This window comes from Nomascus leucogenys, chromosome 12, assembly GCF_006542625.1.
Source record: "Nomascus leucogenys isolate Asia chromosome 12, Asia_NLE_v1, whole genome shotgun sequence".
In the NCBI taxonomy this organism is placed as follows: Eukaryota; Metazoa; Chordata; class Mammalia; order Primates; family Hylobatidae; genus Nomascus; species Nomascus leucogenys.
This window is the reverse complement of record NC_044392.1, coordinates 29072328-29144416: the sequence shown is the minus strand read 5'-3', so window position 1 is coordinate 29144416 and position 72089 is coordinate 29072328. Positions and strand designations below refer to the sequence as shown.

The 72089-nt window shown below is 41.1% G+C and overlaps 1 protein-coding gene across 2 annotated transcripts; it reads left to right on the top strand.

Annotated features, from left to right (window-relative positions):
• The first annotated feature begins 30624 nt into the window (after positions 1 to 30624).
• Positions 30625 to 38804, top strand: FASLG (Fas ligand). 2 transcript variants are annotated; one of them, XM_003258890.2, is made up of 4 exons: positions 30625 to 31159; positions 31715 to 31760; positions 36247 to 36303; positions 37535 to 38804. In XM_003258890.2, exons 1-4 carry the CDS (start codon positions 30815 to 30817, stop codon positions 37927 to 37929), a joined length of 843 nt encoding a protein of 280 aa, XP_003258938.1. In that variant the 5' UTR covers positions 30625 to 30814; the 3' UTR covers positions 37930 to 38804. The 2 variants fall into 2 exon arrangements, with proteins under 2 accessions (XP_003258938.1, XP_012366515.1); XM_012511061.2 differs by lacking the exon at positions 31715 to 31760 and having other exon boundaries at positions 30766 to 31159; positions 37535 to 37988.
• The last annotated feature ends 33285 nt before the right edge of the window (positions 38805 to 72089 follow it).

Below are 72089 nucleotides of genomic sequence, written 5' to 3'. Positions count from 1 at the left end.
AAGATAATTCTTTAAATAAAATGTGAGGAAATGATTTATTGTCCCTAGAATTTCCACTGAAGAACATTAATTGTTTATACATTTCATGCCTCATGTAATAGGAGTTACAGATGTACAAACTTCCACTGGTATTTAGGTGAGCTAATTTCTCCCCATGTTTGAAATCATGTGGCTTTCACTGTGTTTTATAGGTCCCGGGAATCTCTGTGGGGCCTAGTAACTGCCAAATCATTTGCAACTGATTTAGTGCCCTGAGTTCAAAAAAGGGCCTGAGAAAATCTTTTATTGCTTGACCCATTTCAAAACTTTTCCTCAGCAGCTCAACTCACTCCTTTAAAATCCTCATAGTCCAATAATACATTCTCCCAATAATACATTCCCCCCACTGAGCTGGGGGCTGGGGAGCAAGAGGCCCAGTTCAGGTCATGCTGGACTGTTTCAAGCCTTCTCCATTTTCCTTCATGGTGGCCTGAGAAGGGAGGTCAGGACTACCTGCCCTCCTGCTTTACCTGGGCCTGCTTCCATCTCCTGTGAGTGCTGTGTGGACAAGTCCACATGGACACACACACGTTTGTGCACACACACGCCTTTCAGGAAAAAAATCTCATAACTTTCAGACAAAGACTAAATACACATTTAGAAAAAAATGTTCTAGCTATCTTCGTCATCCCCAAAATGCCTCTATTCTAACATTTAATCATACTATCATTATGACGACAATTTACTTATCTGTCTCTCCTCCTGATTAGAACTGAGAGGTTCCTGAAAAATTGAAGCCCTCGACTAATGCCAAAAGATATGCATAATTCAGCTAAAAGTCATAATCAATGAATTATTGGAGATCTTTGTCTGAAATATTAATATTAGGTTGGTGAAAAAGTAATTGCAGTTTTTGCCATTACTTTCAATGGAAAAACCGCAATTACTTTTGCACCAACCTAATATCCGCATTTGCAGTTTTGAAGCTTCACCTTGACCAAATGCTGGCGCTTCAGGCAGAGCTGTTTTAGGTGTTATGTGACATGGATAAAACACAGTCCCTAATCTCAGGAACTTATAATCTAGTGAGGAGAGTGGACCAAGAAATGCAAACAAATAGCCACTACTATAATATCATGTTTAAATGCTCTAGCAGTGATATGATTAAAACTATAGGAACAAGAAGGGTATAATTCCACCAGGGGAGGGCAGGTTTCACAGAGAAACTGCCTCTTGAGGTATGTCTTGAAAAACAAGCAGGAGTTTACCAGGTGACAGAAACAGTGGTGAGGAACATTGTCAGGGATGGGTAGGAGTTAGGAGTAGGCAACAGGAGGACATTTTGTCCAGAAAGAGTCTGTAGAAGCTCAGAGGCATAAAATGCAGTGAGCTTCATAGCGACAATTGGTCATTGACCAAATGGGTTTCAGTTTCTTTTCTAAGGTGAAAGTCATCAGATTTTTATATCTCCTCTTGGCTTTCTCTCAGCATACGAAGATATAATTTCTGAGCCACCATCTTGAGTTTTTCTGCTCATGGGGTTTGGTAGGTATGAGGCTTCCAATTACTCTCTAGCCTTCCCTGTGTCCATGTTTGAGATGATGGCTTATAATTGAGATGATGGTGAGGGGAGCAGTCTTTGGCTGTGGTCGTGGATCCTTATGGGATCCTTATTGGTTGTATTCTGGGCTAATCGACTGAATTAACTTCTGTTCCTAAAATCTATGGGTACCCTAGGAATTTTAAATTTCTTTTGGGTAAGGAGTGGAGAGAAGTGAGTCACTTCCTCTCTTGCTTCATTGCTTTTCTCCATAGAGCACATAGAAAAAATCCAAAGTAAATATGAGAAGATCTTAGTTTTAAATCATATTTAATAATTGACAGGGAGGAAACTAAAGATACAAGTGACCAGGGAGCTTAAGTTCAAAAGTCTGAATCAAGGACAAGATTCATCCTGATAGGTATTTATCTCTGGACAATTTCCCTCTTCCGTGGTAACTGTCTCTTACAGAAAAAAGATTTCAGATGAAAGGCGTAGCCCACCCAGGGGAATTATTTCCCTTGAGTAACATGAGACTGAGGACACATGTTGAATCCATTTCTCGTTATTGGAAAGGTTTCCCAGATGATGGTGCCAGGTCTGTGTCTCAGCGTGGGAGGGGAATGTAGTATAGAATTTGAACATAACTGCCCAGGGATCTGAGGAACCTCTCAGGGTGTAGTCGCATCCAAAGCTGGTATTGCTCACCGCACGACAGCCAGTTAGTCAAGAGACAATGTGTTGGGGCAAGGAAAGAGACTTTATTTTTTTAGGAGACTTTATTTACTTATTATTTTGGAGATCCAGCAAGCCAAGAAGATGGACTAATATCCTAAAGAACCATCTTAAAAGGCATACATCTCAAGCTTCTTTTTATGTTGGGGAAGGGGGAACAAGGGGATGTTAAAATCAGGAGGTGACTCGTGACCACAGACACCCGAGCATCAGCTGGAGTCCAAGGAGGTTGCAAAAGTTATTTGTCTTTGGTCAGGTCACAGTGCTCCCATAAATCTTGGCGTAACGTTGTTACTTGTGCATACACCCTCCTTATCTCCTTGGAAGCTTAGTTTTGGAAAGGGACTATTTTCATCCTTGCTTTGAACTATAAACTAAATTCCTGCCATAGTTAGCTTGGCCTACATGCAGGGATGAGCAAAGGCAGTCAGCTTGTGAGGTTAGAAACAAGACGGAGTCAGTTACGTTAGATTTCTCTTACTGTTACAAGGGCCTCTTTGAGAATCAGCAGTCTAGAATGGAAGTTCTTAATCTGGGCTTAGCAGAGAGTATCTGAGAAACTTGAAATTCTTTGCAAACGTTTCCATTTGTTCTTATTTTTGTAGAAGTTTTTTCCAAAAGTCTTATCTTTCTTGGAGTCTTTCATCAATTTAAGGAAAGGCTCTGTCACTCCCAAACAGGCTTAAAACCCCTAGTTTAATACCATGTGTTTCAAGATCTTGCTTCCTTTTTTGGTAGGGGAATGGAGGGTGAGAGAAAAACACTGATTAGGCCTCCCTTTGGTGTTGCATCACATATCCCTAAAGAGAGACCTGCAGGACACAGCAAAAATCACACTAGAGACTTTTTTTTTTTTTTTGTAATCTGGCTGTTTTCAAAATTCTGGCAATAAGTCACAAAGGATTCAATGAGGAAGAAATGGGAAGTCAACATCCTCAGAGGCCCACATTTCTATACTAGCTCAGATACAAACAGAACTTGTCCAGGAGTGGGAAGTTTTATGCAGGAACACAGAAGACTGACACTGATACAGACAGGAGGCAACACTAGGGAAATACTAGGCAGAAAAGGGTGGGGTCCCTGGCAAAACCCCACCCTCAAGCCTGGACCTGCTGCCCAAAGTGAGAACATCTATTCCTCGTTTCCCCCCTGAATGCTGCCTTTTCTAAAACCAACCTGGCCCACCTTGCTCCCCATCCTGTACTCATACAAAACCCAGGCTCCACTGGCAGAATGGCAGAGTGGCAGAGTGGCAGAGAAGGAGAGAAGAAAAGCAGCCGAACATCGGAGAGAAGCAGCTTGACTTCAGAGGAACGGCTTGACAGTGGGACCTTGGAGAAGAGTTTGGCTGGGGATGGCTGAACTCCAGGAGAAGACTACCTTCCCACTCCATCCCCTTTCCAGTTCCCCATCCCACTGAGAGGCACTTTTATTGGCAATAAATTCCTCCACATTTACCATCTTCAATTCGTTCATGTGACCTGATTCATCCTGGATTCCGGAGAAAGATCTGGGTGCAGATGCAAGAGTCGTCACATTGACCCTCCACTGAGCTATCTAACATTTAAGCCGTCCACAGATGGTAAAACTAAAAGAGTACAGTGTTTTAATAGAGGAAGATAAATAAGAGAGAAGGACACAGGAAAAGTGACATAATTCACTGATAACAGACAGCAGGAAGAATAATCATGTCCCATATCAGCCTGGGAAGGTAAGAAAGGCATCATTACAAGGAATAGAATAACAGCTCTCAAGCTGGTTCAGTGAGTAAAATATCTGGAAAATTCCATCAACGGAAAAGATTGTAATAATCTAGGTCGCTGTTTCTGATTCAAGCCTGTGGGAACAAATGTGTTTCATAATTTTCAAATGTTTTCATTTTAGAAAGGTAATGTCTAGCTCAGGCTGCTATAACAAGGTACCATAAACTGGGTAGCTTAAACAACAAACATTTACTTCTCACAATTCTTGAGGTTGGAAGTCTGAGATCAGGGTGTCAGCGGGGTTGAGTTCTGGTCTATAGATGGCTGGCTTCTTGCTGTGACCACATATGACAGAAATAGAGCTAGCTAGCTGGCCTCTTCTTACAAGGGCACTAATCCTGTTTGTGATTAGCCTTTTTTTTTTTTTTTTTTTTTTTTTTTTGAGATGGAGTCTTGCTCCATCACCAGGCTGGAGTGCAGTGGCGTGATATTGGCTCACTGCAAACTCCGCTCCCAGGTCCAAGTGATTCTCCTGCCTCAGTCTCCTGAGTACCTGGGATTACAGGCACGCACCACCACACCCAGCTACTTTTTATATTTTTAATAGAGACGGGGTTTCACCATATTGGCCAGGATGGTCTCGATCTCCCGACCTTGTGATCCACCTGCCTCAGCCTCCCAAAGTGCTGGGATTACAGGCATGATTAGCCAGCTCTTAGAACAATTGTTCATTGTTCTTCCCTACTTGGGGCCTTCCTCCACCTGGGGCCCCTTCTTCCTTGTTGCTTACTTATCAGGACTCCACGTTGAAGATGTGAACACACTATCTATTAAAACTCATTCAAATATTGATGCTAAGTTTTGGTCATTTCCAGAATCTATTCAGATGAACAACTTCTAAAATACTGAGGATGCTGGGTGCGGTGGCTCATACCTGTAATCCCAGCACTTTGGGAGGCAGAGATGGGTGGATCACCCGAGGTCAGGAGTTCGAGACCAGGCTGGCCAACACGGTGAAATCCCGTCTCTACTAAAAATACAAAAAAAAAATAGCTGGGTACGGTGGTAGGCACCTGTAGTCCCAGCTACTTGGGAGATTGAGGCAGGAGAATTGCTTGAACCCAGGAGGTGGAGGTTGCAGTGAGCAGAGTTCATGCCACTGCACTCCAGCCTGGGCGACAGAGCAAGACTCTGTTGCAAAAAAATAATAATAAATAAAATAAAATAAAATACTGAGGATGATTGTTTCTTTCCAATGTCTCACATTCCTTCTATTATCCATTTCTTGAAAGCTGCTTACTGTCTCTCCATTCAGAGCTATAAGTTCTAAATATTCTGGAATAAAATTAGTCTGAGCATGGTGAATGTGATACAATTTTTAAAAAATTTTTGGTCTTTTCCTAGTTCCTGCCTGGCACCAGCTCCTATAACCCTTGGAATATCCAGAGTGATAAGAATGTCTTTTGTATGCTAATGATGACTGGTGGCTCCGGGACACTAAGGTAGCTTCAGGATGGAGGCTGGTCACAGGGAAGACAAATACAGAGAGGGTTTGAAATTCTAGCCCCACCCCCAGACCTCTGGAGTGGGGAAAGGGACTAGAGACTGAGCTAAACACCAGTGGCCTATGATTTAATCAATTATGCCTAAATACTGGAAAACCACTAAATGACAGGGTTTGCAGAGCTTCTGGGCTGGTAAAACCTTCCACGTGCCAGGATGGTGGTACACTCCAGCTCTATGGAGACAGAAGCTCCTGCCCTGGAGGCCCTTCTGAACCTCACTCTATGAAACTCGTTATCTGGCTGTTCGTTAGTATCCCTTGTAAAATGATAATAAACTGGCAAACATAAAAAAAGTGTTTCCCTGAGTTTTATAAGCCGTTTGAGCAAATTATTGAACCTGAAGAGGGGATCATAGGAGCCCCCAATTGACAACCAGTTGGCCAGAAGTACAAGAGGTCTAGGGCTTGTGACTGGCATCTGAAGTAGGGATAGTCTTGTGGCACTGGGCCCTTAAGCTGTGCAGTCTGCACTAACTCTGGGCAGTTAGTGTCAAAATTGAATAGAATTTTTGGACACCCAGTTGGTGTTTGGAGAATCCAGCTGTTGGTGTTGGAAAATGCTTCAGAGTGAGGCTTTAATTATGGCAGTTCTCAAACTATGCTCTCGTGGAACATTCAGTCTCACCTGGGTGAGGTACTCTTTAGAGTAGTTGAATAATGATAGGGTTTTAATTTAATGAAAAAAAAGGGCAAGAGTTCTTCAAACCGTGCTTCATGAAAACAAAATTCAAAGATAAACCTAACACAGTCAGAAAGGCACATTTATTTTCTAACATCTAACCTGGTATCAAGGAACTCTGTTCAGCATTATGGAGTCCACGAACTCTGTCACTAAGACCAGTTTGAAATCCAGACAGATCTGTGTTCTGATCTTGACTCAGCTACTTACAGACTGTATGATTGTGGACAAATTATCTACCATTTCTAAGACTCAGTTTCCCTTTCTTTTATCTATCCAATCATATATCTTTCTATCAATTATCTATCATTTATTGTTATCTATCATCTCTGTTTATTCACTTATCCACCTAGGATAAACTAGGCCGGGCGTGGTGGCTCACACCTGTAATCCCAGCACTTTGGGATGCGAGGTGGGTGGATCACCTGAGGTCAGGAATTCTAGACTACCCTGACCAACATGGTGAAACTCCATCTCTACTAAAAATACAAAAATTAGCTGGGCATGGTGGCGGGTGCCGGTAATCCCAGCTGCTTGGGAGGCTGAGGCAGGAGAATTGCTTGAACCTAGGAGGCGGAAGTTGCAGTGAGCCGAGATCACACCATTGCACTCCAGCCTGGGCAACAGAGCGAGACTCCATCTCAAAAATAAACAAATAAAATAAAAAAGATAGACATTAAGCTATTCATCAATATCTATTTTTTTTTCCATTTAGGCATTGAGGATGATCACACCTATGTCCTGCTCTAGCCAATAAAATGTGAGCAGAGGTGAAGACTTTTGTCCCTTCCAGGAGAAGCATTAAAGAGCTGATGCCAATTTTCCATCTTTCCTTCTCTCTGCTGCAGTTATTGGCAATGTAGACGGTAGAGCCTCAGCTGGTCAGGGTCCCTAAATGAAGGCACTGTCAAGCCCACCCAGTATGGACTTGGTGTGAACAAAAAATACACTATTGTTAATGTTTGTGATAGACAGATCAACCTCAAGGAGGGTTTCCAGGAGAAGACAGTTCTCACTGTGGTGGGTATGACTTGATATACCAAACTCCAGGAAGGCAGAGAACTAGCTATTTACTTCATTTTGGTGTTCTCTACTAAAGATTCCGAAAGCTCCTATCAAATCACAATTTATTGATTTATAATATTAAAAATATTCATATAGCACGGATTGTATATGTCAGGCATATGTTATTGTTATGTTAAACTGATGAGATTATGGAATTGTTTATTACTTAATCCAATTTCACTTGATTAATACATTGTATTGCCTCTTCCAGAAAGAATTTAAAATTGCTTAAAGAGAAATACAGCACAATAGGATAAAAAAGTGACTGAGTAAATTATGAATAACATATGACATTTGCCTTATAGAATCATTGGGAGAAAACGTATATATCCATTAGTGTCACTGATAATCACTAGGTATAACAGTATGAGCTCCTTTATATGTTTGGATCCTTCTATATGCCTAAGTGATGGTCCCTCCCCACCCAGATACTGCTTTCATTTTCCACCATGAGCAGGCAAGACGTCCTTGACTTACAATTACAATCCAGTTTCCTTCACCCCACACTCATTATCGCCCTTATTTATTTATTTATTTATTTATTTATTTTTTAATTGTACTTATTTGCAGAACTTTGCTCCTTCATTCTGCTAAAACCGGATCCTTGTCACACAACCACGAAAAGTTAGGCATGCGGACACATTGGGTGAGGGGAACAGAATTTATTGGGCGAGAAGGAAAAAAGAAAAAAAAAAAAACTCCCAGCAAAGCAAGAAGGGTTCTTGCTAACAGGCCCCCATCTCACAGACTGATTCTAGGCCACACACAGGAGCTGAAGAGGCCAGGCTCCTCCCCACTGCAAATGGCAGGAACTTCCCCCGGGTCCCCACCCTGTTCTCCCAGTGCATAGGCCAGTTAGAGATTCTTCAGGAACACTCCCCCTTATCTTCCTCCTGCATCTATCACTTAGCACCATCTGCCATACTTTCTATTTTACTTCTTTATTTGTTTGATAAACATTAGAATGTAAGCTGAATGAAGGCAGGGATCTTTGTTCACTGCTATCCCCAGCACCTAGTACAATGCCTGACATATATAATCTGTGCTGTATAAATATTTTTAAGAAGTTACAAATTAATGAATTGTGACTTTATAGGAGCTTCCAGAATGCTTACTACAGAGCACCAAAATGGGTGAAATAGACAATTGCCAGGGTCCCTGGAGTCTGGGATATCAAGTCATACCCACCACACTGAGAACTGTCTTCTCCTGGATACCCTCCTTGAGATTGATCTGTCCATCACCACCTTCCTAGCCTCTTCTCCCCTCTTCTTCCTTTTCTGCATGCTGGTTTTGAGATGTGCTACTCACTAGACAAACTTCAATAACAATAATAATGAGACTCAAAGTAAAATAATGATTAACCATTATTGAGCACTTACAATTCATCGATCATATTTGTTCTAGCTTCACAGCTAAGTACATTCTATTCATGATCTCATTCATTAATTTCAAAAAACTCTGCCGGCAGTGATATTATGATCCTTACTTGAAAGATGAGGAAATTTAAGCTTAAAATGCTGAATAATTTGCAGAAGACCACACAGTTCATAAATGGTAATGTAGGTGTTTTGGTAATCTATTGCTATGTAATGATCCACCAAAAAGGAAGTGGTTTAAATCAACTGACAATTATTTATCATGGTTCTGTGGATTGAATGGGCTCAGCTGAGTAATTGTCTCTTGGGGTCTCCCATATGATTGTGAATGGTTGCAGGTAGATGGCTTCTGGCCTGGGTGTCCAAGATGGGTTTCCCGTATCTGGCGTCTCAGATGGGATGGCTTGAACCCTTGGGGACTGGCAGGGCATCTCACTCTCTTTCTCTGTGTGGTGTCTCCAGATTGTTAGCTTGGACTTCCTCACAGCATGGAGGCCTCAGGATAGTCAGACTTCTTGTGTGATGTCTGCCTTCCCATGAGCTATCCTTGGAAGCCCCACAGCGTCACTTCCTTTGCATTCTATTAGTTACACAGGAGCAGCTCACATTCTGTGGGAGGGCATAAATACACTGGAAGGCATGACTCATTGTGGGGGGGGTGTTTTGGAGACTCATTATCATGGTGGAATTTTTAAACCAGACATTCTGAACCTAGGCTAGAGGTTGCAACCTCATTTATCTACATAGAACTGGCAGATGATTATGAGCGAGGAAGGCCTGATGCAAGACAACTGGGGCTGGGGCAGACTGTGCTGGACTGAAGAACACAGGTGTTATTAAAGGGGCACTTACTGCTCAGCACCAGCTGACTTTGCCTTACGAGACTACAGGCCCCTTGTTACTGCATCCTCTGAATTTTTAAAGGAAATTTGGTAACCTGGGTTTTTATACAAAATATCTTAATATGAAAAACCTGATACTGGTCAAGCAAAACACTTCTGTGTTTAGCTTGTGGGCTGCTAGATTGTGAACACTGTTCTAGATCTCCAAGGTAACATCCACACACATTAGCACAGCACACAAGGCCCTCATGACCTGCGGGGCCTACCTTGCCTGGCAGTCCAGCCTCATTTCTCACTCCTCTCTAACATTTGTGCATTCAGCAAGTATTTATTAATTCCTCCTACGTACCAAGTCTGTTCTATGTTCTGGGGATGTAGCAGAGAGTAAAACAAAGTCCCTGCCCTCAGGGGGCTTACATTGTAGTTGGAGATAGACAACAAACAAAGAATTGTGTAAAATATCAGATGCACTAAGTACCATAGAGAAAAATAAGGCCAGGTGAACCCTAGCTGGCAGGTTGCACAACATATCTTGCTCTCTTTTCATGCTCTCCTATCTGCCTTGAATGACTCTTTTTCCTTTCAGCTTAACTGCCTTCTACCTATCCTATCACCTGGGGGCCTAGCTTGAGGGTCACAACCTCTGACACCTGTGATCCTGCAAGTATGAAATTGATGACCACCCTCCTTGCTTGTAAGGTACTTGTGTCTACTCTTACCATATGGTTATAACTGTTTTTTTAAGTTCATAGTTACTTTTCCATATCCTCCACTAGATAGTGAGTAAATTGAGGGTTTCTGCGTATTCTTAAATTTTCCATGGATATTTGTTGACTAAAGGAACAGTCTCTTTGGAAAGATCTTCAAGGAAGGAGCTGCTTGGTGGGAGAAGAATTCTCCTGCCCTCCGTTTTTTTTTCCTTTTCCTTTTCCAATAAGAAAGATTCTTTCCCCTGCTCTCAAAGCACAAAACTATGCATGAGGTTATTTGAAAACCAAGTAAAAGGACATGGTTTGTGTCCTTTGGTTTGGGGGCTGGTTATTCATGAGTGTGAAATGTTGTCTTACATTTTCAGTGAGTCACGGAAACCCAGGCTAACTTTACCTGGTTGTGAGACATCAATACACTCATTCTGTTTGCATATTCATACACACACTCATGCATGAAAAAAGGTGAAACACGTCCTTTATATCTACAGGCTGGGACTTATCTCTACGCATTTCAGTAGGCAGATAAACAGGATGCACACTTATAATCGACAAAAATCAAACACTAAAATCTACTCCTGGCACTGCTCTATATCTACTCAGTATCTTTGACTTTCTGTGTGCTGTGGTTCTGTCTGGCTTCTGCTGCCTGGGCTGCCGGTGGGTGAAGCCTCCTTTGTCTAACATTCTGAGATCCCTGTGAGTGTGCCTGAGGCCGGCTTGGTTTTCTAGAAGACCCAGGAGTGGTTCTCCCTCTGCCCTGCATGTTGCTGCCCTATGGAACAAGATGACGGCTGAATTTCTGTTGCTTGGTGGAGTACACACATGTTCCACTGCATTCTGGAACGCTTGAGCTCTTGAGCCCAGACCGCAGAGTGCTGTGGGCAGATCAGTCTCTGATCTGCCTCATCTCTGGAAACCCTGATTTTCGTTATGTCAGAGCCTCTCCAAAGGAAAGTAACCAGGGTAGAATCCTGCTCGAGGACAGGAGCAGCCTCGGGCGGCGGGTGACTTCCTGTGAAGCTTGTGCCCTGGAAGGTTGGCTGTGGAGAAATACCTACCCAAGGGCATAGCATGAGTGTGCCTTGCCTTTTCAGGGAGGGCTGGTTGTGGAACAGGATGGTCTATTGTGGTTGCAGCTCCATGAGCAGACTAAGCCAGGCTGGCAGGAATGCCCAGAGGGTTCTGAGCAAACTTAGCAATGAGGATTCAGGTCACTTACCAGATTGACCATTTCTCTTTAATTGGTAATTTGCTTCATACGATACTTTCAATAAAATGGGCCCAAAGGTTTTGTTGTTGTTATTTGTTTAAAAATAAAGCTAAAATAAATGGAGATAATAATTCTTTAAGCCCCATGTCTAATTTAGCCTTCTCCGTGAAATATTTCCTCAGCTCCTAACTCTGTTCTTTCCTCCTTCTCCAGTCTAAATATGCCATCTCTCTTCTTTAACACAATACTAATTTGGAGTCTTCTTAAAGTGTTTCTCGCACTTTCTCTTTTTAACGTAGTTACTGTTACATAAGAACTTCTCAGCTTCAGTGCTGTTTTTCTGACCGTGGACAATCAGGGTTCCTAGACTGACTTGTTCCTCTTTGCCTCCCTGAAGCAGTTAGTGTAGAGCTTTATGTCACAGGAACTCAATGATCCATGGTAGAACCAAAGAGCTCTTAGCTTTGCACCATTCCCTTGCCCACTCCTGGTGACTTGATGACCTGCACTGGCCACATGCTAGGAAGATTTCCAGGCAGATTGCCTAAACATTTCAAACAGATTGGGTCATGTTGGTAGAGCACACGGCGTGGCATGAGCTTCAGAAACATGTTATGCTTAGACTTCCCAAGAACTTTATAGATATTTTACCGTCTGAGAGCTACAGACGATCTTTCCACCACTGGTAGCTGTGTAACATCCTTGAGGACAAGGAATATTTTCCATTTCATTATATCCCCACAATGGTAGCTGGTGCCTGGTGCTCAGGAAGGATTGGTGGAATGGTTGATTAGGTTGCCTGGCTTTGCAGGGGCTTATCAGTCTATAATTTACACCACTGACCTTCCCCCAAACTCCAGGGAGGGAAGAGGGACTGAAGGTTAGCAGAAAATCACCCAGGAGAGACAATAAGAAATGAAGGCTTCAACTCAGAAAGTAGAATTTCTAGCAAGTCATGAAGGCTTAATGCTGTGTTTTGTGAAAGGACTGAAGTGTGCCCTATTTGTGCTGGATGAAGGCAGGGAAAGAAGGACTTTGAGATCGGGATGTCCATCATAAATGATGGAAACTTGGGTTTTAGCAAGAGAGAAAACGTAGTGGTGATGAACTCTAATTTCAGGCATTTAGGGGTACCTCTAATTGCAAAATTATATTCTGGGGACCTGGAAAGCATTGTGGGAGTCAGAGGAGGTGAAACCTCAACAAAAGCAGTTTCATATTCTCACACTGAAACTCAGTGGAATGTTAGGTGGGTGGGGAACTAGAGGTCAGCCCGGGATGAGCTCTTGTCTCCTGGTAAGCTCTGTTCTCCCACTAAAGCACCCTACTTAGGGCCAGGGCCCCCATTTGGGTGAAGTTAACCTTTCCTCTTCTCAGGAGCTGGCAGGACCTAGGCAGTTTTCATTGCCCTTTAACTGAAACTCTTATTCTCTTTAAGCATCTACTCAATGTCCTTGTTGAAGGTATATTAGGTCTCTTGGGTGCAAATGACAGAAACCCAACTCAAATAGGCTTACACTGAAAAAAAAAAAAATTCTGACTTCTACAACGTAAAAAATTTAGTGATGGATTTCCCAGATTAAGGTCCAGTTGGAATCAGATACTCAGGTGATATCCACGAATCTGTCTTTGTGCATCTTTCAGCTCTGCCATCTGTAGACACTCCCATGTGGATGACCAGCCAAGCCCAGCAGAGCAAAAGCACTTCTTTCCCAGTAGCTTCAGCAAAGGTCCCAGAGCTACTCAGAAACAGTCAGGTGGGGCACTGGACCATCCATAATCTAGTCAATGGGGCTGACGAGACTCGTGGCTTTAATGAAGCAAGCTGGATTCTGTGCTTATGCCTGGAGCAGTGGGACCAGCTGCAACTGAACCACGAACGGGGGGAAGCACAGGTGGTTGCTCAATGAAAATTGGACAATTGTTAGCAAAAATGGGGTGACGGTTGCAGGGCAAATTTACACTACAATGGCCAAGTGCAGTCACTCCACAAGAACTCTGCTATGTGAGTTTAAGAGTGTTCAGCCAGGCGCGGTGGCTCATGACTGTGATCCCAGCACTTTGGGAGGCCGAGGCAGGTGGATCTTTTGAGGTCAGGAGTTCAAGACCAACCTGACCAGCATGGTGAAACCCCCGTCTGTACTAAAAATACAAAAAAATCAGCCAGGTGTGGTGGCACATGCCTGTAGTCCCAACTACTCAGGAGACTGAAGCAGGAGAATTGCTTGAACCCAGGAGGTGGAGGTTCCAGTGAGCTGAGATCATGCCACTGCACTCCAGCCTGGGCAACAGAGCGAGACTCCATCTCAAAAAAATAAAAATAAAATTTAAGAGTGTTCATATAGAAACACTCATTTCTCTCCATCTATGTTTTAAGGGCTGGGCTCCTGAAATTGGTTCTCCCCCTCCCCAGGCCCCTCCTCATGCCTTAAGAAGCAGGTTTTAAAAAGTTGGATATTTTCTTGAGGAGGGCAAATATCATTTTTTTCCCTCAGTTCAGAGAATCAAGAAGCATAGTCTCTGCTATGCTATGTCCAGCTGAGGACAAATGTATAGTTTCTAAGATCAATTATCTAAGAGCAAAATGACATCATAGATTTATCTGGATAGAAGTACATTTTCATATGGTTTGATTCCTATCTCCAGGGCAGCAGGGTTTGTGCTTCTGTGGTGAGTGCCTGGCCTTGACTGATGCTGGGCGAATGGAGGTTTTGACTCTGGCCCTGCCACTCGCAACTGAATGAGCCTGGGTAATTCACTGTTTTCCTGGGCCTCAGTTTTCTCATCTTTTATATTATAGTTTGCACTGGATACTCTCTCTCTAGTGTAGTCTATCTTTTTTCTAAAGAGTTTGATTTTTAGCTGATAGTCAAATCCATAATAATCTGAGTTATAGCCTATATTTCTAGGTGGGGAAGCTTAAATGCTGTACAGGTTAAAAAAAAAACAACCCAAAACTTTCTGCTTGATTCAGGAAGGGGAGTTTGAGAGACAATAATGTTCAACCCTTCCTTCAGGACAAGAGATGTCATTAGGACGTGGATATCTTCAGACCCAGTAGGGACCACACTTAGTGTCTGGAACACTGTCAACCAACTATCAGTATCTCTGGCCTTGTGGCATGAAGCTGCCCACCAACCATGATCCGATCATCCCCTGAATGCATGAAGCACAGAGAACATGAGGCAGGGAATGAGCGACATCTGTGCACAGGAAATCTCTAAACCAAACATATTTAATATTTAATCTTTTCTTGTTTGCTCTGAGGCATTTCATTATTGGAAATGGCAGGCTGCCAACCACGATGTCCAGTACAGTTTGGGAAGGTCGTTCCATCTCAGATTTCCAACTGAATGTCGAGGAAGTGATGGTGGATGATCACATTGTTGAGACCTGGGGGCAGGGTCCGTGCCTAGCAGAGGGACACGTGGTAGATACACAGAATGAATGAATGAATGAGTGCATAGATGGCTGAGTGCTAAAATTACTTCTAGTTCTGACTCTTATGTCTGAACACACGGATTTCCCTCCAAGAAATAAAACAGTATGTAGATGTAGGAAATTGAGAAAAAATTGAGAACACAGAAAAGATGTGTCTGTGAACCAAAGAAAGGGGCTGTTGGGCAGGAGAGATATTTGGAGGGAGAGGTCATTGTGCCTAGCTTCTGCCCCCAGGCCTTCTGCAAAAGGATGCATCTCCTGTTGCTCCTCTGACCACTTCCTCCATGTCCCACCCATCTCGCTGCCCCCCCTCCTGTGTGTGGAGCAGGAGCTGAAACAGAATCTACTGAAGCAGTGTTGGGGAAATGAAACCGCTTTAGTGACCACAGTTACTAGGTCCTTATCTGTGTCTTTATTCTCTGTCCCGTGATTCTCTCCAGCCCCCTCCTCTGCCCTGAGTCTGGTGCTGAGTAACCTGAGCACAGGGAGAGGGAGCAGGAATCTGCAGGGGGTCACACATGCATGCACACACATACACACACACACACACACACACTTGACACAGGAGCCAGAGAAGTGCTTGCTATGCAGAAATGAGGGAGGTACAGAGCTGTAAGGGAAGGTTAATCCAGAGGTAAAGGAAACCCCGGCGGCACCTTTGCTCCTTTGCTGAAATTCCCACCCTTACAGTATGGGCATCAAAGGAATGCTGCCCCAGGGCTGAGCCAGGGCTCTCTTTCTTTGTGGTTAAGTCACTTTGATGTGTGAGAGGCTGGGTGGGGCAAGGTAAAGTGCATTGTAGGATTGAGGGTGTTTATTGGTTAGAGGTCTAGGAAGAAGCAGCTGAGCCAGTGAGCCATATATGGACAGCTGTCCTGGGGATGGACAGAGGTGTCTCAGGCCTGTATGTGAAAACCAGGCCCTGTTAGGGGAAGGGCAGATCAGAGGTGGATGGCAAGATGCAAAGGTTAACCTCCGCAGTGCTGATGGGGGCGAGTTTCTAAAGCCAGCAAAGAACGAGCAGGTAGGCTGGCCTTCACAGTGATGAGGCAGGGGAATGGGAGAAAGCCAGAGGGTGCCTGGTAGGCAGACAGGGACTCTGTCAGAGGGCAGCATCAGGAGGCTCCGGACCTGGCACAGGAAGGATAGCCTGGGGCAGAAGAACAGGCCTCTTTGGATTTTGGCTTCTGTTTGGGTGGGATGGGTAATAGGTCTATTTCTGACTGACTTCTAATATCAGCAGCTTACGGCATTTCAGCTTTTCTTCTCTATGACTGTGTCTATGGGCTAGAAGGGGTCTCCTGCCTGAGGTTCAGGAGGCCCCATTCTCTTACTTGGTTCTTCCTGCCAATCCCTCCAATCCCCCCTTTTTCTCCAGTTTTCAACCTCCCTTTCCTCACTGATCTTTTTTTTTTTTCTTCTTTGCTTCTTTCACCTCCACCTTCCTCTGTCCTCCTTTCTTACCTGTCTTTCGTTCCTTTAATCCACCTCTCCCTCACCATAGCACTATGGATTTTGGAGCACAATGAGGCCTTCTGGACATGTAGTGCAGCCCTCCGCCCCAAACCCCTGCCATCATTCGTCTGGTGCTCAGACATCTCTCGGAACTGCGAAACAACCATTGCTCAGGGCAACTCATTCTGCTTGCAGCACTTTGATGGTTAACTCAGTAGGGATCCAGAGATGAAAGATGTTCCTTCTGTCCTTCAGAAACCCAGTGTCTAGTGGAGCTGAATCTTTCATTGTTGGTTCTAGTTCTACCCCATAGGGTCTATATAGGCAAGCGATACTCAGTAAATATTTACTGAGCATTTTCCGTGTACCAGTCTCTGAACTAGTAATTATAGACTCCAAAATTAACAAGAAATTGTCCCACTAGTTATAATGCTTGAGTTTCAGAAATAGGAGAGATTCCCAATGACTTGGTGTGTTAAGTATTATAACAAACAAGCCTCAGGAACTGAGAGCAAAGGATTCACTGTGCCTAGAATGGCTTCACACAGGTGGTAATGTTAGAGCCGATTTTGAAAGGAAGAGTTCCCCAGGAAGAAGAAAGAACTTTTTGAGCAGAGGACATTCCCAGGCACAACTTGGAGAACTATGTCAAACCAGGAAGCTAGAATAACATAAAATAGGATTAGTTATGAATGAAGGGAACAAACCAAGGGAGGGGCTTCAGTGATAGAGATTTCCCAGGAAATGAAAAAAAACCACACAAACATGACATGGAAACCCAACACTCAGTGTGGTTCGATGAAGTCTAGGAGTAGGGACCCCTGAAGAGTTGAGGTGTGCTTCATCTTGGGATTCCTGCTGCAGAGGGACCCAGCCTTGTTGGGGCCCAAGTTCCTCTTCTGTAAATGGAAGAGGTGACAGCACCTGGCCTTCCTGTCTTGTCGTTGGTGAGGGGAAGGATGTTGAGTCTGAGAAGGCTCGGAGCCTGGAGCACAGACAATTTAGTGAGATGATTATAGCTAGTGATTGAGAGTGTGGCTTTCAAATTTTTTTCTTTATCTTTTTAAAAAATAAAAATAGGAGGCATGGAGAAGTGGTGGGAGTGGGAGTGTGGGGGTGTTTGAAAGTGAGAATGAGAAACTTCAACTTGGGATGCCTGGGACAAGTAGGGATTTTAATGTATTATTTGTTGGGGGGAATCTTATTTGTCAAAGGCATTCTAAGGGCATGTGAGAGTCCGCAAAGAGGAGGGGACAGTGTGGTCTGGTGGAAAGACCTGAATTCAAATCCAAACTTAACCACTCCATGGATTCTTTAACGTCCCTGGATCATTGGCAAAAGGGGAATAATAATACTTATCTTAGAAGACGACTTGAGAGCCAAATAAGACAATGTCTATAATGTTCCTGGCACAGCGCTTGGCATATAGTAGGTGCAAAATAAATGCTTCTTTCCTTTCCTTTTTCTTCCTCACCTATCCCAAAAGAATATCGAGTTAGTATTTTAACTATGAAGGATGGAAACAACTGGTGAAGTTGAGGGAGTGTAAAGACAACACTAGGAACATGGCCCCCAAACTGTGAACTCCCTAAGGAACTGTGCCTTGACCATTATGTGTTCGCACCCTCTGTGGGTGCCATGTGTGTATTAGGTACTGAAGACAGATATGGGTGAAATTGAACAAATGCTTGCCATTTTTCTATTTCCAGACATCTAAGGTGTGGTGGGGAAGCACTAGAAGACAGGGTAGATTTTCTTTCTAACTCATCCACATGCGGGCTATGTGGTCTTGGGAAAACCCTCTCCCCTCTCAATGTCCACATGTTTGAAATAAGAGACAGGGCGAGATGATCTCCATGTTAGTCTAGAGTTGCGTAAGGATTTATGTGGGTAAGACAGTTGTTACGAACTGAATTTTGTACTCTCCCAAATTAATGCATTGAAACCCTAACCCCTAATGTGACTATATTTGAAGAAAGCACTTACATGAGGTACTTAAGGTTAAATGAGGCCAAAAGGATGGGGTCTGAATGTGCTAGGATTGGTGGCCTTATCAGAAGAGCAAGAATGAGATCACTTTCTGCCATGTGAATTCACAGTGAGGAGGCAATCTGCAAGCCAGGAAGAGGGCCCGTGCCAGAACCCGACCATGCTGGCACCCTGATCTTGGAATTCCAGTTTACAGAACTGTGAGAAAATAACTTTCTGTTATTAGGCCACCCAGTCTATATTTTATTATAGCAGTGTGAGCAGACTAAGATAACAGTACTGCAGCTGGCTTGCAAATAAGGCTCAGGAGAGAGACCTCATTTGTAAAAACTGGTACAAGAGCTAGGGACCTTTTCACTACTGGCTGGGGCCATACTTTTCCTATCGTCCCCAGGTCTGTGACAGACAGGAAGCCACACCTCAGACACAGAGCCCATATGCTTAAAACTTGCTTCTCATGAGCCCCCCGGGGTGGAAGGCTCTCCAGGCATCCAGCTGCACACCCTTGACCAACATCTGCTAGGTGCTCAAAGGAAACAGTGGGTGACAAAAGCAACGTCTTTGACATTTAAGTCAGCCTTTGGTGCATCTGCTTTCCCACAAACCCACCATGACACGTTTTTGTAATGAAGCATTACAAAGGCCAAAAAAGGCCGCATAAAAGAGCCCACAAGACCCAGCATTTCCAGTCTTAATACATGTTGTTTGAGGTGCGCCTCCCACCTTATCCCACCTCCTCACTGCGCTGCAGGTGATGGTTCCTTTAGCCTTAGGCACTTGGGGGCGCTACTCACAGGATCACCTGGAGCACTGCATTTTTTGTTTTTGTTTTTGTTTTGAGACAGAGTCTTGCTCTATTGCCCAGCCTGGAGTGCAGTGGCACGATCTTGGCTCACTGCAACCTCCCCCTCCCGGATTTAAGCAATTCTCCTGCCTCAGCCTCCCGAGTAGCTGGGATTACAGGCACCCACCACCATGCCCAGCTAATTTTTTGTGTTTTGGGTAGAGACTGGTTTCACCATGTTGGCCAGGCTGGTCTCCTGACCTCAAGTGATCCACCCACCTCGGCCTCCCAAAGTGCTGGGATTACAGGTATGAACCACTGCGCCCAACGTGGACCACTGTTTTTTCATAAGTACTCTCACAATGGGCCTTCTGAGTTAGAATTTTGCCTGAAACACCCACAGATTGCATAATCTCAGGCAAGTCATTTAACTTAATTGAGTGTCAGTTTGTTCATCTGTATTCATTTGATCAACAAATATTTGTTTTTTTGAGTTCCTCTAATACCAGGCATTAATCTAAGTTTGGAATTCATGCTTCGCCATTTCTTTTTGAGAAATTCAGACTGTTAGTCATGATATGATTTAGTAACCCATGTGTGACCTCCACACTGTTCTCAGTCATGCAAAATGTATAGCACTTGAATATGAGGACTGAGAATAAAAGATGATCAATCTGCAGAGTCACTGCCTGAACTTTACCATATCAGGGCTCGTCACAAGGGTTCTAACTGCAGGAGAGCCTGATGAGCCTCCTGAGAGAAATAGTGAATGTACTGAATGGTATTTAAACCTTTGCACCAGGAAGGAGGACAGTGATGCTCCCTGGCTTTTTGGGATGTGTTGTGGGTGGGAAGAAGGTTATCTGGAGGCAACAAAGAACAAAAGTTGCCATGGGATCCAGTTGGATTATTAATGGGAATGAATGCTGTTGGGAGTAAGCCTGTGTAATTTGTCTTAAATATCTTCTAATTTTTTTTGCAGCATTTAAGGGTCAAAAATTGATAAGAAGTTGAAAAAGTGAATGAATTGTAACTTGAGGGTGCTGTAAAATTATTACTTGGGGAATCTGTTAGAGTTGTTTCAACAATTATTTATCGAGTGTGTATTAGTTGTCAGGCACTCTGCTAGGCTGGGTCTACATACCCCCTGTATTTGTGGAGTTAGAGTATAGTGAGGAAGAAAGACATTATAAAAATATGTGTAAATATGTGTGTGTATATGTGTGTGTGTGTGTGTGTGTGTCTAATGAGAAACTGCGATAAGTACTAAAAAAGAAAAAAAAAACCAAAATATTATGAAAGAGAGTACCAACAGGGATTATCTCACCTAGATGGAGTGACCAGCAAAGGCCTCTTTGAGGAAGTGATGTTTAGGATGGAAGGATTCTAGGAGCTGGTCATACAAGAATGGGGCAGAAGTGGGGCAAAGAGGATTCCAGGCAGTGGGAGCATCTCAAGCCAAGGCCCTTACGTGGAAAAAACTTGCCATGTTTGATGAACTGAAAGGTTGTGCAGACAATGTGGTGAGAGGGGAATAGAGTAAAGTGAGATAAGTTGGAGAGTTAGAAAGAGTCCAGAAAATGCAAGTTCTTGAAAGTCATGGTAGAAAGTTCAGATTTTATTCTAAAGTCAATACAAAGCGACCGAAGTGTTATTTGAAACAGCAGACTGACATGATTAGGTTTACATTTGTACCAGTGGCATCGGATGCAGTGACACAGCCCACCTCAGTGAAAGGTGGGGAACACACAGTGTTGTCATGCTTCTTCTACAGTAAAGTCAGGAACAGGCCAATAAGGGCTTCACAGTGCCATCAGGGCCTGGAGCACATGGCATCACTGAATGAGGGTGCAGAAGAATTCCCAACAAGAAATCCTGTTCCAGAACTGAGACCCTTCTGCATTCATTAATTCAATCAACATATATTTCTGAGTTTTTACCAATGACGATGAACAAATAGACACAGTGCAGCACATATAATTTGTTAGTACTCAGTATCATCTCTGTTATTCTATACTTTTCCCTGTCCCCAGGAGCATAAAGTCTAGAAATTACAATTACAATTTCTATCCTCCATTGCAAATGGGATCCCAATTGGATTCCACCAATAAGAGGAAGTTGCACGAGATTTAGAGGGTAGAAGAGAAGGGGAAGCCATTGTTCTTCATAGCAGCTACTGGGAGAGTAGAGGCAGTGTGGAATTTTCTCACTGCTTTTGGGTATCCTCCTAAGAATCATGAAGTCAGTGCTGCCGGCAACTGAAATGATTGGTTGTAGCACAAGCACGCACTTTAAAGTTTCCTAAAAGTGGCCTTCCTGATCTTTACTTGCCTAGGTTTTAATTCCTATATTAAACCATTTCTTACTCTATATACTTAGAGTGGCTTCTGTTTTTCTGACCAGACCCCGACTGACATAAATGGGACAGGGAAAGAAAGGGCGTAGTCCTGAGATCACAGTATTACAGTTTTGTGGGGTGTCAGAGTTGAAGGATAATTTTGACTCCATTGCTACTGTCATCCACAGCCTCTGGATTCTCCCCTTCAACCTCCTGTAGCTTGGAGAAAAAAGAGTTATGTGTGATAGCTTATCGCTCAACTTATCCTTTCACAGTAGAAAAGGACAATAAAGTTCTTTTTCTCTTAGAGACTAATCTTATCAAATTGAAGCATAAAGCAAGTTTTGACCATTGACTTATTAAAGTACAATAAGCAATCTTTAATATCTTGCAAAATTTCCTAAGCCTATCAGATCTTGTGAGATGGGAGTAGAAAAGGCCATATACATAAAGGATAATACAGGTTGAGCATTCCTAATCCCAAAATCTCAAATCCAAAATGCTCTCAAATCCAAAATGCTCCCAAATCCAAAACTTTCTGAGAGCCAATCTGATACCACAGGTGGAAAATTCCACATGTGACCTCACGTGGATCACAGTAAGAACAAAATCAAAATTTTGTTTAATGAGCAGAATTATTGAAAATATCCTATAATATTATCTTCAGGCTATGTGTACAAGGTGCGTGCAAAACATAGATGAATTTTGCGTTAAGAATTGGGTCCCAGCTCCAGGATATCTCAGTATGTATGTGGAAATATTCCAAAATCTTAAAATTAAGTTCAAAATCCAAAACCCTTCTGGTCCCAAGCATTTGAGATAAGGGATACTTAACTGCAGAAACAGCAGACACCTTTTGGAGATGACAGGCAGGGTCATGAGTGAATCCTGGTTACACTCGTCACCAGGGTTACTTTTCTTCTCTGAGTCCAATTACTCATCTATGAAAAGAATATACATACTAATTTTTATGGGACCATAGTGCGTATTATTAATGATGATGGTGATAAATAATAATTACAGCTAACAGTTGTAGAGCATTTACTATATGCTGGACACTCTTCTAAGTGCCTCACATGAATTAGTCATTTAATTAATCCTCACAATAATGTTAGAAGTAACAGAGATAAGGATTGTAGCAGGGCTGACAAGGTGACATACTAACATGGGTTTCTGACTCCATCCTCTGACTCAGACTCAATCCCCAGAAACAAGAATTGTCTTGATGGGCCTGAGAAACTGACGTAGACCTGAGAAACTCTTGAGGGGAGAAGAGTGGTGCTTGGGTCTGGGTGTGCATGTGGGTAGATGCATACAACAGCTCAGAGTGGAAGAGTGTCAGATACCCTTGGTGCCAGAGCTTGGTTCTACACATTTCTCTTTCCCACATTGCCATAATTAGTTACATAATCATAATTGCATAATCATTCTCATAACCAATTACACCAATAATTACATTATTACACTAATAATTTCATTAGTGTAATTAATTATATAGAGAGAACATTCTGAAAGCTGCTGGAGAAAAATGGCAAATCACCTGAAAAGGAATGAGAGTTAGATTGATCACCAACTTCTCAATAACAGCCCTGGATACAAGAAGACAAAAAGTTATATTTGCCAATTTTTGGGGAAAAAGTATGTCATATTTGGAAATGTATATTAAAGTAAACCATCATTTAAGTATGAAGGCAAAGAAAACATAAAAATACAACACAATACAGAATTTAAATTTTAGATGCTATCAACATGGCACTCCACCAACATGATGGAGGTAGTGGCTGGGAATGGAGTGGTTATACTAACGTGCTAATGTTGTTCAGGGAACTATATAGATATTTATAAATTTAAGAGATTGGTGGAAAAATAGACAAGAGCCCATTTTTTTTTTGATAAATTAAAAGTAACCACCAGAAGAATAAAAATAAGAATATTCAAATTTTCTACCAGCAGAAAAACAATTTGGTCTAGCTTGTAGAAGGAAGGAAGAGGGCAGGAGGAACCTGATAAATAACCATGAAATAAGATGGTATTAATATATAAGCCCTAGTATAACCACAGTAGCAATTTTAGTATCAGACAGAACAGAACCCAAGGTAAGGAAATATTCTCAGGCTAAAACATGAACAAAATACACTCATAGGAATGAAAGTAAAATAATTATGAACATATATGTATCTAACAAAATAGCTCAAACAAGGAATCAAATGACAAATATATAAATAAATAAATGTATTATTAACTGCACTTGGAAATTTTAATATATTCATTTTAGAGACTGAAATGTCAAGCAAAGATACAGCACACTTGAATGATAGAATTAAAAAGCCCCAACTAATATATATATGTGAATTATACCAAATACATGGATTTATAGCAAATTGAAAATAGATTTTTTTTCAAACAAGGGGCACTCTCACAAAAATAGAGTATTAGCTGCAAGAAAAGTCTCAATAAGTTTCAAATGGTCAACATTATACAGACTATATTTTGCTCTCTTTCCTGAGAACTTAACCTGTATGAACCATGTCAGTGGGTTTCCTTGCTCTCTGGCCTTCAGTAGAGTTTGCCCAATGTGGAGTACCAGCAGAAGAGAAGGAGGTGGTGGAACAGGGTACTGATTGCGGCTCCTTCTTGTGTGGTCACCTTAGACTGGCTGGCAATTCTTAACTGGAAGTCAACAACCCTGGTCCTTCAAGTTCCAGAGCATCATACGATCCCTTTTGGTTTCCCACCTTTGTGTTTGTAAACAATCCCTTTTATTAAGTCCTTCTTAAGTTATTCTAATTTGAGTGTTTCAGCTGTTTGCAGATGAGATCCTATTGATACAATAGGGAAATTCTCTTAGTGACAGAGGCAACAGACAAAAATCCAAATACCTTTGGAAAATATACTCACACTTATTATGAGAAACTTTAGATGCAGACTCTTCAAGAGTAGGATGAAGACAAACAGGTCCAAAATCACGGGTACTGTTCTAAATAGTTCTTGAGGTCTGGGACAATATGAAAAGAAAAAGAATGAGGTATAAGGATTGAAGAAAAGATAAAAAATGGTCACCTTTTCCACTGATAATATGCATCTCTACAAAAAAACAGAATCAACAGACACACTATCAAAAGTAAAAAGAGAGATCCACAAGTTTTCAAGAATCAATATTATTTATTACAAAATAAAGAGTATCTAAACCAACAATAACCACCTGTTATTAGTTGTCTATTGCTGCATAAAAAATTACCCCAAAGCATAATGATTTGAAATAAAAAATATTTATTATCTCACAATTTCTGTGGGTCAGGAATCCAAGCTTGGTTTTGCTGGGTGACTTGGGCTAACCTATGAGAGAGGTTGGGCTGCAATCATCTCAAGGCTCAACTGGAGCAGAATCCACTCATGTGACTCACTCACGTTGCTGTTGGAGGCTTCAGGTCCTTGCTGGATGTTCGCCAGAAAAATTACTTCTTTGTGACATGGGCCTCTCCATTGGTCTACTCACAATCTGGAAGCTTGCCTCCCCTAGAATAGGGGAGGGGAGGAAGAGATGAAAACCATAGTTCTTTTTGTAGTTTAATCTTGGAGGTGAAATCCCATCATTTCTGCTGTATTCTATTAGCTAGAATTGAGTCAGTTAAGTCTAGGCCACTCTCAAGGAGAGGGTATAATAGAAGTGCATAAATACCAGGAAGTGGGCAATTATTGGCATCATCTTAGAGACTATCTACCACAGCATCTGAAAATACCACAGAAAATAAGACCCCATTTGTAACCACAACAAAATTACAAAGCATCAAGCAATTTGTCTAAGAAAGGGTGTATGAGACTACTCTGGAGAAAAATTTTAAAGGTCATAAAAATATGAAAAACTGTTATGGATAGGGTGAAAATAACAGTTCCTCCAAATTATTGCCATTACAGTTAATGGTTCAGTAGGATGTTTTAGGAACATGATAGTTTTTTCATGTATATATATATACACACATATATTTTTCCATATATATTTCATATATATACATATACATATGAAAAAATGAAATTAAATATGCCCAAAGTTAAGCCAATTTTAAAAACAGAAAAACAAAAAGGAGGGGATTTTGCCATACCTTCTCTCAAGACATTCCACGAAGCTGCAATTACAGAAATAGTGTGACCCTGGTATCAGAATAGATAAACAGATCAATGAAACAGAAATAAGAGTTCAGAAAAAGACTCAACTATATGTGGAAACTTGATATGTGATAAATATGCCAATTCAGTGGAAGAAAAGATGGATTGTGTGGGAAAATTAGTTCATACATGGAGAAAAATAGACTCCTGTCTCATCTCACAAAGGTGGACTCTAGATGGATTAAAGTCTAAATACAAAACCTCTGCAACTATGGATTAATATCTAGAATATTAAGTACAAGGAGATCCTGCAAATCAGCACAAAAAAAGATAAGAAACCCAGTCTAAAAATGGGCATGGCATGTGAACAGGAAATATACACACACAAAAAAAGGAAAACTTGAATGCCAACAAGCATATGATCAGATGTTTAACCTCACAAGAGATCAGAAAAAAGGAAGATCAATAGACAATGATATATAACTTTATAGTCATAATGCTTGGCAAAAATTAAAAGGTGGATAATACCAAGTAGAGCTGAGGACATGGGATAAAATAGTTCTTCATAATTGGTGGTGGTGTCAAGGCATTCAGCCACTCAGATGAGCATCCAGAAATCACTTAGTGAAATTAAATATGTAGGTGCATGTCTGTGAATAAACAAGTTTCAGCCAGGAGTGTACTGGGGTCTTTGCTCACCTCTGGGGAAAATCAGATTTGGTTTTCTTACTAACTTGGAAGATGCCCTTGGAAGTCTCCTTTAGGTTTGTGAAGGTTCATAGCAGCTACTTTCCTTATGCATCACTCTCTGCGACTGCTGAATCACCTCTGGAGCTCTGAGTTATAATCCTCTGAGTCCACTTCCCTGGTAGAACACTGAATGGAAGAAAGAAATAGGAACTTTGTTCTCTTTATGACCCTGTCCTTTTAACCTCCATGTGACTAACATCCTAGGTGTAGCAGCATACTTAAATCCTTTTTCTAGATGGTTAAGACAATTTCTGAAGGAAATTACAATGCTGGAGGGACCACAATTGAAGATAACTTGAATTTTCATCTAATGAGAAGTTACTTTAAAATATTGTAACAACTAGTATAAGGTGGTTTCTCTTATTTTGTCCTCCACATAAATTTGCTCCCAAGTGTCACCCAGGTCCCTTTGAATCTCTATGGCTCGTAAGCCTCCCCCTCCTCCTAAAAGAGATTGTCAGCTCTGAATATTTCTCCTCTGTCTATCCTCAAGGAATCTCTGGTTCCAGAATCAGAGATTCTGCAGGTGCAATTGGGGAGGGTAGAGCAAGACTTAGCAAAGCTCTTCCATTTAAATTCCCAGCCTGTGGGAGCCACCAGCCTTTGATTTATTTATTAAGTTCATCTCTCAAAGGCAAATATTATTTTCTTTAGCATTCACAGAACTAAGATCTACTTGTAACAATTATTTCTCCTTATTAATAAGGTATTGTAAGTACCCCAAAACATAATGGGTCCCTGTTATTGTACATAGGGTTGTTTTATTTTTCCATGACTTTGCCAACCTGTGGTGTTTGGTGGCATTACTGAAGATCAATTTGAGTGTTTAAAGATGCTCTCTTTGACTCTATTTCAGTTCAGATTCTGTCTATGCCTGGAGGATAGCAGGAGAGTTGGGGGCAGGTATGGGCTTCTAATTTCTTCTGTTGCAGAATGAATCAAAAGAAGCAGCAGGGAAGAAGGAGATGTAAAAATACAGCATAATTCTTATTGGACAGTGCTGGAAGTTCCTGTGGGAGTTTGAGATAGAAAAATCGGGAGGTACTAGTCTGAAATGGAGAAGCCCATCAGTTCAGGGTAGGATCTCAGAGAGATACTGGATGTCAAAAATCGACTTTGCACTTTCTCCTGCAACCTCTCTCCCTCTCTCCACCTTGTTTGTCCCTAATGGAGGAAGGTCAATTATATTAAGTCTACACATGAATTATTTGGGGGAAAGATTCACTAAATTTACAACATCTGTCGAGTGCCCACCTTGGTGCTAGGGACTATTCTAAGTGTATCAAATGCTTTGACTCGTTTAATCCTCCCAACTCCCATAAAGCAGGTACTATTATGATCATGCTTATTTTTATAGATGAGAAAACTGTGGCACCGAGGAGGGAAGGTGACCTGTCCAGTTCACACAGCTAATGAGCAGAAGAGCTGGGATTGGAAGCCACATAGTTTAACTCCAGAACCACCCACTCCCAGCCATCATGCGACACCACCTCCCCATCCAGGATACGGTGTATTTTTCCCACTTATTTGAATCTTTGCCATTTTCAGTAGAATTTTTATAATTTAAAAGATATGGGCCGGGCACGGTGGCTTATGCGTGTAATCCCAGCACTTTGGGAGGCTGAGGCGGGCAGATCACAAGGTCAAGAGATCGAGACCATCCTGGCCAACATGGTGAAACCCCATCTCTACTAAAAATACAAAAATTAGCTGTGCATGGTGGCATGTGCCTGTAGTCCCGGCTACTCGGGAGGCTGAGGCAGGAGAATCACTTGAACCCAGGAGGCGGATGTTGAAGTGAGCTGAGATCACGCCATTGCACGCCATCCTGGCGACAGAGTAAGACTCAGTCTCAAAAAAATAAAAAAAAAAATATATATATATATATGGTTCTGGACAATTTTTGTTACAGTTATTTTGGGATTTTCAAATAGTTTTTTTGTTGTATATATGGTAGAATTCTTAAAATTCTTAAAATTACAATTTCTGATTATGAAGTTTAAGGTTAGTTGAATTCATAACAATGAATAAAGTCACATGTGAGTTCAAAAGCTCGTTAACTTGTGCACTGTCTTGCTAGTCTCATCCCTTGCACTGTTTAAGAGTGGAGAGTGGAATGTGAGCAGGAGCGCCTGGTAAGGAGGCAGTAGGAGCTGATGCTAAAGAGCCTTGCGTGATGGTAAGAAGCTTGCATTGCTCCTGAATCAAACCTTCCAACAGAAGGCAGGGAAGTGAGATCATTAGGTTTGTTTTTCAAAAAGCATCTTTCTTACAGCATTTTACTGGGTGATTTGGGCTTGGGAAAGGTCGGCGGCAGGGCACCTGTTAGGGCATTATTGCAGTATTTCAGGTGAGAGATAAAGTCTGACCCCAGGCAACAGCAGTAAGAAAAATGGGAATGGCGAGGATGGGGGAGGGGGACAGTACACTGAGGGGAGGGTAAGGAACACGTCTCAGGTAAAAGCAACAGTCCTGGGTGACCAGTTAAACGTTGGGAGAGAGGAAAAGAAAGGAGATGAAGTTGCCACCAGAAAGAGTGGCCTCAGGAGAAACGGGTTGTACAGGGATGGGGATGGGGTGGGATGGGCAGAATGTATCAGGGAAATAGTACCCTTGGGGTTGGTTTGGTACAGGTGAGTGGGCCTGAATGATACTAACGGAAATCCCAAAGCATGATATAAAAACTAACGAAATTTGAAAAGTAATAAACATGAAAAAAATGAAAAATTTTGATTTATAGGGGATTTATTTGGCTTCTATTGGAGAATGATTAGGACTGAAGCTAACCACTTGGAAGTTATTGGCACATAAATGGTATGTGAGGCCAGAGGAAATGGTGAGGTGAGCCCAAGTAGAGAGGCCAGCTTTAAACAACAACAACAACAACAACAAAACAAACAAACAAACAAAGAAATAGGACCCTGAGTTACATTTGAATGTCAGATATACAATGAATAATTGTTTAGTATATTCCATGTTTGGACGTGTTTAAGACCTACTCGTCCTAAAAATTATGTATTATTTATCTGAAATTCAAATTTAACTGGGCACCATGTATTTAATCTGGCAACCATAATAGGGGCAGCACACAGAAATGTTGGCAGGGACCAGGCAGGCCTTTCAGATGGTGAGGTGGTGTGTGAGACACAGGCCAGTGGTGGAGGCTGGGTGACCCAGAACACCTGTCTCTCATTCTCAGGGGCAGCTGCTACATGCTTCCCACTGAATGGGTTTGCAGAGATGGCCTCGAGGGTGTCTGATATTCTGATATTTCAAAACAGAATAGAAATATGTATTTTAATGTGTATTTAATATATATATAAAAATATTTTTAATATTGATATTAAAAGTGGTCAATTGGGCTGAGTGCAGTGGCTCATGCCTGTAATTCCAGCATTTTGGGAAACTGAGGCAGGAGGAGGTCTTGAAGCTAGGAGTTTGAGACAAGCCTGGGCAACATAGCAAGTCCCCATCCCTACAAAAAAAAAAAAAAAAAAAATAGAATAAATTAGTCAGGTGTAGTGACTTATACCTATAATCCCAGCTACTCGAGAGGCCAAGGCAAGAGGATTGCTTGAGCCCAGGAGTTTGAGGCTGCAGTTAACTACGATAGCACCACTGCACTCCAGCCTGGGTGACAGAGTGAGACTCTGTCTCTATTTAAATAAATAAGTAAATATATAAACTGGGAAAATAATGAAAATGAAAACATTATGAAATACAAAGCAGCTCTGTGGGTTCCACTGGTTTGTAGCCTCTGATCTAATTTCTAAAGTGGGTGTAGCAGATTTTTAACCTGTAAATTATGGTAATTGGCAGGTCAGGGTAAATGGTAGTTGTGTGTGGGGAAGAGATGATGACAACAGATGTTTTCCTCCTGCAAAAACTAAAATGTGGGAGTGACTTCTCTGGTCATAACTCCATGGTCTCTCCCCTCAGAGCCATTTTCAGTAAAATTTTTATAGTTTAAAAAGTACGGTTCTGAACAATTTTTGTTAGAGTTATTTTGGGATTTTTAAATAGTTTTTTGGTTGTATATATGGTAGAATTCTTAAAATTATACAGTTATAATGTATAAAAAAGCATACAATTATAATTCATAAAATTATAGCCCCACTGACCATTCTCCTGTAGCTGGGAGCAGTTCACGCCAACAGGGCTATACCCCCATGCTGACCTGCTCTGCAGGATTCCAGGAAGGTGAGCATAGCCTACCAACCTGTTTGGGTAGCACAGCGACAGCGACTTGAAGGCTTTCGTCAGAAAATTGTGGGCGGAAACTTCCAGGGGTTTGCTCTGAGCTTCTTGAGGCTTCTCAGCTTCAGCTGCAAAGTGAGTGGGTGTTTCTTTGAGAAGCAGAATCAGAGAGAGATATAGAGAAAGAGAAAGACAGAGGTGTTTCCCTTAGCTATGGAAACTCTATAAGAGAGATCCAGCTTGCCTCCTCTTGAGCAGTCAGCAACAGGAGTCCTATCCTTGACACCTCAGCCTCTACAGGATTGAGAAGTAAAACCGTTTGCTGGGGCTGGCCTGACTCACCAGCTGCCATGCAGCAGCCCTTCAATTACCCATATCCCCAGATCTACTGGGTGGACAGCAGTGCCAGCTCTCCCTGGGCCCCTCCAGGCACAGTTCTTCCCTGTCCATCCTCTGTGCCCAGAAGGCCTGGTCAAAGGAGGCCACCACCACCGCCGCCGCCACCACCACTACCACCTCCGCCGCCACCACCACTGCCTCCACTACCGCTGCCACCCCCGAAGAAGAGAGGGAACCACAGCACAGGCCTGTGTCTCCTTGTGATGTTTTTCATGGTTCTGGTTGCCTTGGTAGGATTGGGCCTGGGGATGTTTCAGCTCTTCCACCTACAGAAGGAGCTGGCAGAACTCCGAGAGGTAAGCCTGCCTGCAGACTGCTGTGCCCTGGAGGCACCAGGCATAAGGGGATGGAGGGCCCACTGCCTGGCTTGTAAAGTGCTTTTCAATCCTTTTTTTTTTTTTTCTTAGAAATGGGTTGTTCTAGTTATTCTATTCTATAGGCAGAGAAATGGAGGCTCATGGGGTGAAGGGAATATTTTTTAGTTTGTAAAGAATCAGAGCCCAACAGTTTTTCTTTCCTCAGTTGTCAACTCAGTCTGTTGAACCACTTACTGCCTCACACCTAGTGATTTAAGGAGTAAAAAACAAACAAACAAAACTTTTAAGTTTTGCTTGGAAGTAAATTTGTTCAGATGGCCAAACTAAATCTTGAAAATACTTAAAATATTGGTACGATTCCAAATCACAAAACTGAGGGACAGTGAAGCAAAATTGCTTGGCCAAAGCCCAAGTTAGCAAAAGTTCTGAGGTATTTGGATTCTCTTTCCAGGGCTTGGTTTATTTGACGATTCTGCCCCTTTTGCTTAAAGAATTTTATTTTATTATACATCTTTTCTCTTTCTCTTTTACTAGTCTACCAGCCAGAGGCATACAGCATCATCTTTGGAGAAGCAAATAGGTGAGTCCTTTTTCGCATGTGCATTGAGTTCCCAAAGATGATCCTCAGCACAGGACTATGTTAATGGACTGCCTTAAATTCTGTCCCACACTTTGGCTTCTGTATACTATGAGAGGAATTCTGGCTAATTCAGAATCTCTGGTCTATGATTCCTTGAGCTGCTTTAAAAATGTGAAGTGAAGGCCGGGCGCGGTGGCTCACGCTTGTAATCCCAGCACTTTGGGAGGCCGAGGCGGGCGAATCACGAGGTCAGGAGATCCAGACCACGGTGAAACCCCGTCTCTACTAAAAATATAAAAAATTAGCCGGGCGTGGTGGCGGGCGCCTGTAGTCCCAGCTACTCGGAGAGGCTGAGGCAGGAGAATGGCGTGAACCCGGGAGGTGGAGCTTGCAGTGAGCCGAGATTGCGCCACTGAACTCCAGCCTGGGCGACAGAGAGAGACGCTGTCTCAAAAAAAAAAAAAAAATGTGAAGTTAATTGAATTGCTCACAATCAATATAGCTGAGCACTGCACACAATTCAAAATCACTTCCACTTGACTTTGGAAAGAGACACACATATACAACCCTGGACCTTTGCCCCCTGAGAAGTGGCTCCAGGCCTGTCCCCTTCCACAGACGTCCTGGTCCTGGCACACACGCCAGTGGCTGTAACTCCTGGGAAGAGAAGGCGAAGTGAAGGCAGAGACGGATGTTTCTGAGAAACGTCCTTTCCTCTTTTAAACTCCCTAAAGAGATTACATTGAAGCTTTATTTACAATATGTTTTATAGGATGTAAGCTTTTAAAATGTGGATAATCAATTCCCCACATTAGAATGGTTTTTCTTGAAGTCACTGAGAAGCTTAAGGGAAGACTTCAGCCATCATTCAAAGGATGTTCAGCTTCACCCACAGAGGCAGTCATGAGGTACTCTTGATCACAAAGGAAAATCCTTTGCGTGGGAGCTAGGGCAAGAAGATGATATGTTGAACACTGATCTCATGAAATTTCAGGGCATAGTTGTGCAAGCTCTGTACAGATAGATTTTACAATGTGCTTCACTAGTCTAAGATTCATTGAAATTTTAGATTTAGATTTACGATGAGATTCATTGAATTTTTAGAGTTGGACGGAAGCTTAGAATGTATCTACTCCAGCCATTTCATTTTTTGGAAGAGAAACAAAATACCAGATGGATTAGGTGAATATGCTCAAGACCACTGGTATGCCACTGGGGCTAGAAGAAACACAGGCTCTTGATGCCTTGTCACCTACAGGGCTTTCCAGTACTGGACTGGTGCCTCATGAAGTAGGGAAACTCCTGTCTCTCGGTAGTGAGCATGGAATAACAAAAAGATGAAAAGCAGGATACCTCTGCAAAGACTATAGGTAGATCTCATCCTTAGAAACTCAGAATAAAGAAGAAGGCAGCACTGGCCATCTATTAAGTGAAGCAAGTTCCAGTTTCTCCGGATGTAGCTACTGCAGGCAACCCAGTTGCCTGTCTACTATCCTAGACTGTTAAGTTCTTGTAGGAGCCACTGTTGGTATGCTCTGGCCCCTGCTTCTGTGTCCTAATCCTTAAATGGTAGAAAGTCCATATGTACACAAGCAGAGTGGAAATATTTGCTAGAAAAGTAAAAGCCTCTGGAGGACATCTGAAATAAGATCATTTTGAAAATCTGTGGAAAGTGCCTGGTCTGATGGGTACCTAATTATTCATCTTTCACCCACTCTCTGGAGTCAATTTAGTGATTAAAAGTCAAATGATCAGTTGAGTCAGGTCCATCTACCCCAGTAAGCAATTATCTTCTCTAGATCAACCCAAATGAACCAGAAATTGGTAAATTATCACATGGAAATCAAATCAGTAACTTTACTAATAAGAAAAGAGATGCAAATTAAAAATAGGGAATACCAATTTTCATCAAATTAGTAAAGATTAAAAAAAAAAAACCCAGACTGACAAAGATTTGAGAGAAAAGTGCCTGTTCAAACATTAGTTTCAGCCAGTATACATGTAAATTGCTATAACTTTTTCTGAAGAGCACTTTAGAAATACATATCAAAAGCTTGAAACTAATAGTTTACGTTGTAATCCTATCGCTAAGAATTTATCTTAAGAAAATAATCAGAGATGTGCCTGAAGATTTATATATAAGGATGTTCATTACTTCTTTATGAGCCTATTTATAATAAATAATTCAGAAGAAACTTGAATGCCTCATACGAGATTAGTTATATACATTATGGTGTATTCAAACAAGCACGTAATAAGCAGCAACTAAAAGTGATGTATCAGAAGGACATTTAATGCTTTGGGGATTGTGCACTCTGTATTGTTAGATAAAAAGACAAGTTACAAAAGGGTATGTTTAATTTCATACTAACTATGTAACCATGTATGCACATTTTTATATTCTTAGGAACTGGAAGGTTTTACACCCTGATGTACTAACAGTGATTTTCTCTGGGAGATACTATTATAGATTATTTATACTTTCTACTTTGCTCCTTTTTACATTTTCCATTTTTTTCCGGTTAACTAATTAAGTCTTTTATTCATTCACATGTGTGAGGCTAGATGTTGGGTGTTGGATGCTGACTGAGGATGAGCCAGCCCAGGGGGCCTGTCCTTATGGAGCTTTTAGCATGGGGAAGAAGCTAAACAAAAGCAAGCAAACAGACCATGCAATTCCAAAGTTGTACTAAGTACAACCTGAGAATCTTCTTTAAGGAGGTGTTTACGCTAACACCTTGGGGGTCAGAAGCCCAATGAGTGAACGGCTGTGTGCATGTGCTGTGGAGTGGGGTGGGGCTGGGGGAGGGCGTTTCAGCGCTGGGAACGGCACATGCAAAAACCCTGGGGCAGGAAGCAATCATCACCAGTGTCTAGGATATCTCTGCAATTTATTTATTCCAGTATATTTACAGCAGATATTCTTAGTGAGCACGTTCTGTAAGAATAACGTTGTACTGGGCTCTGTGAGGGATATAAAGACATGCAACATGTGGTTCTCTGTTCCGTTTCCTGCCGGTGCGTGGCTGAGTGCCAGATTAGTTGCTCGGGTGGTTTGCGGTGTAGGAATGCAGAGCAGACTCAGTTTTGCCTTTCCTGTTCGCTAACACCTCCTACCTGGTGGGTCGTCTTGGATGACTAGAGAGGTCATGATTGCTCAGCTAATGTTCTCTGTGGATTGGGCCATTCTCACACCATATGTGAGTTTTACAGGCTAATCACGAACCTGACATAGACAAGCATCTCGTGTGAATATTTATTGAAGTCTCAGTTAGCTGAATTCATTAGCTAAGTGGCAGCTGTATCTTGTCTGAAACAGTTGAAGTCAGAGAAATAGTGTCTGTTTTGAGAACTATTGTCTATCCTTCCATTTAATTTGTACAACATTTGCTAGTAACATGCCCTGTGTTAGAAACTGGGCTTCTCTGGTGAATTCAACGTATCGTAAGGAACTTGTCATTATTTGAGGGGAATAAGATAATTTATGTAGTTACCCCAGAGACAAGAGGAGTCAGAAATGACAAGAGAGGGGAAGACAGAGGGATCCTAGATTTCAAAAGAGGGGCAGATCATATTTGATGAAAAAAGGCTTGAGAGGGTTTCCCAAAGAAAGAGGTACTAGGTAGTCCTTATGGGATGTTTAGGAATTTGACACAGAAATCTGCTTGAAGGAACATTATGGGCAGAAGACATGGCATGAACAAAGGCACAGAGGAAGGAAAGTGGGGGTATGTGTAGGCCACAGAACTCCCGTTGTGTGGCAGTGCTCAGTGGGAGTAAGGAGATAAGGCTGCACAGATGGGCTGGGATTGTGTGATGGAGAGACTTGTATAGGACTGCATCCTCGGGGAGAAGCAATTAAAGGTGTTTGAGGCCTCAGTGATATGAGGTGATTGTCTGAGGTCTTAAGATAATTAATTTGGGGCAGATTGTAAAATGTCACTGGAGGAAGATCTGGTGACACACAGACAGATCAGTAGTCTTCTTCAGCCTCTGTCCTGTAAGTCTTAGGAACAAGAGAATCAGAGTGGACAGAGCCCTGGAATTGGAGTCAGGAGACCAGGGTGTGGTCCCATCTCTGATGCTGACTAGCCGGGTCTTCTTGGACTAGTCACCCAACTTGTAAGCTCATTTTGCAATCGATAAGGTGGGACAATAATACATACCTCAAAGGGTTGTGGTGAGTTCTTAATGCAATAACTGACATGACAGCTCTTTATGAATAAATGTTTATATTAATTATGTTTTATTGTAACGTTATAATTTATGCATATGTCAATCTTAATTTGGTTTATTTTTTACCTCTTTGTTTCTGAAATATAGACTACTGTGAATTCTGCAGTTCAGACTTACATGATTAGTATATGTTAGACTGTTGCCATTTATGGTTTTAAAATCTTTTTTTAAATGATGGGATTTAAATTCCCACCAAAATAATAGTTGGTATTTCATTTTAACATATATTTTACCTCTGTCTATGATACAGGCCACCCCAGTCCACCCCCTGAGAAAAAGGAGCTGAGGAAAGTGGCCCATTTAACAGGTCTGTATCTGGAAGGTACAGGTAGGGTTTGGGAAAGCTTTTGGCAAAAAGCAAAATGGCTGCCTGGTTTCCATTACCAGGCTCTAGAGAGTTGTTACTTCCTGGAGACAGTATTTGAACCCAATAATGCTAACACTTTTCTTGTCGAGTCAGTCTTATAAACACACTTCGATCCCCTATTCTCTGGGCAAGGCCCTCTTCTAAATTGGAGACCTGGAGCTGATTATGACATGACCCCTGCCCATAAGGAGCTCATTCTTTTCAGTCATTCCAAAGTCCCTTGGGGGATTGGGGGCACAGATCCAAGAGGTGAGAGCTGAGAAGGTGAGGAATGAGGACTTATTATAGTCAGTGCTTTCTTGGTTTTCCGGAAGAGCTTCACTCTGCTTTGTCCAAGAGTATAAATAGGAGAGAGAAGGGAGACTCGATCCTGGCACTTGTAGACTTTCAATATGTGCCTGTAGAGAGGAGTGAAATGATATGGTATGGGCACTCCCATTATAAACTACATAAATAATGGAATAAATATCCCAGAAAGTGGTAGGCTATTGTCCCTGGAATTATTTAGGCAGAATTGTAGAATGACCCGGTTACATCAGCAGACACTTAACTAAATACCTGCTGTGCGCCAATTTGGGGATGTGAAGATGAGTAGCACATGGCTCTTGCCCCCAGGGAGCTTGACATCTAATAGGGAAAGACAGGCACTTATGATAATTTCAGTACTTCAGAGATTTAGGTTATGTTCATGATGTTGTGGGGATACAAAGAAAAGGGAACGGTACCCCAAATTGAGGGGCTGAATAATTCTTACTGCAGGTGAGAAGATGGACCAGATGGTCCCTAAGATCCTTCTCAACTTTAGAACTTTAGAGTTCCTTGGATTTGGCTTTTTCCTTCAGGAAAGGACTTCAAAGCCTAGCAGGTTTGGTGCTAGTTCTGAAGATAATAAAATCTTTGTTCCAGAGAGCTAATATTTTCTCAATAATTTCTTACTGCAATGGATTAGGGGTATATACTATTGTTCCAATTGTGTGGATGACAAAATAGGACAACGATGTTGAGGAAATTCTGTGATGGATCAAGTTCTGACCCCTCAGCAGGTTCTATACAGGCTGTCATTCTGGGTGAAACATTTGTTCAAGGAAGGGCCCACAGTTTTGCCTTAGAAACTTAGTTTGTTGGATGCGTGACTATTCCTGGCTTAAAGCTCCTTTCGGATTTGTTTCAGGCAAGCCCAGCTCAAGGTCCATGCCTCTGGAATGGGAAGACACCTATGGAATTGTCCTGCTTTCTGGAGTGAAGTATAAGAAGGGTGGCCTTGTGATCAATGAAACTGGGCTGTACTTTGTATATTCCAAAGTATACTTCCGGGGTCAGTCTTGCAACAACCTGCCCCTGAGCCACAAGGTCTACTTGAGGAACTCTAAGTATCCCCAGGATCTGGTGATGATGGAGGGGAAGATGATGAGCTACTGCACTACTGGGCAGATGTGGGCCCGCAGCAGCTACCTGGGGGCAGTGTTCAATCTTACCAGTGCTGATCATTTATATGTCAATGTATCTGAGCTCTCTCTGGTCAATTTTGAGGAATCTCAGACGTTTTTTGGCTTATATAAGCTCTAAGAAAAGCACTTTGGGGTTCTTTCCGTTATGATTCTTTGTTACAGGCACCGAGAATGTTGTATTCAGTGAGGGTCTTCTTACATGCATTTGAGTTCAAGTAAGAAGACATGAACCAAGTGGACCTTGAGACCACAGGGTTCAAAAGGTCTGTAGCTCCTCAACTCACCTAACGTTTATGAGCCAGACAAATGGAGGAATATGACGGAAGAATATAAAACTCTGGGCTGCCATGTGAAGAGGCAGAAGCATGAAAAAGCAGCTACCAGGTGTTCTGCACTCATCTTAGTGCCTGAGAGTATTTAGGCACATTTAAAAGGACACCTTTTAACTCACCTCTCAGGGTGGGCCTTGCTACCTCAAGGAGGACTGTCTTTCAGATACATGGTTGTAACCTGAATGTTTAAGGGATGGAAAAGGAAGACTAGAGTCTTGCATAATAAGCTAAAGAGGCTGAAAGAGGCCAATGCCCCCACTGGCAGCATCTTCACTTCTAAACACGTATCCTGAGCCATCGGTGAAACTGAGAAGCAAGAGAGATATTTTGGGGACTCATTCCATTCCTAACACAGCATGTATTTCCAGTGCAAGTATTTCCAGTGCAAGTATTTCCGGTGCAATTGTAGGGGTGTGTGTGTGTGTGTGTGTGTGTATGACTAAAGAGAGAATGTAGATATCGTGAAGTACCTATTAGGAAAATATGGGTTGCATTTGGTGAAGATTTTGAATGCTTCCTGACAATCAACTCTAATAGTGCTTAAAAATCATTGATTGTCAGCTACTGATGATGTTTTCCCATAATATAATAAATATTTATATAGATGTGCATTTTTGTGAAAAGAAAACATGTAATAAAAAGTATATGTTAGGATACAAATAATTTTTAGAATTTACTAATATTTGAATTTTTTGCTTATTATTTTTTTCCTCCCTGGTTTCTTCATTCGTTATGATGCCAGACCCCTTTAAGAAGAATTTACTGGACTGAGAAGTACTATGAAGCAAATCTTTCTGCCTTTGCCAGGCCTTCCTTCTCTCTATATATTCTCTTTCCTCTTCACCTCCCAGAGTTTCCATTACCAATATTATGACCATGTTAAGCTTAGCCAACTTTCCATAGATTTGATGAGAAATTATATTTTCCTGAAGGCAGAACCATGGCACAGTGGAAAGGGCACATACTTTGGACTAAAAAACTTAGATTTGAATCTTTGTTCTTCCACGTACTGCCTATGTAATCACTGGTTAGGTCACTTGACCTTCCTTGAACAAAAAAAGAGCTGAAAGTATCAGACACGTAGAACATCAAAAAATGGTGTCTGCCACTACTAAGCCACTCTATTAGAGCCACTTCATTCTCCAGGGGCCACTGATCTATGGGATCCATCTAAGCACCTAGTTTCTTGTATTCTCATGCTTGTCATTCACAATGGCCTTTTCCTATTTTCCTTCAACCACTCATTATCATGGGCTCTCCGTAGACTTTGTTATCATTAAAGATTATAGTAACTCCTTTGGAATTTGATTTTAGGTGTCTTATTTTCACAACATCATCTTCTATTATTCTAGTGGAATTGGTCCAACATTTTCTTTTCTAAAATATTTTTGAAAATATTGAGACTTCTAATTAATAAACTTTATTATTTTCTTATATATACATCAGCTTCTTCCACGTTTTCACGTCTCTCTATGTCCAGCATAAATGTCATCATCTGTCATGACAACCAGCACCTTGTAAAGACTCTCAACTCCAAAATACTCTCTTCCTCCACTGTATTCCCCTTGCAAAAATCCTATTTTCTTTAAGCTGTCATCCCAGAAGCTGATGTTGCTGGACAAAAATTACCCAAACAGGCTGCCTACTTTTAGTTTATCTTAATCTAACATGAATTTAAATCAATCGATGATTGATCTGTCACTGACTTAGTTTTATTTTTTGATTGATTTGAATAGGTAGTACATGTACATGGTACAAATTTTAAAAGATACACAATGATATATGACGAAAATAAGTCCTTGTTCCACCCTGTCTAGAGGCTCAATTTTTGCCCCAGAGAGGATCACTGTTTTCCTAACATCGTCTTGCAGAGATGATGTATACATAAATATGAAATCATTTTACTTCGGAGTTTCTCAACCATGGATCTGTGACATTCTGAGCTGAAAAATTGCTTGCTATGAGGTTGTCCTGTACACTGTAGGATGTTTAGCAGCACCCCTTCTCTCTACCAACTAGATGCCAGAAGCATCCTCCCCTCCCCAACTTGTGACAACCAAAAACTGTCTCCAGACATTGCCAAATGTCCCCGTGGTGGGGAGGGGGACAAAGTTGCCTCTGGTTGAGAACCTCTACCTTACACTGATGAACTCAATCGTCGTTCAACATTGCCTAGCACTTTTCTTCAGTTCCATCTTAAGCATTTTTCTTTACTCATAGAGTCAATAATATTATATTTTTTCCTCTTGCAAACAAACCACATGCCTTCCTCCCACTATGCAACTCTCTTCTACACAAAAACACAATTCCACCTGCATCTGCATGATCTCTTCCTTCCATCTGGTCTCAGTGGAGAAATAGGACAATTTTCATTTGTCTGCTAGACTCGCCTTTCCTCTTCCCTTCCTTGTCCCTTTTTAACATTTTCTTCTCTCCTCTAAATCCTCAAATTATCCCTGTATATGAAATCATTTCCAACGGTATGTACCTTTGTTCAAGTATGTATATATCTTTTCCAACACTACGTACACTTGTTCAAGTATGTACATATCTTTATATGTATATATGCACATATCTTTAAGAATAATTTATTGCTGGGCACGGTGACTCACACCTGTAATGCCAGCACTTTGGGAGGCCGAGGCCGGTGGATCACAAGGTCAGGAGATTGAGACCATCCTGGCTAACATGGTGAGAACACGTCTCTACTAATAAAAATACAAAAAATTAGCCGGGCGTGGTGGCGGGCACCTGTAGTCCCAGCTACTTGGGAGGCTGAGGCAGGAGAATGGCGTGAACCCGGGAGGCAGAGCTTGTGGTGAGCTGAGATCAGGGGCCACTGTACTCCAGCCTGGGGTGACAGAGTGAGACTCTATCTAAATTAAAAAAAAAAAAGAATAATTTATTGGGGTGGGAAGAACTATGAAGCAAATCTTTCCAGGCCTTCCTTCTCACTATACATTCTCTTTCCTCTCCACCTCCCAGAGTTTCCATTACCAATATTATGACCAGTGTTACACTCACCCAAATTTCTATAGATGTGATGGTTACTTGTTTTTGCCCGGGGGCAGAGCAGTGGCATAGTGGAAAGGACATAGACCTTGGACTAAAAACTTATATTAAAATCTTCATTTTTCCACTTAGGAATTATGCAATCTCTGGGCAGATCCCCTTTCATTAACAGACAACCCAAACCAAACCACCTGCATCTTCCAGACCAAACCAGGTGAAAACTTTGTTTTCCCCTTCACTATCCCCCAGCTCTGACTGCATTTCTCATTTCCCAGGAGAGACAAACATCTGGACAGGCTGCCTCCAAGCACATGGGCTCCATTTCCATCACCAGGATTTCTCTGGTTCAGGTTTCTCATGTGGCATTCAAGTGTCATCTCCTCAGGTATCCTAAATAGAGTCCCCTCCTTTTCTCATTATTTTATGGTTATTTTTTTCTTTCTTACTACTTACCAAAACTTGTGATTATATATATTTTGACCACTTTAAAAATATTTGTTTTTTCCACTGGAATAAAATTTCCAAAAGCAGGGCTTTTTTTTTTTTTTCTACCTTGTTTACCACTCCATCCACATAAACTCACCTAGTGCTTGACACACATTAGAAACTCAATATATATTTGTTGACCTTAGTTATAAGGCAGGTGTCTCTTGGCTTATATATGTGCATATGTTTTTAGGAGTACTCTGAATCTATATTAGTGCCACATCTTGAATGTGTGTGAGCGGTTATCCAGCTTTGAGTAAATTATCCAGTGGTATTTTGAGGTTACAGATTGGAAAAAATTAATGCATTCTAATTCATGGCACTGGAAAACAACAAGGATATATTTGTTCCTTGGCATTACCAGGAGTTAGAGCAGAGAAGGAAAACTGCTGGGTCACCAGAGGTAAAACTGTCATTTAGAGTATATTCAAATACTTGTCTAATAAGTTAATGAACAAAACCAAAGTTTCACATTGGAATGTGTCATCTGCTTTCCCTAAAACTTTTGTATTTATTCATCTGCTCTGGAGGGTCAGGTTCCTGAGCCAGTGCTTCCTGGAGAAATTCTGATAGGTACATTTGCCTTTCCTTTGGCTGGCTGCTGGTCTGCATTCCAGCCCTCAGAGTGAAATCCTCCTCATCCCGCCTCTCCTCTTTTGGCTTCAACCATCAAGTATGCCAGTTCCAAAGGGTCATAGGAAGTTTGCTAGACCATGATTCTTTTGCTAATGGACCCTTCTAGATAATGGTACCACAGTACAGAGGAAGTGGGAAAGGGGCTGGGCATCCTGAGGTGACCTGATGCCATCGGCTGGTAGTGATACTACTGGCACTTTCATCTCCCTAAGTCTGAGCTGTGCTAGGATGCCTCTGGGACTTTGTGAAGGTAGGATTGTAGCTCGCTATGCTTTACTGATTCCAGAGAAGAGATATTGACTGTCCCTTTGGAACTTTGATTTTTTTTTTAACCTCAGTTGGAACCTAAGAAATGTAAAAAATCAAAAACTTTTAAATATATTTATTGAAAATTGGATTGGCATTGTTCCCTCTATGAAATGCTAAATCAAAAGTAGAACACTCCAGACAAACACATACATACGTAAAGGGTGCTTCTAGTTCAGTAGTTTGAGGTTTTCTTTTTTTTTTTCTTTTCAAGCAACCAAAAACACATGAAACCCACCTCTTTTCTCAGTCCCCCAAAGTGGTGACTTTGTCTTCTCTGAAGTAGGTTTTGACTTACCACAGCTTAACAGGAAAAGAGCTCTATTGTGGGGTCATCATTGTGAGTGTGACTTACGTGAAACAGTTGCTCATAGAAAGAGAAGAATTGGAGAGAGACGCTGCCTGCCTCCCCCAAAGCCATTGTATAAATTTCCTTAGCGGGTTAAGCCCTAGACTTTCCCTGGTCCTTATCTAAGGAAGTATGGAGGCCACATGTTGAATGAATTACATTTTTCTAAGGGGTCTGGGTAAGTTCTTGTGTTTGTAGAGAGAAATTTTTGCATTCTGATTTTTTTTTCTTTCCCAAGGTTTTGGATTGTCCAAAGACAGAATGAGGTGATTCTAGAAAAGGGAGATTAGAACCCCATTCTTTGTGGGGGAAGGTTCAGAAATAAATCCTATTTAGTAATAATATAGTCACTGACGGTACCAGGGACCTTTGGGATTCACTGGGAAACGAACCTGCCTTGGCAATGTAGATAGCTAAGTGGGTATTCTGTCCTTACAGGTTCACCCAGAAGATAGGAAAGAATCACCCTAGTGATGACTTTTCACTTTTATCGAAGCTTCCCCTTTACTGGGAAACATTTTTCCAGAGTTCTGGCTGGTACATCTCCAGAAAAAGGGCAATGCAGATATTCCTCTCCCCTACTTGGAGGTTCCTTCAGCCCTAAGAGATCACTCTTTTCTTCTAATTCTCCATAGAACGACATAAGCCTCATTTCACATTCTGGGGAAAGTTTAGTCTTCAGGATTTTTGAGAATGTCAGGGTAGACCCTCATTCCCTTGGGCAATCCACCTTATCACAGGTTTCCTGGCTTTCACTGGTTTCTGCAGTGGATATGCTGTCTGCATTCCTGACACTCCCGCTGTGGAATGCCTTTATTGCCTTCCAGGCATCACTACCAGAAGTTGCTGTGTATAAAGTTAACTGAAGGTTTGAGGCAATGGAGACACATTACCTTATGACACACACAGAATAAACTACAACTAAAAATGAGTATTAGACATCACCACCATTCCCCAAATTTGCTACAAGTATCTCCTTAAGCTTACCATTAAAAATTCTAGTATTTGAAATAGCATAATTCATTCATTCATTTACTCATTTTATAATTCATTCATTCACTTACTCATTCAACAGTGTTTATTGAATGTCTACCAGAAACTTCTTTAGGTACTGTGGATACAATGATATGAATAGAATCCCTTATAGGATTATATTTTAATGGAGAGACGGTAAATAGACAATAAAAAAGCAAACAAATATTTAATAAGTCATGTGGCAGGAAGTGTTAAAAAGAAAAATTAAACAAAGTAAGGCAGTAGGGAGTGATGGAAGAATGGTGTTCGTATGATAAGTTGTGAAAGAACAAGCCACATGGACATCTAGGAAAGAGCACACCAAGCAGAGAAATGGCAAGTGCAAAATCTTAAGACCAAAAGGCTTTGTACATTGGAGTGAGCTGGCAGGAAACAAAATTGAAGAGGTATTCAGGGACCAAATGGTGTAGGGCCCTGGAAGCTTTGAAAAGCAGTGTGGATTTTATTCTAAGTGTGATGGAAAGTCATTAGAGGACCGAGAGCAGGGAGTGAAATGACCAAATTTACAGTGTAAAAGGACTATTCTAGTTGCTTATGGAGAACAGACTGTGGTGGGTCAAGACTGAGTTGGGAGACTAGTAAAAAGGCTACTTCAGCAACCTAGATGAGAGAGCGTGGTGGCTTGAACCAGGATGTTGAATGTAATAAAGTGGTTAAGAAGTACTTTTGATACTAGAGTTAACTAGATTTGCTAATGGACTGGATGTGGGAGTGGGTGAAATGATAATTCTCTGATTTTTGGCCCAATTAACGTGTGTGTGTAAATGTGTGTAAGTGTGTAAACGTATGTGTGTGCATAAACATGCATTCCGGGTGGATATCGGTGCCACCCTATTGTGTTGGGGTTTTGCTGCTGTCATGTTGGAGGCACAGTCTGTGATAGAGGCAGAGAACTCTGTTTCCTGCTACACATTACTGAGTTTGTACCAAACCCGAAACTGCCACTCCAGTTGCCAAATATCACTCATCGCAGATCTTGGATTCAGAAGTAATCATTAGAAATAATATTAGGTGCCCTCCCTTCTAAGATGGAAGTCCTCTTTGCCACATTTCCAACAGATGGCCACACAGCCTCTGCTTGAAAACTTCCTGGAGAAGGGGCTCAGTGAAACTTGAGGGAGCCCATTCTGCACTGGACTATATTATTACGCTATAGGAAATTCTTTCTGAGATTTAATTGAAATTCTCCCTATGGTAAGTTCCAAACATTGGCCATAGTTTTTTGCTGTCTCATAGCCCTACAGCATTTAATAGCTTACAAATCTCTCTCCTGTACCTTATCTTGTTCAAATTTCCCTACAATCCTGTAAGGTAAATTGTTATCCGCATTTTATATATGAAAACAACTGAAAGGTGACATAGCGAATAAATGGTGGTGCTGCAACTTCATCCTAGTCATCTAGACCTAAAATTTATCTTTAGAGTTTCCATATGCTAAGAGACTTCTTAGAATTATGCCTTAAAATACGGCACTCACCATAAGCCTCATTCCACTAATTTTCAGTGACACCTCTTATTTTACATTCATCTCTTTGCTTTTCAATTTCAGTCTCACTTGCCTAATATCTATAACTCTGCACTATATAATATAAATATATGATAATATGTTAATAAATATATATTTGATATCATGACCTAATAGATAGTGGTCTTTAGTCTCTTCTTTAGTTTCTTCCTGACAGTTACTAGTTTCTCCCCCTCTCTCTCTCTCTCTCCTGCGATCTAACTGAATTGCCCCTATTGCCTCCATGCCACCAATAGCATCCTAGTTTTAATAAGAGAAGAAGGAAAGAAATTGAGCTTGAGATCAGAGGGCCTGGGTTTGAGTCCAGCCTGCTACTCAACTAGCTATGTGTGTGACCTTAAGTAAGTCACATGAACATCTTGAGACTCACTTATCCCCTCTGTAAAATGAGGAAGCTGATTTCTATTCTTACGACTTTGTAGGAGTGTTGTTAATGCCAAATGGAATGAAGCCAGTTTGTGACTGGGAAATGCATTCCTGAAGGTAGGTCAGTGGAATTGTTATATTCCTCAGCAACTTTCCTGATAGAGTCATTGTTAAAAAAATTCTGACTGTTCAATATTCCCACAAAATTGACTATCCATATACCTACCACACATAAAATCTCATCAACCATAAAAAAGCCAGTTAGGAAAAATGGGTAGGTAAATCACACTCTCTGGGTATAAAAGAATACTGTCTCACATTGGCATAACCATTAAAAATATCTTCTCATACCTCTAGTCTTTATTTTTTTTTTAATGTGAAATAGTACACAGAAAAGCAGCTGTGGGTATGTGTCATATGCTCTATAAATGTTACTTGAATACATTAATATATTTTGTGCTCATTATATGCACAGATTAATATGATTAGCCATTTTTTTTTGAGACAGAGTCTTGTTTTGTTGCCCAGGCTGGAGTGCAGTGGCATGATCTCAGCTCACTGCAATCTCCATCTCCCGGGTTCAAGCGATTCTCTTGCCTCAGCCTCCTGAGTAGCTGGGATTATAGGTGCCTGCCATCATGCCCAGCTAATTTTTGTATTTTTAATAGAGATGGGGTTTCACCATGTTGGCCATGCTGGTCTTGAACTCCTGAACTCAAGTGATCCTCCTGCCTCGGCCTCCCAAAGTGCTGGGATTACAGGCGAGAGCCACTGTGCACGGCTTGATTAGCCTTTTTGATGCCTATATTTTAATCCTGAAACAAAATTAAATACGGTGATATTTAAATGTTTGACTGGGGTAACATAATGCTTAAACTCATTGTTATCCTTATACGTAGTTAAAGCCTTCACTCCACTCAGGACATCCCAGGGGATGTGAACTGCTGAGGAAATCCCCCTCCTTCAGTGCTGCTTGCCACAGAGGGAATAAAACTTCTTGGTTCTTGTGTTGCAGCCCTGGCTTTCGGTGGGTGAACCACTTCAAAGATAAAGTGAGTTGAAGTAAGGGACATTCTTTATATTTTCAAGTTTTTAGTGTCCACACATGTAAAACGTTGAACGCAAGACAAGAATTTTTGCCGAGGAGAGTAGAGAATCAGATAACCATCTATTGGCATTGCAAACATTTCTCTGGGCCAGGATGTTTTAGTTTTATCTTGTCTAGGGTTCAATTTTCTCACACACTCCACCCAAACACCACTCCTGCACCACTTCTAGTCTGTGGGAGGGAACTTCATACACATTTTTCAAAAGGAAAAGTTTTAGAAGTTGGTCCTGATTGGAAGAAAAGTTTGCGGCAAGATTCAGGAAGCTTTTCCCTGGCCCTAAACCTACAAACTAAGATTCTAGACTTTTCTAACAGAGATTAAAGACTGTAGAGACTGGGGATTCTGGTAACATGAAATGTATTTATTCTCCTCACCGCAACTTCATTGAGAAGAGATGACAGTTTTGACTAGATGGTGAGAAAGAGACACAAGGTGTTAAACAGAACTCTGAAGTGTGAGCTACAAGGGAAGACTTATCTCAAACTTCAGCAACCTCTTTGCATCATTTGGGTGGGCTGTGTTCTGGCTTCTAATAAAATCTGTCTTAGCAGGGGTCTGGGAGGTGTGGGGACCAGAAGAAAGCCAGGCAGGGGACTGGGATGGTTCATACTTCCTTTAGTGCTCTGTTCTTAGGTTCCCTGAGGTTGTTGAGTAGGCTGGCCAATTAGCTCTTCCTAACTTTCTAAAAGTACTGGAAAAGACTGCTTTTGGAGGGAATTCTGGAAGGCAGTGTAGTCAGTGGGAGGAGATGGCCAGATAGCTGGATTCACTTTTGAAAGAAAGATGAGTGTGGGCGTGATTTTTCCTGCCCTACTACCAAGTTCACATTTACGACTCACTGGATGAATAAGAATATCAAATTTTTATCTAAAAATAATTGGACACAAGACTTGTTCTTGCCCTGAGTCAAATTATGAAGTATATATAGAGCAATAAGTTTTAATTATTTTTATATTATTCCTTTTTTATAAGGATTATGCAAATCACCCTACATTTATGTCTGCTAATCCTTATCAACCACAAGTCAAGCATTGCTGACTCAATTTTGTAAATTAAAAACTCATTGAGGCCAGGCGCGGTGGCTCACACCTGTAATCCCAGTACTTTGGGAGGCTGAGGTGGGCAGATCACCTGAGATTGGGAGTTCGAGACCAGCCTGACCAACATGGAGAATCCCCATCTCTACTAAAAATACAAAATTGGCTGGGCATGGTGGCGCGCACCTGTAATCCCAGCTACTCGGGAGGCTGAGGCAGGAGAATCATTTGAACCTGGGAGGCGGAGGTTGGGGTGAGCTGAGATCACGCCATTGCACTCCAGCCTGGGCAACAGAGTGAAACTCTGCCTCAAAAAAAAAAAAAAAAAAAAGAAAAAACTCATTGAGTTTCAGAGAGGGTAAATAATTTTCCCAAGGTCACAGCAGAGCTAGGATTCAAGAGCAGGCTGGTGTGATCTAAGCACTCTTAGCCCAAATAGGCTCATACTGTCAGAGGCACGTGAACCAGAGCAACTCCATCTTAAATAGGAGCTGGGTGAAATGAGGGTGAGAACTACTGGGCTGCATTCCCAGATGGTTAAGGCATTCTAAGTCACATGAGTCATTCTAAGTCATAGGAGGTCGACACAAGATACAGGTCATAAAGACCTTGCTGATAAAACAGGTTGCAGTAAAGCCGGCTAAATCCTAGGAAAACCAAGATGGCCATGAAAGTGATCTCTGGTCGTCCCCACTACTACACTCCCAGTTTACGAATGCTATGGTAACGTGAGGAAGTTACACTATATGGTCTCAACAGGGGGAGCATGAATGATCCACCCCTTGTTTAGCATATCATCAAGAAATAACCATAAAAAATGGGCAACCAGCAGCCCTCAGGGCTGCTCTGTCTATGGAGTAGCCATTCTTTTATTCCTTTACTTTCTTAATAAACTTGCTTTCACTTTGCGCTGCAGACTCACCCTGAATTCTTTCTTGCACGAGATCCCGTAACCCTCTCCTGGGGTCTGGATCATGACCCCTTTCCTGTAACTTATTTCTGGTTACACCAGACCACAGAAAGGACCATAGTGCAAACACCCTGACCCAACAGCTACCTTTGGGTAAGTGTTGGGGTCCTGTAACAGTGCTGCCCCATTATAATGCCAATATTCATTATTTATTCAACAAACATTTGTTAAGCACTTACTAGGTCCCAAGCATTGTTTAGGGAATAGAATGGTGAACAAGACAGATATCTCTTCCTTTCTCCCTTTAAATTTACAGCCCAGTTTGGAGGAGTGGGGAAGACGAATGGAAAAAGCAAACAAGCAAACAGATAAATTAGGAAATTTTCAAAGGCTGAAAATTTAAATGCTATGGAGAGAATTAAAATAGAATGAAATTTTAATGGAAAGAGAGACAAGGTAACTACATTAGAAGGAAGTCTCTCTGAGGAAGTATCATTTAAAGTGCCAGTGCAATTATTAGATGAAAGAACATTTTAGATAGAGAAAACAGCTTTTCAAGGGCCTGCTTTTGGTATTTTGGATAAAACAATGCATTATTGCGTGGGACTGTAATGCACATAGCACTACACTTAGCATTCCTAAGTGCCTAAATGACAGTAGGTCTCCTAGTCAGTGACAACCAAATATGACCCCTATTCATTTCCAAACTGTCCTCTGGGGGTGCCTTCCTTCTCCCTGGTTGTTGAAAACCACCAGGCAATATCAGTGATCCAAAAATAAGAAGAAGCTTGGCATGTAGCAGGAATAAAATAAAGAACTGTGTGGCTGGGATCCAGGGATGGCAAGAGATTGTGCTGGAGAGGTAGACTGGGACTCTGATTCAGTAGGGCTTTGTAAACTGGGGTGAGGAATTTAGATTATATTGTTAGTACTGAGGGAAGCCACTGAAAAGCATAGTTTGTTTTTCAGGGGAATTGGAGATAAGTGGAAAATTTTGACATACGTTTTGACAGAGTTTTCAGGCCCTCTGATTGGGTGCTGGGTGCATGGGAACGAGATGAATCAAGGATTACACCTACTATTTTTTACTCTGTTTCCTTCACAGCACCTATGGTAATTATTTCCTAGACTTTTTTTTTTTTTTCCTATTTGTCTATTTCTCCAATTAGGTCCATGTCTACTTTTTTTTTTTTTTTTTTTTTTTTTTTGAGACGGAGACTTGCTCTGTCACCCAGGCTGGAGTGCAGTGGCGCGATCTCCGCTCACTGCAAGCTCCGCCTCCCGGGTTCACGCCGTTCTCCTGCCTCAGCCTCTCCGAGTGGCTGGGACTACAGGCACCCGCCACCACGCCCGGCTAATGTTTTGCATTTTTGGTAGAGATGGGGTTTTACCGTGGTCTCGATCTCCTGACCTCGTTATCTGCCCGCCTCGGCCTCCCAAAGTGCTGGGATTACAAGCGTGAGCCACCGCGCCCGGCCTAGTCCATGTCTACTTTTATTCTGGTGCTCAATGTAAATGTGCTGAATGAACAGTTGAACAAACAATATGGGCATCTCCTCTTACTTCTTAAATACAGACCTGCCTGTTCTTTTTAATGGCTTTCTGCATATGCCATCACATTTTCAGTTAGTTTTCTGCTAAGGATCATTTAGGTTATTCCCAAATTTTGCTTTTTGCAAACAAACAAATAAAAAATGCTGCAGCATTCACACACACATCTTTGTGCATTTCCCTGGGATAGAAAGGTAGAATTGGAAGGGCAAGGCCTAAGCTATATATTGGAACTTTTTTTTTTGAAATGGAGTTTCACTCTGTTGCCCAGGCTGGAGTGCAATGGTGCCATCTCAGCTCACCATAACCTCCATCTCCTGGGTTCAAGCAATTCTTCTGCCTCAGCTTCCCAAGTATCTGGGATTACAGGCATGTGCCACCATGCCTGGTAAATTTTCTATTTTTAGTAGAGTAGGGGTTTCACCATGTTGGCCAGCTGGTCTCGAACTCCTCACCTCATGTGAACCTCCTGCCTCGGCCTCCCAAAGTGCTGGAATTACAGGCATGAGCCACCATGCCCAGGCCGTTATAACTTTTGATGATTATTGTCAAATTGCTCTCCGTAATTGTACCAATTCACATTCCCACCCATGTCATGTAGGAGTATCTTTTCTCTATACTATATGCACTATTCTATATAATCATTTGTAGAAATTTTTATGAGAATGGCAGACAAAAATAATATCTTATTAAAAATTTGCATTTAAAAAATATTTGAGAAGCTGAAACTCTCATTTTTAGCTTTATTTATTGCCATTTATAATTCCTCTCTAGTGAATTGCCTAATGTAATTTACTCACTTAAAATTTAAGTTGTCGTCTTTTTGTTACTGGTTTTGTTACCAGTGGTGAATCTATATGAGTCTGCAGCAAACTTGATCCTTGCCTCCTCGGAAGAAAAAATTCAGCTGAGGGACAGAAGTAGATTTAAGGCAGAGGGAGAGACTGAAGCAAGCTTTAGAGCAGGAGTGAGACTTTATTAAAAAGTTTTAGAGAAGGAGCAAAAGGAAGCAAAATACACTTGGAAGAGGGCCAAGGGAGTGACTTGTGAGATCCAAGTGCCTCGTTGAGCCCTTGGCTTGGGATTTTTATACATTGGCTTGGTTTTGGGGTTTGCATTTCTCCTCCCCTGATTCTTCCTTTAGGGTGGTCTCTCCACATATGCAGTGGCCTGCCAGTACCTGGGAGGGGCCACACGCATAGTGTGTTTACTGAGGTTGTGTGCGTGCTCCCTAGGGATGATTTTCCTTTACTGGTGAAATATCCCCAGAGGAAGGTCATACATCTGCTATTTTGCCTCTTAGTGCAGGTGCTTGAGCCTACTCACTCAACTCTTGAGATCTTATCAGGAAGCTGCTGATCACTAGCTACAGGTGTTTTCTATCTATTGGGAGAGTATCCTCCCCTAGCACCAGCTGTAACCAATTCTCATTTCAGAGTCACCTGACATTCCCCGGGGCGGGGGCCCTCCCTTTCCTGTTCGTGTACGCCTAACTAGCCAGTCTAAGAGTTTATGGCCTCTCTTTATATGGCATGAAGGTAACTCTTTATCTGTTGCATGTATTACAAATGTTTCCTCCCATTGTGTATTCTGTTAACTTTTTCCATGCAGAAAGTTTAATTTTTTAAAGCAAATCTATTTCCCTTATAGCTTCTTGTCACTCTTAAGACTTAACCTCGCCTTATAACTATTAAATCTACTTTTCTCTGTTTGTTTCTAATATAAAGTTTTTTTGGTGTTTTAGCTCCAGGATGTATTTAAAAATTTGTTTTTATTTACTGTGGGGTAGGTAGTAAGTTTAATTTTTTTCAAAATAGAGAACTGATAACAAATAATGCCATTTTAAAAATCCTCATTCATTTGAAATGACAGTACTATTTTAGGCTAAGCTTCCCTTCGCGCTCGGGTTTGGTTCTGAACTCTCTTCTGTTCTTTTGATCCCATTGTTTATTATTGGACTAATAACTTTATTTTAATAAATATATTATTATTAAGTATACTTTAATATACATGTCTACTGTTAAGCATATATGTTAAATGTATTTTAATATATTTAAATATGTACCTTTATAACATTTTCCTTCAAAGTGTTTTTGGCAAATTTTGTATATTTATTCTTTATACAGATTTTATAATCAATTTGTCAAATGCTCCTCCCTTCCTCCCACTTCTCTGCCATAGTGTATTCTATTTGATTAGAATTACATGGAATTTATTGTAATTTAACTTGGGGGGGGGATTTGAGTGCCTTACACTATAAAGTCTACCTTTCTATGAAAATCTAGTATGACTCAGCATTTATTTAGGTGTCTTATATTCCTTCAGAAAAGTCGTGGTTTTCTTTACATAGATTTTGTGCATTTCTTAATCTTTTTCCTATATATTTTATAGTTTTATAACTTCTTATCATGAATGTGCTAGATTTTTTTTTTCTTATTCTTTGATGCTTTCCATCTTCTTGAACTCAAACCATCAAATACTGCTTTCCCAAAGGGTCTTGCTCTCAGGTTGCTGCCCACAGGTACATAATAAAATGTTAGCTGTTAACGAAGGTGTTGGCTGACAATTGGGAAGTGTGTTAGGGACAGTTCATTTCCTAGTCTCTTTGCCCTCTGACAGAATCTCTTTTGCTTCCCCTGCTCTGCCTTGGCCCCTGCCCTCTGTGCTTCCCAGACTTCTGGAGGCACTGGTGGGAGATGCAGGGGCAGAGGAGAGGAGGAATCTGGGACTTCTCTCCCTTCCTTCCTGATTCACACAGCAGCTCCACCGACAGCTGCGTCCTCCCCATGTCTGCGCTACTGCCTGGGAGGCTGGCTTTAATTCTAGCCTCTGCAAGTGGCCACCGGGTTTTAGTAATCACTTCTCCTTCCTTTGTCTGCCTGGCTAATGGGGCTAGTGTCCCACCATCCCCCATTGCCTTCTCTGCTCTCCGTTTACTTGTGCAAACATTTGGTATTTTAAACACTTGCAGTGGTGTTCTTTTTCCTGGTTGGCCCCTCACTGATACACATTTTTTCAAAGGTTTTCTGAATTCAGAAAGAAATAAGATGAATTTTCATAACAAGTCTATGAAGTATATGGTGTGGTTAGGTCTACTGGGAGAATTTCAGGCAGGACAGCTGTTGTGGGACTGAGATGCTGCAGTTGGTGGCAAGGACGAGGAAAAGAAGGAGGCTGGTGAGGAAGGTAGAGAGGAGAAACTCAGTGGCCATCCTAGGCACTTTCTTACAACAATCTTGCGTGGTAGATATTTCCATTTCTACAGATGAGAAAACACAGATGCATGTACATACGCTAATGTCATACTGTAAGTAGCCAAGCCATGGTCTACCCACACAATTTTGCTGTTGAAAACCAAAAGAAACAAACAAATATTTTATAGTATAATTGCAGTGGTGAAATTCATATTAGATAGACAACTTTTTCCTAGTACTCTTGCTGTCTTGCCCACACTGACCCCTTGGGAGGTCCAGAAATGGCTCTTTATGCTGCCTGGGCCTCTGTCTATCTGTTGTCTGCAAAGCCTTGGCCACGCCTGTAGAGTCTCGTTTAATATAGCATCTGATTTTGATTATCAGTAGTTTGGTGTCTTTAAAGAACGTTATTTACTAATGTTTCTTTCAACTCTTTTTAAAATCTAATTTTACTCTTCCTCAACTCAAACTGAAAGTGGGTCAAAGTAGGCCCTAGATGTTTAGACTTGCTCAACATAATTAAATAAGCAACATTTATACCTGCTGATCTCTTTTCACCTTGGGAATTTTTCCCTTTGTTTTTGACATTCCTTACCTAAGGTGCTATACCACTCCAGGCCAGGAGGCTCCATTTCTTTTTGTCTTTATCTTTTGCCTTTTATCAAAATTTAGCCTTCTTGAGTTTCATTCTCTCACTTGATAATGGGAGGCGATTGAATGAGTTCAAAATTCACCCTGGAGAAAGCATTAGGCTAAAGTGTAATTCTTCTCAGGTAACTCAGTGCCTTTACACACTTAAAATGTGTTTTTTCCTTATAAGGCCCATCAGGACCATTGCAGTGGTGGGGATTATAGTAATTTCATGGGTTAAGTGGGAGAGCCTTTTGGAGAAAGGGGTTTTTGACTTCAGCCCCAGGTACGGCATTTGGTTCCATCTGCTCTGCTCATGGGTTGTATCTGGATCTTAGCTTTTATATAAAATATGGTTTTAAAGCCATACTTGAATGTAGCCTTCAGTTCCATGAGAGTTTTCAATGGGGGGATTGATGGAAGAGGACACAAATACAAGTGTGACTTATGAAATTTTGTCATACGTTGGATTTGTACCAATGATTTTATCAAGTGTCAGGGACCTCTTGAGCTTGATGTGTCTTCTAGGAGTCCAGCATCTGGGTGCTCATACCTCCTTGTGTCTGAGTTTGAGATTAGCCATAATGCACACTAGCACATTGCTTAGCAGGACAGAATTCTCAGCTGGAGTTGCCATGGATTAGCCATGGTGGATTTGGCTTAAGACAGCCCTTCTGATGGAGAGGCATTAAGATGGGCCAAGGAGTCAGAAGCCTAGTTCCAATTCTCCTACCATACTAGCCAGGTCATTTTGCTTGAGTAGTCTTCAATTTTACTTCTCAGTAGATGAAACACTTAGACTTGAAACACTTAGAAGTTCCTTCCACTGTTTGCGGGACTCTGGGCATTGAGATTATTGATTTCCTTTTATGCACCTGCAATTCCTCAGCAGTAAAGGGATCTGAAGAGAGCACAAACAGCAGATATCTTCTCTTTTGTGGTGCAGCCAGGCATCTGTAGCATTCCAGCAAGCTCCCAGCACTCTTCTTCCTCCTGCCAGAGAGTAGTGCAGGCCTAATAAGGTCAAGATACAGAAAATGCAAGGGGTTGAGGAAGGGAGGGGCAGATGTTGTGAAGTGATATGCTCACAGCTCAGTGAGGGATCCAGTCTGTCTTGCTCACCATGGCATTCTTGGTTCCCGCATTGAGATGAGCATAGAGTGAGTGCTCAGTACTTGTCGAATGAATGACACTTTAACTGTGACAGGGAGTCACAGATGTAACTGCAAACTCAAGGTTACTTTTATCTCTAGTAGGTTGTGATACAGGTTAAATTTCTCTGGGTATGTGAACTAGTGTTATTTCTATTTTCAAACAGAATACACTGAGTTCCCAAATCCTCTGGGGTTTACAATCTAGAAGCTTCACTGACAGCTCTAGAGCAAGAATATCTAAACTTTGGTGCAATGATTATTGACTATTCAAATAGCAACTTCAGTAACATCACTGATTGAAAACTCTTCTCATCACTTTTGAGATACTCAATGATAAAGCCTTATAAAAGACCTGAATTGACTTAAACCTTCCCCTTCATTTGGAATTGGAATCTCACATTAAAAAAAGTCTTCTGACCTTGAAATTTCTTGCATCTTGACATTTCGTTTATTTATAAATCAATTTATCCAATCATTTATTAAATATATATATATATTCTTCTAACTTTTATTTTAGGTTCAGCGGTACATGTGCTGGTTCGTCACATGGGTAAATTGTATGTTGCTCGGATTTGGTGTACAAATGGTTTCATCACCCAGGTAGTGAGCAGAGTATCTAATGAGTAGTTTTCCAATCCTCACCCTTCTCCTACTTTCTACCCGCAAGTAGGCCTTGGTGTCTATTGTTCACCTATTTGTGCACATATGTACTCAGTGTTTAGCTCCCACTTATAAGTGAGAACATGCAGTATTTGGTTTTCTGTTTCTGCACTAATTTGCTTAGGATAATGGCCTCCAACTCTATCCATGGTCCTGCAAAGGACATTATTTTATTTTATTTATGGCTGCGTAGTATTCTATGGTATATATATGTATATGCCACATTTTCTTTATCCAGTCCATCGTTGATGGACATCTAGGTTAATTACATGTCTGTTATTGTGAAAAGTGCTGTGATGAATGTACACGTGTATGTGTCTTTTTGGTAGAATGATTTGCTTTCTTTAGGATGCATACCCGGTAATGGGATTGCTGGGTTGAATGGTAGTTCTACTCTAAGTTCTTTGAGAAATCTCTGAGCAGCTTTCCACAGTGGCTGAACTAATTTACATTCCCACCAGCAGTGTATAAATGTCTCCTTTTCTCTGCAACCTCACCGGCATCTATTATTTTTTGTCTTTTTAATAATAGCCATCCTGACAGGTGTGAGATGGCATCTCACTGTGGTTTTGATTTGCATTTCTCTAATAATTAGTAATGATGAGCATGTTTTTATATGCTTGTTGGTTGGACTCATGTCTTCTTTTGAAAAGTGTCTGTTCATGACCTTTGCTCATTTTTTAGTGGGGTTTTGTTTTTTGCTTGTTGATTTGTTTAAGTTCCTTATAGATTCTGGATATTAGATCTTTGTCAGATGCATAGTTTGCAAATATTTTCTCCCGTTCTGTAGGTTGTCTCTTTACTCTGTTGATAGTTTCTTTTGGTCTGCACAAGCTCCAGCTTAATTAGGCCCCACTTGTCAATTTTTGTTTCTGTTGCAATTTCTGTTGGAGTTTCTGTCATGAAATCTTTTCCAAGGCCTGTGTCCAGAATGATGTTTGCTAGGTTTTCTTCTGGGGTTTTTATAGTTTTAGGTTTTATGCTTAAGTCTTTAGTTCATCTTGAGTTGATTTTTGTATATGGTAAAAAGAAGGAGTCCAGTTTCAATCTTTTGTATATGGCTAGCCAGTTATCTCAGCACCATTTATTGACTAGGGAATCTTTCTGCATTGCTTGTTATTGTTGGCTTTGTTGAAGATCGGATGGTTGTAGGTGTACAGCTACATAGATTGTACACAACATGCAATAGTATTAGTGATGGGGGTTGGCATTTTTCCTGTGAAGAATCCAGGCAACATTTCACAACACTAGATAATGGGGAGTTTGAAGATGCTAGATTGTGGAAAGGTCAGAGATTGGAATGCTAGATTCCTTAGCATGCTAAATTTTAGCTTTTCTGTAAAAATTTTAGAAATTTTCATTTCTATTTAAGTCGCTCTGTCTCACAAATAGTCTTTTTATTCATTAATTTATTTTATTCTCATGCATTCACAATTGTGAAAGTGGAGAACAGTGATCATGCTACCAAGAAGTTTTATTACCTATCAGTTAAATTTTGATACTTTTTTTATGCACATATGCACATCTCTGGTGTTTTAAATCTAAAAGAAATTATCCAGAATTAGTACCTTTGCTATATGTTAAATGCACAGTCCAAAAGCTGGTCATTATTATAAAAACAAACTTACTTAATTCCAAGGATATTGTGATCCAACATTCAGAATAATTGAGAGATTTATCTTTGGATATTGTGATTCAACATTCAGAATAATTGAGAGATTTATCTTTAAAAAAGGAAATGCCCCTTTTCAAAAAATTAAATATAAGATAATTGTTTACTTAGCAAATAATTACCACAGGTTCAACTCAAGGCACTAACAGATAATATGACCTAGGAATATATTATGAGTCTATAGGTGGTTTCTAAGGCTTAGGAAGAAAGGAACCCATCTCTAATTTTCTCACAGCTTTCCTTTCATTAATAGATACCTTCTCTTTCTCTTTTTTTTTTTTTTTCTGAGATAGAATCTTGCTCTGTTGCCCAGGCTAGAGTGCAGTGGCATGATCTCAGCTTGCTACAACCTCCACCTTCTGGGTTCAAGCTATTCTCGTGCCTCAGCCTCCAGAGTAGCAGGGATTACAGACGAGTGCCACCATGCCCAACTAATTTTTGTATTTTTAGTAGAGACAGGGTTTCACCATGTTGGCCAGGCTGGTCTTGAACTCCTGGCCTCAAATGATCCTCCTGCCTCAGCCTCCCAAAGTGCTGGGATTACAGGCGTGAGCCAACATGCCCAGCCTCATTAATAGACACCTTCTATTCTCTACCTCTATTTGATTTTTTTCTAAAATCATCCCAATATTTTATTTTCTAATTTCAACCTATGCTAAATAATTTTTAATCTGGGAAATATATACATTTCAGAAGTTATGTATCATTTAACAAATAATCTTTGAATATCTATCTGATATGTTAGGCTCTGGGCTAGGTATGGGGATATAGAGATAAAGGAAAACCAATCCTTGTTTCAAGGAGGTTAATGGTGAGGTGGTAATATCAGACACATAGCAAATTCTGTGAGACAAATACTATGAAAGGAATGAACACAAAATGCTATGACAGCACAGCACCAACAAAAGACCCGTAACTCAGTCTTAGTGGGCAGGGAAGCCTTCATAAGTGGAGGTCCAATTGAAGCAGCTTAAAAAGTTTCTTGGAGAAGAAAGGATCAATGAATGAAGGGGTAGGAGAGCACAGCCCATTGTTGCCTTTGTCAGCAGTGTGTGTGACTGGAGCATAGGCCATTCGTAGGGAAGTATCAGGAGGTAGTTTAGGAGTGGGGCATCTCATGGAACGTTTTGCATGACATAGCGACTGAACTTTTAGTAATAAATTAACTGATATATGCTTCTTTCTTTCTGCCTTTCTTTTTCTTTTTTTTTTTTTTGTTTCGAGACAGGGTTTTGCTCTGTCAATCAGGCTGAAGTGCAGTGGCACGATAATGATTCACTGCAGCCTCACGCTTCTGAGCTCAAGTGAGCCTCCTGCCTCAGTCTCCCGAGTAACTGGAACTACAGGTGCATGCCGCCATGCCCAACTAATTTTTCTTATTTTTAGTAGAGATGAGGTCTCACCCTGTTGCCCTGGATGGTCTTGAACTCCTGAGCTCAAGCGATCCTCCTACTTCAGCCTCCCAAAGTGTTGGGATTGCAGGAGTAAGCCACCACGCCCAGCCCCTCTCTCCCTTTTGATTAGCATAGGAACTGTCCTGCCATGGCACAATTAGCTAGGATTGTGTATGTGTACTGCTTTAAAGAAGGGCTATTATAGAAACAGGAAAATATGATCCCATCAGGATGTAAGCTCTCTGAGGAGATAACTTATTGCCAGATGTCCCGTGAATCTGCAACAGTCTATGGTGGTATTCAATGAGTATGTGTTAAATTAATGAAGAATCAGATTCTTGGCTGTTCAGTCTCAAGAGCTTATTTTAAGTTATAAGAACTCATGTTCTGGAGTCTCAGTAGTCCCAAAGTCTCAGATAATCAAGTTAAAGATTAATATAATAGATTTGGAAGGGTAGGGGATCAGTCAGAGCTAGCTTTTACTATTATAGATTAAAAAACTCTTCTACCTCTGTGGGAAAGATGTGCTCTAGATGGGAAGCAGAAATGTGTATTGCAGCAGTAAATGCTCATGTGCGTTCCTGAGAAAGGACTTTCTCCATGCCCTCCTTCAGGCTCAGTCTGGAAATGAAAGGAGCATATGATACAAATCCAATGTGTATTTGGGGGTCAGAGTGCAGAAAGTGACTATGCTTTATAATCTCAGTGAAGCCAGGCGTGGTGACAGTTTTGTCAACATTTCCCTCTACTCTGAATAAGGTGGGAGTAGTGGAGTAGAGGGGACCACGTGTGATATTTAAGTAAAAAGAACCCAATAGGGCATGCAGAACAACTAAATATATTCTGGATGCCCACTGAGAACAGTACGGAAGTCTCTGAGAGAGAGCCCGACCTAAGCAGATCTCTGAGTGGGGCAAGAGGAATGTAGCTGTGTCTTGTACGACACAGAAACCATAAACCAGATGGGTGTGACAGTGTCTCTGTTGATGCCAAAGGGGACAGGTGAAGACTGAAGGTCAGGTGATTGTCCTCCTCCTTCCCTGTGCCTTGATGCACGTGGGATGGGATCTGGGATACTGCTTAGACACAACCAGGGGGAAGGGCGGAGAAAGAAATTCAAATAATTGATGAAATTGAATTAAATTAAGGTTTAATTTCCTCCAGCAATGGAATGGGTGCAGAAAATAAAAATTAAGATGAGTGGTGATTAGTCAGTGTTCTCTTAGATGGACAGAACTAATGGATTATATATATGTGTGTGTGTGTGTGTGTGTGTGTGTAAGTTTATATATATATAAAGGGGAGTTTATTAAGTATTAACTTACACAATCACAAGGTCCCACAATAGGCTGTCTGCAAGCTGAGGGGTAAGGAGAGCCAGTCCGAGTCCCAGAACTGAAGAACATGGAGTCTGATGTTGTGGGGCAGGAAACATCCAGCATGGGAGAAAAATGTAGGCTGGGAAGCTAGGCCTGTCTCTCGTTTTCACGTTTTTCTGCCTGCTTTATATTCACTGGAAGCTGATTAGATTGTGCCCACCAGATTCAGGGTGGATGTGCCTTCCTTAGCCCACTGACTCAAATGTTAATCTCTTTTGGCAACTCCCACACAGACAGATTGAGGATTAATGTTTTGTATCCTTCAATCCAATTAAGTTGACACTCAGTATTAATCATCACAAGTCCACCCCTTGTCAACTTGAACCCATACACATCTCCTGAGATCATCCGTAATCTTCAAATAAAGATAATAATGAGGTCATAATTACACCTAACATAATACAACTATCCTTCGTACAACTGGAAACGCACCAGTCTCCAATCCAAATACTACTACATAAAGTTAACAATGCTTAAATGTTGATATGAAGTCAATAAATCTTACATCACATGATAAAGGAAAAATGAAATAAAATGAAGATATTTTCTTAGTACAAGTGTATACATGTGCAAACATGTTTTTAACAAAAGAAGGAGGAAATACTCATGACAGTTACAGTCCTCATGTCTGCAGCTGGTCACGTGGTCATAGCTGGTATTAATGACTACCTTCTTCTACTACCCATTCTGTATTCCCTTTGCATTCAGCGAACACTTCGGCAGGTCATGGTTTTTCCTGGTGGAGTGACCCAAACCTTCATTTTTGAAGGGTCTGGGTCCTTAATAGGCCTGCCTGGATTGGGATGTTGTAGTTTCCCATTGACCTTAATCACAGGGCATGGTAATACTAAGAGACACCCTAATGAATCTCCTGTATTCCATGCTACTCTTCCTCTATTTTGGAGTAGTAGACTGATAGTCTACTACTACTACCAGTCTTGATAGTCTGGTTCAATCACCCCAGCCAGTGCTGTAACTATCTTAGCCTGTTGACTTAAAGGTAGGAGGAGCCTAAAGTGTCTAGGCAGCAATCTTAACTTCCAGTTTAATGGAATCGTATTTGTGTCTCCTAGTGGCAGCATACCTCCCTCTGGAACTAAGACCTCTAGGCCAGCAGAATGTAATGTCACGGTAACAGTCTGCAAAAATTTTGCTAGTGGATCACTAGGGGTGATGGTGAGTGGTGCCACTTCCACTTCCACCCCTTGATTCCTGGACCCAGGAATCCTGGCTATGGGAGAAACAATACCATATATTGGATGCTGATTCAGAACATACATGGCCTTCTGGAGAACTTTGCCCGAACCCTGCAAAGTATTGTCACCCAGTTGGCATTGTCATTGTGATTTCAAAAGGCCAGTCCACTGTTTTATCAATCCAGCTGCTTCAGGGTGATGGGGAACATGGTAAGACCAATGAATTCCATGAGCATGAGCCCACTGCCACATTTCTTTAGCTATAAAGTGATTGCCTTGGTCAGATGCAATGCTGTGTGAAATACCATGATGGTGGATAAGGCATTCCGTGAGTCCATGGATGGTAGTCTTGGCAGAAGCATTATGTGCAAGATAGGCAAACCCATATCTGGATTAAGTGTCTATTCCAGTAAGGACAAACCTCTGCCCTTTCCATGATGGAAGATGTCCAATATAATCAACCTGCCACCAGGTAGCTGGCTAATCATCCTGAGGAATGGTGCCATATTGAGGGCTCAGTGTTGGTCTCTGTTGCTGGCAAACTGGGCAGTCAGTAGTGGCCATAGCCAGGTCAGCCTTGGTGAGTGGAAGTCCATGTTGCTGAACCCATGCATAACTTCCATCCCTGCCACCATGGCCACTTTGTACATGGGCCCATTTGGCAATGACAGGGGTGGCTAGGGAAAGAGGCTGAGTAGTGTCCACAGAATGGGATGTCCTATCCACTTGATTATTAAACTCCTCCTCTGCTAAGGTCACCTCTGCTAAGGTGAGCACTCACAGGGGATACAAATATCTTTACAGTTTTTGACCACTCAGAGAGGTCCATCCACATACCTCTTCCCCAAATTTCTTTGTCACCAATTTTCCAATCATGCTTCTTCCAAGTCCCTGAATATCCAGCTAAACTATGGGCTACAGTCCATGAATCAGTATATGATCACACATCTGGCCATTTCTCCTCCATGCAAAGTGCACAACCAGGTGCACTGCTGGAAGTTCTGTCCATGGGAAGATTTCCCTTTACTGCTGTCCTTCAGGGATGTCCTAGAAAGGGGTTGTAGTGCTGCAGCTGTCCACTTTCAGGTGGTGCCTGCATATCGTGCAGAACCCTATGTGAAACAGGCCGTAGTCTTCAATTCTTCTGTCAGTTGATCATAGGGAACTCCCCATGAGGCCATCGGCACAGGCTGGGGGAGAGAAGGCAGGGTGGCAGGAGTGGAGACCATGGGCATTTGAACCACTTCCTCATGTAACTGACTTGTGCCTTCAGGATCTGCTCAAACACAATCATGTATATAGCACTTCCATCTGATGATGGAATGCTGCTGTGCATGACCCACTTTATGGCTAGATGGGTCAGAAAGTCTCCAGTTCATGATAGGCAGTTCAGGTCACATGATGACTTGATGACCCATAGCTAAACGTTCAGTATCCTCCAAATCCCAGTAACAGACCAAGAGCTGCCTCTCAAAAGGAGAGTAGTTATCTGCAGAAGATGGCAGGGCCTTGCTCCAAAATCCTAGAGGCCTCTGCTGTGATTCACCTATGGAAGCCTGCCAGAGGTTCCAAACAGCATCCCTATCTGCTACTGACACCTCAAGCATCATTGGATCTGCTGGGTCATATGGCCCAAGTGGCAGAGCAGCTTGCACAGCAGCCTGTACCTATTGCAGAGCTTTCTCCTGTTCTGGACCCCACTCAAAACCGAGAGCCTTTTGAGTCACGCGATAAATAGGCTGGAGTAACTCACCCAAATGAGGAATGTGTTGCCTCCAAAATCCCAATAGACCCACTAGGCATTGTGCCTGTTTCTCGGTTGTAGGAGGGGCCAAATTCAGCAACTTTACTTTTACCTTAGAAGGAATATCTCAACAGGCCCCACACCACTGGACCCCTAGAAATTTTACTGAGGTAGAAGTTCTCTGGATTTTAGTCAGATTTATTTCCCATCCTCTGGCATGCAAATGTCTCACTAATAAGTCCAGTGTGTTTGCTACTTCTTGCTTACTGGATCCAATCAGCATAATGTCATCAATGTGATGGACCAGTGTGATATCTTGTGGAAGCAAAAAGTGATCAAGGTCTCTTGGAATAAGATTATAACCCAAAGCCAGAGAGTTGATACACCCTGAGGTAGGACAGCAAAGGCATATTGCTGGCCTTGCCAGCTGAAGGCAAATTGCTTCTGGTGGGCCTTATGGACAGGAATGGAAAAAAAGGCATTTGCCAAGTCAATGGCAGTGTACCAGGTACGAGGAGATGTGTTAGTTTGCTCAAGCAATGAAACCACCTCTGGTACAGCAGCTGCAATTGGAGTCACCACTTGGTTAAGCTTATGATAATCCACTGTCATTCCCCAAGATCCATCTGTCTTCTGCACAACCCAAATGGGAGAGTTGAATGGGAATGCGGTGGGAATCACCACCCTTGCATCTTTCAAGTCCTTGATGGTGGCACTAATCTCCACAGTCCCTCCAGGGATGTGATATTGTTTTTGATTTACTATTTTTCTAGGTAGGGGCAGCTCTAATGGCTTCCATTTGGCCTTTCCCACCATGGTAGCCCTCACCCTACCAGTCAGGGAGCCAATGTGGGGGTTCTACCAGCTGCTAAGTATGTCTATGCCAACTATGCATTCTGGCACTTGGGAAATGACCACAGGATGTGTCTGGGGACCCACTGAAACCACTGTAAGTTGGACCTGAGCTAAAACTCCATTAATTTCCTGACCTCCATAAGCCCCTACCCTTAACTGGAGGACCACAATGACGTTTTGGGTCCCCTGGAACAAATGTCAGCTCAAAGCCAGTGTCCAGCAGTCCCTGAAATATCTGATCATTTCCCTTTCCCCAATGCAGTTACCCTGGTAAAAGGCTGGAGGTCTCTTTGGGGAAGGATGGGAGAAAGATTCACTGCATAAATTGCTGGTAATGTAGTGAGGTCCTTTCTCAAGGGGATCTGGGCTCCCATTCATTCAAGGGGTTCTGGGTCTGTAAACTGACTCAAGTCTGGAAATTGATTGAGGGGCTGTGATTCTGTGTTTTTATAATTCAGATTAGTCTTTTGTCCTTTTGACCTGAAGTTTTCTGTTTGTATAATTTAAGTAGGAATGCAGTAGTCTTCCTATCAATTTCACTTCTAGGAACAGTGTGATTAATTAGCCAATGCCAGAGCTCCACACAAATCAGACTATTCTGATTAGTGCTTTGCCTCTGCTGTTCGTTGCAGTAGCTACGCCCATCTTGCCTCTCACAGTTGAGTGCTGCTGCTTGGCCCCTGCTGGGATCCAATTATTCCCATTGTATTTAAATTTTATAGTTGAGTGACTACAGTTCCCACGGTTAGATCTGACATACAGAGAAGAGCAATTACAGGGCTCTTCAAAGATGCAGGTGCTGCCTTCACAAATCTATTTTGCAAGGCATTGGTCAAAGGTATACCTTCTAGACCCTCCTAGCTGGGATGAGTAGGTCTAAAGTGACTAATCCACTCCACTATCCCAATATCCCTAAACCTTTGGATCCCTTCCTTTAAATTAAACCAAGGAGATCAGGCATTTCCAGCTCACTCACAGTGGGACATCTTTTAATCCATATTTCAGTTAACGAAGCAAATAAATGATTAGAACCTTTTTTAACTCCCCAAGCTGCAACATTAAATGCAGAGTCCCTACTTAGTGGGCCCAATTCAATAAATTCAGCCTGATCCAACTCTATGTTCCTTCCACCATTATCCCATACCCTTAATATCCATTCCCATGTCTGTTCTCCAGGTTGCTGTTTATATAAATTAGAGAACTCAAATAGTTCTTTTATAGTGTAGTGCACCTCCTCATGGGTCACACTCTTAACCTTACCTCTGGGGCTCACTGGGACTTTAGTTATAGGTCTAGAAGCAAACGGGGTTTTGGGGGTGGCTCCTGAGGAGAATCAACATTATTTTGCCTGGCAACTGCTCAGGGGAGGTCATCACTGTTGCCTCAGGCAGCACAGGGTTTATCTCCTCAGAGAAAGGTGGAAAGGCTGATGGCAGCATGGATCAGGGAGGGTATGTTGCCACTACTAGGGATGGGGAAGCTGTTCCTTCTGGCAAAAAAAGTTCATCAGAGTTTACAAACTCAGTGTCCCCAACTTCATCAGGGTCCTCCCATACATCCCCATTCCAAGTTGCTGGGTCCCATTCTTTTCCAATCAATGCCGTCACTTTAACAGTAGACACCTGGTGGGGCTGTGCACGCACCTTTTGTTGCAGGTCAGCCACTCACATGATAAGAGCTTGTGTCTGTTTTTCCACAATTTCAGCTCTTTTTCTACAGAAGATAAGACTCTCATGCAGGGCAATCTTAGCAGATTTGAGGCGCAATACCTGCTTCTGAAGCCGAGAGACAGAATGCCTGATTTCATCATTTTCTTTCATCACTTTGCCCACTGAACTTAGGAGCAATCAGCCAGCTTCATTAAGTTCCTTGGTTCTACACATATAGTCAAAGTTATTATGTATAGAGTCACTAAACTCCTTGCCTCTCATGAGTGGTGAACTAGGAGTGTCATATGCATTTATTTGGCACAACTCTCTAAACAGTTCATGCCAAGGACTATCAATGTTCTCCATACTATTAGAATATATATATATATATTAGAATATATATATATTAGAATATATATATTGAATATATATATTTGAATATATATTAGAATATATATTAGAATATATATATTGAATATATATATTGGGATATATATATAAGAATATATACATTAGAATATGTATATACTAGAATATATATATTCGTATATATATACGAATATATATATTAGAATATATATATTCGAATACATATACACTATAAGTATATATATACTTATATATAAGAATATCTATATATTAGAATATATATACACTATAAGTATATATATACTTCTATATATACTTGCATATATATATACTTCTATATATACTTGCATATATATATACTTCTATATATACTTGCATATATATATACTTCTATATATACTTGCATATATATATACTTCTATATATACTTGCATATATATATACTTCTATATATACTTGCATATATATATACTTCCATATTTATACTTGCATATATATTTCCATATATATTTCCATATATATATCCATATAAATATATTTCCATATATATCCATATAAATATATTTCCATATATATCCATATAAATATATTTCCATATATATTTCCATATAAATATATTTCCATATATATCCATATATATATTTCCATATATATTTCCATATATATATTTCCATATATATATTTCCATATATATATTTCCATATATATTTCCATATATATATTTCCATATATATTTCCATATATATATTTCCATATATATTTCCATATATATATTTCCATATATATTTCCATATATATATTTCCGTATATATATTTCCATATATATATTTCCGTATATATATTTCTGTATATATATTTCCGTATATATCCATATATATTTCCATATATATATTTCCATATATATATTTCCATATATATATTTCCATATGTATATTTCCATATATATATTTCCATATGTATATATTTCCATATATATATTTCCATATATATTTATTTCCATATATATATTTCCATATATATATTTCCATATATATATTTCCGTATATATATTTCCATATATATATTTCCGTATATATATTTCCATATATATATTTCCATATATATCCATATATATTTCCATATATATATTTCCGTATATATCCATATATATTTCCATATATATATTTCCATATATATATTTCCATATGTATATATTTCCATATATATATTTCCATATATATTTATTTCCATATATATTTCCATATATATATTTCCATATATATATATTTCCATATATATATTTCCATATATATATATTTCCATATATATATTTCCATATATATATTTCCATATATATATTTCCATATATATATTTATTTCCATAGATATATTTATTTCCATATATATATATATACTTGCAAGGAAAGCAAGTCCAAGTCCCAAAACTGAAGAACTTGGAGTCCGATGTTCTAGGGCAGGAAGCATCCAGCACGGGAGAAAGATGTAGGCTAGGAGGCCAGGCCCATCTCTCTTTTTCAGGTTTTTCTGCCTGCTTTATATTTGCTGGAAGTGACATAGATTGTGCCCACCAGATTAACGTTCTAATGTGCGTTCTCCAGCCCACTGATTCAAATGTTAATCTCTTTTGGCAACACCCTCACAGACACACCCAGGATTGATACTTTGTATCCTTCAATCCAATCAAGCTGACACTCAGTAGTAACCATCACAAGTGGTAACAAAATAAAGTTGCATTTTGTTCATGCTTGAACTTGTGGGTTGAGATTTGTCTCATTAACATATTATTAAATATGGATTTAATTCTGCATGAGATGGTGGCCATCATTTCTTCATTCTTTTGTTCAGCTTTTAGTATGTACTAGGTATAGGGTTGGGCAGGGGGCAAATATGAACATGATGGACTCCCTGATCTCAAGGATGATGCAGTAAAGTTGGGGAGAATAGTATGAATAGAGTCAGAATATAATGGCATCTTGCTAGAGCAGAGGAGTGTATAGAGTTCATGGGGGCTTTAGATAAAATTCAGTGAAGGCTTCTCAGAGGAAAGAGCTTTTAGTTAAGACATAAGAGACGAGGAAGAGATGGCAGTTGTATTTTTATATAAAGGACTAGCATATGCAGACATTGAGGCATGACAGAGCATTAGTTGTTCAGACGAGCACAAATAAGTTTTTATTGTCTAAATGAAAAATGTAATGGTGATGGTAAAGGATGCAGAGAGTGTAGAGAAAAGATGAGAAAGGCCACAAAGGACCTTGTTAATCATGCAAAGAGGTTTTATATTATCAGCTAGTCCATAGGAATCAATGCAAGGGAGCAACACAGCAACATAACCAGATCTACATGTTGAAATAATCATTTAGGCAATATAAATCAGAGGCTTGTCATTAAAGACAGTGAGATCAGTAAGGAAGGCTCTTGTACTATGACTACTACCAATTCTGCCCATTGCTGTCACATATAAACTCGTTCCTCTGCCAGGCACTTTACACATTTGTTTCATTCTATCTTCATGCCAACCTTATTTTACAAATGAGGAAACTGAGGCTTAAAGAGGTTAATTCACTTGTCCAAGTTCACATAGTGGAGAATAGCCAAATGAAAGTTAAACTCAAGTCAACAGACCAACAGGTTTCCAAAATTGGTATTCTTCTCAAATAATATTTGTTTCCAGTGTCAGTCCAGGAAAGGGATGCTTATGGCTTGAATTGGGGTAAGTGCAGCAGAGAAGATGAGAAACCAGACATGAGAAATGTTTAGGACTCAGTGACTAACTGAACATAGGGGCAAAGGAAGAGATAAAGCCTGAGTGAATGCCCAGATTCCAGGCAGGGTAGTTGGGTAGGTGATGAAGACATTCATCAAGAGATGTAAAATAGAAGAGGAGGAAGGTTTCTGGGGAAGATAATGAGTTCTGTTTTGGATCTCTAGTTTATGGTGCCACTCATAAGCTAAAGAATTGGGTGTTTGCAGGTCTGCATGAATTGTGGTGGAAGGATAAAAGGGCAAGGGGAGAGGAAGATTCTGGTAAAGGAGTTGTGTAAATTATTCCCCAGTCAACCGGACCCCTACAATCTTGACTGATGTGACAGGCCCCTGAATCTTCCCAGCATACTTTCCTACCCTCTGGAGTGCACACATCTTACAAAGCTCTCCAAAATATTTGCCATATCCTGCTCATTGGCTGATTAACATGGTGTTATCTATAGAATGTACTAATATTATGTTCCTTTGAATGTTCAGACAGTCCAAGCCCCTTCAGACTATATTACACCAGAGGACGAGGGTAATATAACCCTAGGGGAAGACCAAAAATGTAGACTATTGTCCCTTCCATATGAATGTGGGCTGCTTTTGATCTATTGTCTTTACTGTCTTGAAAGGAAGTAAAGGAACTCATTGGCTAGGTCAATGGCACATGTAGCTGAGGCTATGCTAATCTATTCTAACAAAGACATCACATCTGTCACAGCAAGTGCACTTAGAGCCAGTACAGATGGAGTTTGCAGCAGTCCATGGGCATCCTCCAGGATCCATAGAGTTTCTTTATGGGTTAGACTGGTGAATTAAGTGGATATAAGGACTACTACCCCTACCATTTCCCCTAGGATGCAAGATTGGTTTGGATTTATTGTGTTCACTGGGGGGTGGTTGTGGTGGAGTTTGGTTTTCCCCACTATGATATATTATGTTGTGAATGAGCCTAGTTATTGGCCAGGTGGCCAGAAAGGGAGATGGGAGTAAATTCTGACCTTCAAAAGTATTGTTTTTCAAGACAGTGGCTGCTGTGTCGTCTTCACGTAACACTTCACGTAAAAAAGTGTTAGCCTTTAATAGGGAGGAGTAGGATAGTTCTGCTCATCCAGAAAGGTCAAATGAATCTGGTGTTTCAAGGTTTTTGAGTATATTGACCCAAATGTCCTATTTCCAAGTCTCAGGGTACCACTGTTTTTCAACTAGCATCCTTCTTCTGGCAAAGCAGACTTGCCAGAGTTGAGGATTTAAATTTCCCTGGAGTCTACTAACCTGTCATTAAGACCTCGAACTGATCCTCAGAGTTTTTTGTTTTTTTTTTTTGCCTTCCAGCTTTAGGAAGTAAGAGTCTCTAGGATGCTGCCAAGGAAGCCTTCTGACATTGCAATCATCATCTCTATTGACTGAATATTAGGCTGAGTAAGTCTTCTGGTGGGCTGTCTTGGAGACAGACACAGAATTAAATTTAAACCAGACCTTACCCAGTGGGTTGCAAATGCTTTTCCTCTCAGCCAGCCCTTCAGAGCAACTTCCTGTTCTCATGAGGAAGAAACCCCAGTGAATTTCTTTATGCAGAAAAGACAAAAGAAAGACAGTGTCATTTCCTATGCTGAGATTATGACTGAGTATCATCCACTTAGGTCAAACCTTTAACAGAAAGGAGGAGTTTCTGATAAGCAGCTAATTAGGGGGGAGAATGAAGTGTTTAACTTTAGAAACAGTGAGTTTCAGTATGTAGTGAGGGCAATATCCAGTTTAGGAGTGAGTGCAATTGGTTTGGTTCTGAGCACACTGAGTTTGAGGTCCAGGGGTACTTTCACAGGGAGGTATTCTGTGAAATTGGTAGGACTGACACACAGGAGAGATGTCAGGGCCAGAGAGGCAATTGGGGAATTACCTGTATGTTTGAAGATTTGAGAGGTGATGGAGAAGCATGTGGAATGACAAGAGCAAAAAATGTTGAGGATACAGCCTTGGATTATACCTGATAGGTGAATGGAAAGAGGATATAAAACCAATGAAAAAGAAAGATTAACATATGCCATAGAAAAATTGTGGCAATATAGGCTCTTGCATTCCAAGGCAGATTAAATTTTGGAAGGAAAACATGGTGATGAGTGCCTACGGCTAATGAGAGATAGGAGCATGAGGGCTCTGATTTGAGGACCAGGAACCACTGGGAACATTGGAGACAATTGTTTCACTGAGGTGATGTGAACTGGAGCTAAGTGCCTACATATAGGGAGTGATTCAGTGGTGACAAAACAGGGGAGGTGAGGACAGATAACCTTTCAGAAAATATAGGCAGGAAATGAAAGAGAAAAAGAACTCCAGAGTTGATGTCAGAGTTTCATATGCCAGTGAAACAAACTTCAGAGCTCCTCACTACTCAGGGCCTGGGAGGCCGAGAATTTTGTGATGATACCGTAAATGGTATTCATCAGCTTTTTAAAAATGTGCAATTTGTTATGACTTCTCTTCTTATTCTAAATAAATGCTCACATTGATACCTAATTCTGTATTTGTAATTTGTAATGTTGTATTCTTTTTTTCTAAAAGATGCCTCCAAAATTGTTTAAGCTTTAGGTTGCCTAAACCTGAATACTCTCTGGCAAGGATGTATGTTACAGATTCATCAGTAAGGGAATTTCTTCTCTCCTGTCCTTTCAGGCCCAAGAAAAGTTTCGGTAGAGATGAATTCCAACTCTACCGGTGACCATGCTAGCATGCTGGTCTTGACTAAGCAGATACAGCAGTTATATCACTCTGAAAGTTGAAAGGGTGCTTAATTTTGGCTCCTTCCAGTTTAGGCCTTTCCTCCTTTCCTTTAACCCCCCATTAGCACAAATTGGTTGATCAGATTAGTAACTAGTACTCTGGAAAATACCTTCGAAGTGGTATTTGGTGACCCTTTTGTTTCTTTGTCAACTTGAGGTTCTATATTTGTTTCAAAGAGCGGGCCTTCAAGGGTATC

What these genes read in the sequence shown, in the direction of transcription:
- FASLG (XM_003258890.2), top strand. Translation starts at nt 30,815, where the DNA reads ATGCAGCAGCCCTTCAATTACCCATATCCCCAGATCTACTGGGTGGAC. An exon ending in AGCTGGCAGAACTCCGAGAG is followed by an intron (nt 31,160 to 31,714) that starts GTAAGCCTGCCT and finishes CTCTTTTACTAG; the next exon opens with TCTACCAGCCAGAGGCATAC. An exon ending in ATCTTTGGAGAAGCAAATAG is followed by an intron (nt 31,761 to 36,246) that starts GTGAGTCCTTTT and finishes TCTATGATACAG; the next exon opens with GCCACCCCAGTCCACCCCCT.